This window comes from Vicia villosa, linkage group LG1, assembly GCF_029867415.1.
Source record: "Vicia villosa cultivar HV-30 ecotype Madison, WI linkage group LG1, Vvil1.0, whole genome shotgun sequence".
NCBI classification, from domain to species: domain Eukaryota; kingdom Viridiplantae; phylum Streptophyta; class Magnoliopsida; order Fabales; family Fabaceae; genus Vicia; species Vicia villosa.
Genome location: NC_081180.1, coordinates 169,178,529 through 169,250,617, shown reverse-complemented (window position 1 = coordinate 169,250,617; position 72,089 = coordinate 169,178,529). Strand labels below are relative to the sequence as shown.

The 72,089-nt window shown below is 37.5% G+C and overlaps 2 protein-coding genes across 2 annotated transcripts; both read right to left on the bottom strand.

Moving 5' to 3' along the window:
• Nucleotides 1-10,148: 10,148 nt before the first annotated feature.
• On the bottom strand, nt 10,149-12,170 carry LOC131620173 (alpha carbonic anhydrase 7-like). Its single transcript, XM_058891185.1, has 7 exons — nt 12,034-12,170; nt 11,727-11,944; nt 11,514-11,620; nt 11,036-11,150; nt 10,803-10,967; nt 10,619-10,672; nt 10,149-10,476 (listed from the first exon to the last, which is right to left on the bottom strand). The coding sequence occupies exons 1-7, from the start codon at nt 12,131-12,133 to the stop codon at nt 10,408-10,410; spliced, it is 828 nt and encodes a 275-aa protein (XP_058747168.1). The 5' UTR covers nt 12,134-12,170; the 3' UTR covers nt 10,149-10,407.
• Nucleotides 12,171-53,121: 40,951 nt separating this feature from the next.
• LOC131659266 (uncharacterized) lies at nt 53,122-54,471 on the bottom strand. Its single transcript, XM_058928481.1, has 2 exons — nt 54,007-54,471; nt 53,122-53,940 (listed from the first exon to the last, which is right to left on the bottom strand). The coding sequence occupies exons 1-2, from the start codon at nt 54,469-54,471 to the stop codon at nt 53,122-53,124; spliced, it is 1,284 nt and encodes a 427-aa protein (XP_058784464.1).
• Between the last annotated feature and the right edge of the window lie 17,618 nt (nt 54,472-72,089).

The following is a 72,089-nucleotide window of genomic DNA, read 5'->3' as shown; positions in this document are numbered from 1 at the left end:
AGTGTGTTTACTTCTCTTGCCAAAAATTAGAAAGTGATGCAGCAAAAGCAGATGAAGTACTCGAGTCTGAAAGTCGAAATTGAAATCTAGTATTTCTAAATGTATAACTAAGTACTGCTCCCATACCCAAGCACCACACTCTTCCAAAATGCGCCGGCCCCAACATTTTACTAACAACGACATTAGGAGAAACTATAGATTCAAAACTAGTGCTTTGAGTCAAACCCACTTCAACTTGTTCCTACAAACATACAAAAGTATAAACACAACAACAGCAACAACAAAAACAACACAACAAATAATATATTATTCAAATATGTCACTAAGATTTAATGTATATTGAAACAAACTCACAGGACTAAATGGAAATCTTAAATAATAATTATAAGATTAAACTTACCACTAAAGATTTTGCTGCAATATTTACAACTGACCCATTCTTTTCCCCATGAATTTCAATATATAATTGTCCACGACTAGGATGGTTTACAACTTGCAAAAACTACACCATAAAAAATATTATGAATGATATGCATCAATACTAGACTAAATAGTAAAATCTATAAGGTTAATTAATATAATTACCATCTCATGTCTTTTTTCGTGAGAGCGATTTAGAACCACCGGTATGAGGAACCACTCGCTTGCTTCGTATTTCTTTATTTCTTAGACATGTCTCCTATATGAACAAACATACATGAATTTAAGTATTAATCAAATAACTTACTATAAAAACAGCATATGCAAAACCTAATGGAGAAATACTAAAAATAAAAACGGATAGAGTAAAATTCAGTCAAATTGATATCTTCTTTCGAAACAAGCAAGAAACAAAAGCATTTAAATAAAGCATAAATATGGCCTTATAAAACAAGTTAACAACATCATATGCGGGTATATATATTGTAGTATGATTAGAAGTAACTAGTAAAAAGTTAAAATAGTGAAGGTATCGATCTAATCACTTTGATATCACTAAGCTTTAGTAATCAATCAATATCAAGCACATTAGGATCATTCCTGCTTTTTGTGTTCTGCTGCCTCTCATGTTGAGATCCAATGGATAGAAAATGATGAAAAACAAATAAATAAGTTAAATTAATTTTAAAGAGAGAAATATAAATGGAAGGCTGAGATTGATGGCTGAATAGAAGCAGGAGGCACCAGACAGTAGAGAATCTAGATCCATATCAAGCACCTTACATAAACTTGGTGTGGGATTTTCTTTGTTGTGCATTGGTTGGTGTTATGTATTGTTCGATGATTGTACCCACTCTTTGAGGTGCTGACTTGAGTGGATTTGGAAAACTGTTAATTTTTGTCATGGCTGCATATTCAAATAAATAAACCATATCAACAAATTAATTATAAAATTCAAGATTATAGATTAAACCAAATTAATAATATCCATGACAGAGAGAATATAAAGTAGGTACCTTAAAAATGCCTAATTAATGTAATAAGTTGGTTCTTAATAACTATTAACTGCTTCTGTACCTCTTTTTGTTTATCAATGACAAAAAGCATCACCACATGACACACCCTACTTAAATTCAAATAAACTTAGCATCTTGTTATTTTGTTTTCCATACCAGTGAAAATGAACAGTAAGGTGTTACCTTAACATCTTGTAATATATCAACACAGGCATAAATAGACACTTCTTGGTTTTTCTTTGAAAATAGAAACTATAAATGCAAGACAATAGGCCTATAAAAACCAACATTGAAGCATTCAAATATGATATGTATTGAAACCCAAAAACCAGAAAGTGCGCATCAACAATAATTTCAAAAAATCATAAACCAATTATGAACAAATTACGAAAACCCTAAAAATCTTAAACCTTATAAATAATAAAAAATTCAAATTAACATAAATTAAAATTATATTTACTATCACCATCATTCAATTATAGAAAACAACTCAAAAGAAGATTTGAAACCTAATGAGAGAACAAAAAAGGGAGACGAGAGATAGTTACAAGTTGAGGCTTACCGTAAGAGAAAGACGAGTTCAACTGATGAAAAAAGTGAAGAAACCAAGTTGAGAAACAAGATTGAGAGAGACTGGTGTGAGAAATCGTCATGTAAGATCGGAAAATGAGAGATCGGCGTCGAAGATCGGAAAGAGAGGCAGTAAGAGAAGAGTCCACGAGCATTGTTCTCTCAATAACTTGTTCCGTTTCGTTTCGTTTAGTTTTTTTCTTTTTTTTAAATTTATTTTACAACTCTTTTCTATTTTATTTATCTATTTTTCTATTTTACTTCTCTTTTTATTGTTCACGAGTCTTGTTGCAAAAAAATTTACATGTGTAAGGTTTTTTTTATTGTTCCTAATTATTTGTTGTTGCAAAAATATAGAAATAATGTTTTTAATAATGAATTTATGATATATATATATATATATATATATATATATATATATATATATATATATATATATATATATATATATATATATATATATATATATATTGAATATTTAGAAAATTTTAAAAAAGTGTTATAAAAAACGTTAAGACAAAAAGAAAGAAAAATTGAAGTTTTTTAGCTAAATAATTTGTGGAGTTTTTTGAAAACCTCAACAAATAAAATAGGAGTGTTTTTAGTTGGTTAATTTGTAGGGGTTTAAAAAAAACCCACAAATTAACCCCTCCTATTTATTGAATTTTTAGTAGTGCAGGATTCATCGTGTACCTACTTACAAGACTTATTGCATATGTTATGTCAGATCTAGTACAAACCATTAGCATACATCAAAGAACCTACTATGTTAGCATATGGGATACTATTCATATAAGCTCTTTCAACCTCAGTACTAGGACACTTTTTTATACTCAGCTTGAACTGTATTTTTTTGGTGTCACATCCGACTTTGAATTCAACATACCAAATATGTGGAGAATATTCTTCATATATGTCTCTTAAGATAAGCATAATCCCGACTACTTTCTATCTCTTCAGATGTCTGTAACACCCTTCTATTCAACATGTATATTTAAATATAATTAACAGCAAACATCACCTTCAAGGGTGTCATACATCATAAAAACATAAACACACAAATAATCGTGCTCCGTAACACACGTTACCGAAGGAATTTACATCATACATTTTCATACCTGGGATGTCATGCGGCATCCAAACACATCTAAATATCAACGCAACGGAATACATTCATTCAGACAAACACAATTATTTTCTCTTATTAAATTTACTTTATTGGAAAACTTAGGCATAAAAGTCAAACATCACATAATCTCTTTAGGATTAACCAAACAGAATAAAGAATACAAGTATCCTTCGAAAAACATAAATCAAAATGTTCCCCAGTGTTATATGACCAGAGCACGACTCAAAAACCTGAAATGGAAAAAACTAAGGAAAGTAGCTTCTCCAGCTTCAAGCACACTATTACCAACTCTAATCTTCGGTACCTGAGCGATGCTGTTATAAAACATCATTCCAACAGAAGGGTGAGAATTCACATCATTATAGAAATTATATAATTACATATAACAAATAACATACATACACAATATGAATTCACCACACTTCATATAATATTATGAAGTAGAAGCAATGCAAAAGATAAGAGAGATATTGGAATTCCTTATGTATTGATACTAGCTATAGTGTAGTATATATACAATGTTAGGGCAACACACTAAGCTATTGAATACAAGCTGTACAATATAAATTTACTTGTAACAGCATAACCGAAAATATAAAGGTAGTTATTTCAGTTAAGACATACATAGCATCACTCCATCATAATACTATTTTCAAGAATACAATCACGCTTCACAATTTCAAAAAATACATTCTTTCCACACAATTCTATATTTTCACATAAGTACACTGTGACTCAATGCAAGACAATGCAGTACTTATGCATGTGGTACCAATCACCTATTACTTTTTTCGGTTTTTTCATTTAAACCAGGTCCGTCACCTAGACCAATAACACAACAAAAGGTCCATTCCCTAAGCTTTTAAACCCCACTCTAGGTTTGAGACAAGTCACTAGCTCCCACAGAACTGACGAACATCGCCTCTTGAGCAAATGATGCATGTGCAATTACAACAGTCAAATGCAATTAAGATTGTTTCCTAATCTTAACATTCATGCATATCTACCATAATTCATCACACTTGAATTATCACACAATTGCACATACTACCACACACTCATGAATTACTCGCATACAATTCATATTCAAAGTATTTCTGCACCAAAAAATTATCACAATACACAACAAGTAGTCCACAGATATCATTGCAATCCAACATTTTTATAAGTTTACAACATCTCAACAGAGTTTTTTTATTAATTTATTCTATACCTCTAACCCGTAAAAGTTAATAAAATATTTATAATTATAACTCAACAGAATTCTCAAAGAACTCTAAACAACTCTACAATAATCCCTACAACTCTAAAGTGTTCAAAAATACTCTACTGACAACTCATACATATAAGGCTAATTCTTATGAACTTAATTGGCTAATGGTCTGACTCAAGTAATAAAGAAACAATTCTAAGGAGTCAAATACCTTAAATTTTAATTTTACGATTTATCATATTTGACTCTAAACAACTCGAAAGAAACTCTAACCACCCTATTGACAACTCTAACATAATCAAAAATAATTTAAATTAGCCAATTAACTCAATTGTTTATCTCTAACTCAAAACTCCTAAAAAAATATCATACTAACAATATTATTATTATTATTATTATTATTATTATTATTATTATTATTATTATTATTATTATTATTATTATTATTATTATTAGAAGACCCGTGCGTCCGCACGGGTAAAAGTTATATATTAAATTATCTATTTGAAATAGGATTAAAATTAATGAAAAATTTAGGTATGGAAAGATAGAGACAAATTTTTCATAGTCAATAATCATCTCATCATTAAGAGATACATTTATGCTTTTTACAGAGATCTAATTGGTTCCGTTCCGTGTCACTTCAAAAAAAATTCTTAGTCATTAATAAAAACGTAAATTCTATTTCTCTTAGAAAGTGATCAATATGATTAAAAACTACTAAAGTAATTTATAGACTTAAACTCTATTTCTTTTTGAAAGAAAAAAATATTCTTTCATTAATAGTTAAACATAATTATACATAATTCATATACAAACTATAAATCAAGACATCTGTTTTCAAATTAATTTATACTTCCATTTGAGAAGACAAAACATATTTCCTGTTCATAATTAATAAACATTTTATTTTGCAAGGCTGATCTATCTGAGGCGAATATTTTGATGGAGTTGCTTAATACATATACAGAAGCGTCAGGTCAGGAGATAAACCTGAACAAATCTGAAGTGTTTTTTAGTCACAACTTAAGCAGACCAGCTCAGGAGGATATTGCAAAATTAATGGGAGTACATCATGTGTTAGGTACAGGATCATATTTGGGGTTACCATCGATGATTGGTAGAAGTAAAAAGGCAACTTTTGGCTTTATTAAGGATCATATTTGGAAGAGGATTAACTCGTGGAAAGGAAGAAATCTATCAAAAGCGGGGAAAGAAGTAATGATTAAGTCTATTCTTCAAGCTATACCTTCTTACATCATGAGTGTGTACCTTATTCCGGATGGGGTGGTAAAGGATATTGAGAAGATGTTGAACTCCTTTTGGTGGGGTGGTGGCGGAAATAATAAAGGAATTAGGTGGTTGGCTTGGGTCAAGCTTACATGCACGAAGATAGAGGGAGGTATGGGATTTAAAGCAAGGTATTTCCCTAGAACCTCCTTCCTTAAGTCTTCTCTTGGTCATAATCCTAGTTTTGTTTGGCGTAGTCTTTGGAAATCTAGAAAGGTTTTAACAATTGGTTGCAGGACGAGTATTGGGGATGGAAGTAATATGACGGTGATGAATGAACCTTGACTAAGAAGGCAAGAGGAAGGTTGCGTGAGTGGCCCTCAAGGGAAAGGTGTGTACAATCTCTCTTTTGAAAACCTTATGCTTGCTAATTCCAAACAATGGGATGTGCAATTAATTTATTTGTTGTTCGATCATGTAGTGGCTAAGGAAATTCTCATGGTTATGTTGGTGGAGGAGGTTGTAGAAGATAGTATGATATGGCAAGAGGAACAAAACGGGGTTTATAGTGTCAAATCAGGTTATAGATTTTGGAGGAAATCTCAAGCAAACCAATGGAGTAGAAGGGTTGAAGGAAATTGGAGTAATATTTGGAATATCATAGATCCTCCTAGGGCCAAACATTTGCTTTGGAGAATCTGTAGGGGCTGCCTCCCATCTCGCTCTAGGCTTCGTCAACATTTTATCCAATGTCCTATTTTTTGTCAAAACTGTGGTATTATGGATGAGGATGATTGGCATGTGTTTTTCGGTTGCACTACCATACTTCAATATTGTCGGGCAGCAGGTTTGTCTTCTATAATTGAATCTCGTATTCATAATTTTAATGATGCTAAGTCCCTCATTCTCGATATTTTTAATAGAGAGGATAGAGGGGAAGCCGGTAGATTTGCTTTGCTGATTGTTGAGCTTTGGAAGAATCAGAATAATGTTGTTTGGAATAATACCCAAGAAGATGCCACAAAAATTGGTTTGCAGGCCTACTTTAATTGGCAGGATTGGTATTTAGCTCGTGAGAATAGGGACGTCACCCATGGGTCTCCCCCTCCTATTGTCTACAATCCGCCGAGTGGAGGAAAGTTAAAATGTAATGTTGATGCAGCCTATAAGAAAGATTTGGGCTTAATGAATAGAGGTTGGTGTGTAAGAGACAATGTTGGTAGTTTTATTGTTGCAGGGGTGGCTTGGGATTTCAACATTTTTTTCCACTATTGTAGCGGAAGCCATGGCCCTGAAAGAAGCTTTGCAAGCCGCTATTTTGTTACAATTGCCCAATGTTATCTTTGAAAGCGACTCTCAATTAGTAGTTCAAGCTATTCTTTATAAGCACTTAGAGAGATCAGAATTTAGTCTTATTATTTTATCTATTAAGAATTTGTTGCACCTCTTTCCGAACTTTGAGGTTAAGTTCATAAAGCACCAAGCGAATTCGGTTGCCCATACGCTGTCTAAGGCGGCCAATTTTTGGAATTGCTCCTTATTTGATTAATGAAAGTCGTTAAGTTTTCCTTTGTCAAAAAAAAATTTCATGGCTTAAAGTGGCTTGGTGACTCATAATGAGGAATATGGCTTGAACTTGAATTTTAATTTAAAATTCAACTTAATCTGAAAATTAAAATTATAAATCCAAAAATATTAGTAAAATAAACAGAAAGTACTATTAAATTGTAAAATCGAACAAAATGCGCCAAGATGAACATGTGATTATTTTTTTCTGATTTTTTTTAATGAAATAGAAATGTAAATGTAAATGGACAATTAATGATATGCATTTTTTTTTTAATTTTTCTTGAATGGAATATGAAGATAATGAATAAAGAGAAAGATGCGTAAAAATTTCTGACTTTTTATATGCATCAGATGAAAATAACAAGGGGCAAAAATTGGGTATCACACCTCGATTATTTCTACAAACTAACGAAAATACATACTTTTCCCCTCAGATAATAATGAAAACCAAGAGATACGTGGCATGTACTTTGTAGTTTTGAAAATGCGAAAATGCTATTGTTGGGGATCAAACTGATAACCAATATATTTTTTCCTTGGTGGATCTACAACCGAGGGGAAAAGTGGTAGTTTTCATGCCAAGTTTGCATGTGAAACTTACGTAAAACTCTTTTTCCAAATCGAGGTAAAATGTATTTTCATAATAGTGTTAAATTTTCAAAAGGATTTAATTACAAGACTTGTCAACATCTTCAAAGCCCTAATTGATATTATTCTAACGAGTTATTCTTGCTCCTAGAAGTGATTTGTTATGAGGGTATCAAAATGAACCCTACAAGGACTCTTAAGCCTATGGGTGATATCCTACAAGGTATCTATAAGAACCCTTCGAGGACTATTAAGCCTACGGTCCCTATGGGTTATTTACTAGACCATATGAAGACTTTAAAGCCTACGTGTGAAGTCCTACAAAGTATCTATAAGAATTTTATGGGGACTCATAAGCCTACGAGCAACACCCTACGAGGCTTGGGACAATAAGCCCCTACAAATTAATACAGAAAAACTCATGATCAACTTCAGCAAAAGCACAAACAACAAGGGTACAAATAGAACTCAAATTCCTTAATTAAGAGTTTGGAAATTACAAAGGATACCCGATCTCACTAAAAGTATTGTTCCTATATAGGCCTCATGCTTGGAAGATTGTGTAAATGTCATGGTCTTCCGCTGAAAGCATTTCTCCCCTACACGCCTTATGCTTGAGGGGCTGTGTACTAGTATGTTTATAGTTACCCTTGCCCACACACAATACACGGAGCTCAGATAATATTTGGAAGGAAATAGGAGTGATCTAAGGCCGGTAATTAGGGAATTCAAAGTGATCAGCTCTACTTTGTTTCTCAGCTACAAGTCATATCATACACTAAAAAACGAACATACATGGCGGTTAATGATAATAAAGGTACGATTTCTTAACTTGTATTGGAAAAACATATCGCATCTACGTGATTCATGCTTGAGGTACTGTGTTTATGTTCGATATCTTGTTAGGACTCACGAAAGCAATTTTTCCCTACATGTCTCATGCTTATGGGCTATGTACCTTTAAATCCTATTTTGGAGAGAGAGACTCAAATAGCACGAAAAAAATCACAAACCAGAGGAGTATGTCACGTGTAGGGAGAAGTAACAAGAGCTCACCCAAGAATATTAAGAGTCCACCGTAGTATTAAAAGCTCTCCCAAGATTATCAAGAGCCCGCTCGAAATATCGAGAGCTTTTCGAAGATTATCAAGAGCTTGCCCCATACTATCAAAAGCCTGCCTAATACTTTTAAGATCTCGCCACAAGTTAATGATCTACCTATCATAGTGGGGCCATATCAACCCACGTCATGGATAGAAATGGCCTTTGCGACCAAAAATTAGTCTAAGAGGAACATTCAAACTTAGGTGAAGTCTAAGGTGAGGGTTCAATTGAATCCCTCACCTGTATACCACCAAATTTTACCATTAGATCAATTAAGTCTTATAAGATCTTACTGGTTCTTACCTACTAGATTGGATCTCTTCTCTAATATCTACAAGACTACAACCATATTGTTTTTCTCTCTCCTAACAAATATCACTATTTCAACTGCCAGCATATATATTTCCAAATTACATATTTCCAAATTTTTGTTGGAGTAAGCCGGATTTTCGACTTGGCTATCTACAAAATATTACTTTAATTTGATTATTATTTTTCTTAGAAAGTAGAATGACAATTAAAAAAAGTAGTTCATTATTATAGATTAGAATTGGGCAGCAAGAACTTTTTAATGCTATTATTACCTGAACCAAACCTCACATTATATCAGATTGTATAATCTCCCAAAATTCAATTTATTCTAAAATAAAAAGAATTTCGTTTTATATTAGTAAATATATATAAAAAAAAAGAATTTTTAAGATGGATATTGAAAGAAAAAGTGGTATAATCGAGGTGTCTAATATTATTTAACTACTCATGAATTTTGATTGAATATTTTTCATTTCAAACTTTTAATATATATATATATATATATATATATATATATATATATATATATATATATATATATATATATATATATATATATATATATATATATATATATATATATATATATATATATATATATATAATGGCAGATTGGCAGTTGTAAAAGACAAAATTATTATGGAAAAAAAAAAGAAAAAAATTTGGGAGTTATGGTGATTGTTAAGAACGTGGGAGAGAAAGAGATGAGGAAAGAATAATTTATTATGTGGGTGGTATATTATAACATATCCTAGAACATATTAATCTAATGGTTATTTTTTATGGCTCACCATGAACCATTTGGATGATGACTCACCCTAGATGCCACCTTTTTAAATGTGTATATAACAAATTTTTTACTAATGGGCAACAATATGCTGCAAAATCTAGCAATAACGATTGATTCCAATATGCAATAAGAGTGACATTCAATAATGTCCCTTAATGAACTTTAAATAATGAAAGAGCCATAAGCACTATAAAAACAGATGATCCCCATAGGAAACAGGAGGAAGAAAATTATTCCCAAATAGTCTGAGTTTTAGTGGTTCTACACCAATAGGATAACAATTATATACTTTTACAAATACAATCATTACTGATTTAATTCCAACACTCATATATATTATTCTAATCAAAACAACATTACAATGGAAAATAATTTAGAAAAATGATATCTAATAAGACACCATGCTAGAAACATCATAAGACAAGCTTAACAAAAAATATAATGGGTTGCTAAATCACTCTCTTGCTTAAGGTCCATAGAAATGAATCTCTCTTTTATTTAGGAGTTGTATTGGCCTGGCATTCCTCTCTGCATGCTGCACGGAAAATGAAAAATAGTTTCAATGTTTTATTTTCCAAATCAAAATGTTTTTTTTTTTATAAAAAAAATTAAAATCTCTAAATATATTTAATATAAGTTAGTAGTACATTTTATTAAAAGAAAATTAGAATACTTACATCATGGACTGCCTCTCTAAATAATTTCATTTGTCTTCTTGACACACTTCTTATCTGATATACATTCAAGTATATACAGGTTCAGTGAATCAATTAAAAAAAAAATATTATATACATGAAAATTTATTAATTTGCTATACTAGTTCACTTTTTAAATTATATTATTTTATGTAATGAGTAATACCTTTTTATCAATAGTCCAAATGACATCTTCAGTGCAAGGAGGGACAGTAAGAGAGCCAATGTATCTGTAATATCTCTTTCCACGAAACTTGATTCTGAAGGGATTAATCACTCCAATATTCCTTTCTGCTTCAGTATCCACCATGGCTTTTAGGTATTTTGACAACTGAAAGTAAATAAGTTTATAAGAAATTCACATGAATATGAAAAATAAGCTTTGAAAATAATTATTACCTTGGTCAAAAGAGGATCTGGGCGGCCAATTTTATATAAAAGCCCAACAACAGCTATCTTGCTCTTCCCATTTATTTTTGAGCTTTCATGAACCATGTGTACCTCCATGGCATACCTAAATATATTAAAATCCAATACACAAAAAAAAACATGTCACATAGTCAATGTATAAAAAATCGGTTCGGTCATCGATCCGACAAGATTACGATGGTCAATAGATCAGTGGTCGAACCAAAAAGTTATTGTTTGATCATATGTTTGACACAGATGAAATTAAAAAGTTAAATGACTTAGTCAGTTAATTCAATCATGATAACAAAATTGTATAAGTATAAAGTCAGTTTGAAACAAGATTTGATAAATTATTCTAAAAACATCGTGATAGTTAAAATATGTCAAAAATATCGTATATTAAATTATATTTTTATGTTTATTAAACTTTATTTTTAAATTTTTTGTGAAGAGATAAAAGACAAACCTTCTTCTATTAATCGTATGTTCGGAAGGTGAATGCCAATGAGCTTGATGTAGAAAAAATTTTGTCCCATTAATATTTAGTGATCCTGCATCTCCCTCCCATTTCAACTGCATCATTTATAAATAGATTTTAATATATTCTAGTCAAATCTTAATGATGTTTAAGAAGAAAAAATTGATTATCAATGAAGAGATGAATGAATTTCTTAATTACCTGAATATCATGACCTCGATTTTTTATTGTAGCATTTTGAGACTTATAATTCTTCTTTACTTTTCCTAACTTTCGAACTATCTTCACTCTATGGTTTGCCAAATCAATTGGAGATTGCATTTTTCCATTCTTACATGATGCCCATTCCTTCTTCAGTTCTCCCCAACGTGAAGGACCCTTTTTGCTCCCTTTTATGTAATCGAATTCTCTCTCATCCTCTGCACAAATACATACATCTCAAATTACTCAAATCGTACAACATAACATGAAATTAGTGATGTGGAAATAAATATTTGATTTTGCTTACCAACTTCTTGTGCTATGGTCCATTTTGTTGAAAGGAGTAGGATAGTGACTAGTATAAGTAGATTTGGAAGAAACTTTGTGAGTATTTTTTGGTGATTCATGGTGATGATTTAAGACAAAAAGAGTGGAATATTTGGACTTAAATATTTGAGTGAATAACGGAAGATATATATAGAGAAGATGTATTGAATATTTTATTATTCCTTCCAATAAAAAAGTCTAAATATTACGTGGATATTTTTATTTAATAAATTGCCTATTTATCAATCAATTTTTTTAAATAATTATTAGTAAAAATAATAACAAAAATCAAATTAGAGTTTTTGGTATTTAATTATATACTACCTAAATAGTTATGATAATTATAATTAATATATTTGGATAATAATTGATTTTATTTTAATTTGTTTCTTTTTTGTATTTTGATTCTTAGGAGAATGGAACCCTAATAATTCAGAACTCATGCCGAGAGGTCATCGCACTGACCAATTATTATTCTCATCAAAAAAAAATAATTGATTCTATTTAGTTATATATTAAATAAGTTAAACATAAAATATTATTAAAATAACAAGCCATGACATACCTCAAAATATTGTGTATACATTTTAGAGTATAAAATCAATAATTTAATTCTTTGAACTATACATTTTAATTCCCTTGTCTTCTAATTCAACTAATTTGATAGTTGTAGAGACTTCTGTTGTTGAGCACATATTAAAAGAGTGAAGTTTAACCATCAAACAATTAGATTAAAAAATTGTTTTCTTTAATAAATTTTTTTTGAATTCGATATGGTTTTTTATTTAAATAATTATTTGCTATATAAAAATTAATTGTGGCTTTTGTTAATTATATAAATATATGATTTTTATTTTTTATTTAACAAAGGAAAATAACTTTTATTTAAAATAAATACATGCACACAAATATTTGCTAATAAATCTAATATCATCAAATTCATCCACTATTTAAAAATTAGTTAATAAATTAAATTTATTCCACCTATTAAGAAATATGAATTAATTCAATTTATGAAACTTAAATTCATTCCACCTATTAATGACAAAATCTTATCCATATTCGAACCTTTGGGCAATTATCCAATGCCAGTAATTTAATGATACTTTACAGTACTATTCATAATAAATGTTATTCCATTTATTAATTATATTAAATTGAATAATATCTTTAAAATATTTTTTAATTGCCAGTAATCTAATGACACTTTACAATACTATTCATAATAAATGTTTCCATTTATTAATTATAATATTAAATTAAATTGTTTTTAATTTTTAATTTTATTTTGATGTGATAAAAAGTTTGTGACGTTTAAAAATATCGATTAATTCAATTTATCAAACTTAAATTCATTCCAACTATTAATGACAAAATCTTATCCATATTCGAACCATTGGGCAATTATCAATTGCCAGTAATTTTATGACTCAGCACTATTCATAATAATTTTATGACTCAGCAAACTGATAAATATTTAAAAAAATTATTTTACTAAAATAATCTTGCAAGTGACTAGTAACTTTTAACTCTTCAATGCAAGATTATTTTAATCACTTGTAAAATAATTTTACACTGTCAATGCATTATCTATTTCCATTAAATTGAATAATATTTATAAAAAAATTTAATTTGATGTAATTATTTTTTTTTAATTTTATGTGATAAAAATATGTCAGGGGTTATGTTATAAAATGAGACTCCACGACATAAAATTGGAGGTAGACCAAAAACAATCTAGAAAAATTTAAACAAAGGGACCAACAAACTATTTTTTTTTCAAAAAACGCCAAAAATTATAAAAAAAAAAAAACTAAAAATGCATTTAAACTTATAAAAAATTTTGGAAAAATGTAAACACAAGTGTAAACAAAATTCTATTAAAAATATAATCAAAAATAAATATTTTATATATAAAAAAAACATTTTGTATAACTTGTTTCTCTCCATTTTATTGGTGTTACCTATTTGAGAAAAAGAAGTAAATAAGTTTAAAAATTTAAAATAACAATGACATAGTTTTCATAAGATGATGGATCGTCTTATATCTATGGATACAAACATATAAACATATTAATCATGTCTATAAATTATAGAATAAGATATAAATATTAAATTAATTAAAAATGTGTTCTTATTAAAAAAATTAAAAACAGGTATAAACAAAATTCTATTTAAAATAAAACATAAATAAAAAGTAAAAATTCATATAAATGCAAAATTAAAAAATATTTATCTTAATATTTTTTCTTCCTAATTAATATTTATATAAATATTTTACATAAATGCAAAATTATATAAAAGTAAAAATTTTATATAAATGTAAAATTAAGTAAAAATTCATATAAATGCAAAATTAAGAAATATTTTATGTAAAAAATAAATATTTATCTTCCCTAATTAATTAAGAAATGGCTTTCGCGGTTTTAATCAATTAATTATTAATTAACTTTAATCTTTTGTACCCGACGGCTTTCGGTTTTATCCGACTTATAAATGGTTCTACTTTCATAGCAACCAAAAAAATTAAGTTTAAAAAAATTATGATTAAAACCAAAACAACCTCAATAGAGTTTCCCAATTAAACAACCATTTAGAGTATCGTCGAATGACGGTCCTCACATTCCAACACGTATGAATTTAGTTGGACATGATTATAACATAAATTAAAGCGACTGATTCGATTATACGATAAAATATAGTAAACATAAAATAATTAAAAGAAAGGTAGAAGATGAATATGCGATTAAATTAAAAGACGATCAAATAAAGATAATGCAATTAAATAAAGAACCTGCTCCAAAGAGACTTTAATTCGGTACAATTGGAAATAACTTGTGTTCCTGCATAACACCTTTGATTATCTCCCGAAAGAAGATTCTGGTGAGGTCACACAGGAGTTTGTAAGTGATAGCTTTAGGGATTTGAGCAGTGCAAGTGATTCAAGCTCAAGATAGAATACGTCTTGCTTATCCCTCGGTCGGGAGCCCTATTTATAGTTACGGTAGTAGTAATCACCATCATAAATGGAGGAACCTTGGATTCCTTCCATAATGAGCAACTACCGTAACTTCCGCCGCTTGGCCATTAAAGGATTGTAACTCCCATAACGACGGTAGTCCTTTCGTGTATGGACGGTGGTTATGGCCGACTAAGGTGGACAGTTCCGACCCTACTTAGGATAACGTCTACCAAATTGGAGAATTTGTCTCAACAGGGCCAGGGGGGCCCTAACCGGGTAGAAGGTCCACGCCGAGTTGAAGGTCCAAGCCGGGCTGAGCTAATAGTTTCTTAAAATTAGTCATATATCTTACCCATCTTATCTTTTGTCCACCTCCTTCTTCTGGTGTCGGCTTGCCTGATTGGCCTAAACATTCCAAATATGTACAAGCCACCCCGATCTAAAATTTTGTAGGGATGAATAGTTCGGTTCATCAAGAGTTTATTTTGGGCCGTCTAGGTAAGTCAGGTCCCACGCCCATTCTAACAGTCAAAATTGTTTTAACGTGCGTCAATGGGTTTTCCCCCATAATTATGACTTTTGAGCTTTTCAAATTTGTAAGTAATGATGAGCTTTATGGGGGACATAACCTCTACGTCATAACTCTAATTTATTAGCCCTTCACCTAAATTTAAACGTTTGCCCTTCTTCTCTCCCTCTCTTTTGCAATTTCCAAATTTTCCTACCTGAAGCCTTGATCAGAAGCGATTTTTCTTCGTCCCCAACTTTCTTCGTCAAGTAACTTTCTTATACTCTCTTTTATTCTTTCTCTTTTCTTTTTATTATGGTTATCATTAGAGAGTGTGATGAGTCGGGGAATATTATTGTTCCCTAAAATGCTGATGAGAGGAGAGCTCTCTGGAAGCAATGTATGGAGTCATGTAAAGGTCATATGTGTCGGGTTGATTTCAATCAAATCATTCATGAGGTGTATGAAGACCTTTATGAATCTTTTAGCGACACTGACTCGGAATCTAGATCGGGAGGTTCGGTAGAAGTTCTTATGGAAATGAGAGGGTCTTTCATCGACGCAGAAGTATTAAAATATAAGAGTAGCTCAATGACTCGCGGCGATATAGAGAAGTTTCATTCCAAGAGGGATATCTCTTCTACTGGATACGAAGAAGACGTAATTTTGGATGTGTTTGAAGAGGGAGAAGTCATATGTCTTTTCCATCCACAGGGTGTTGGCGACGAATCCTTCTACTTTTACCTGAGTCTTGTAGATGATTTCTGGATTTAGTTTCCTTTTAGTGATTTTGAAGTCGAGCTTCTAACTGCCATGAACGTATCCTCGGTCCAGATCCGACCTAACAAATAAGGCTTTATAAAAGCGTTTGAGTTCATATGTGAGGCTATACTCATCGATCCTACTTTGGGTATCTTCTTCTCCCTCTTTGAATCAAAAGGGGATGACAAAGGAAGTTGGGTACATATCAACGGATCCCCGGGCAGGAACTTTCTTCGGGCATATACCTCTAATTGTAAAGACTTCAAGAATTGATTCGTTCGGGTGAAAGGTAATAATGGGTGCCCGAAAGTTTTATATGGCTCTGATGGAAATCGGCGCTTTCCTTTTTATTGGACCGAGAATCCCGTCCCAATACTTGGTTATGATTATGATAAACTCAGTGTCGATGAGATTCAAGCTCTCTCTCTCTCTCTTAGATGCCTTCTCCGTGATGAAAACTAAGGATAGTATGGAGAAATCTGATAACCAAGTGACTCTCTTGACCTATTTAGGTACATATTTTGCATTCATAGTATTACGTAGATTATTTGTTCGTCTTTTAGTTTAATCAAAACATCTTTTTGCCTTTTGAGCAAGGAAAATTACATCTGTCAACCGTAAGAAGTAGTGAAAAGTTGATGGTTGAAGCTAGGGTGAGGTGTGCTTCCACCTAAGCTACGTTGAAGTCGGGCTCCTCCGGTCTCCAAAGGAAGAAACAGGAAGATACTAAAGAAACGCTGTCAGAGGAGTGAATGAGTTCTGAGACTCATACGCTCCTCTGACAGTGTTTCTTTGAAGAAAGACTTAAGGACCCAAACTGAAAAGTTCGACGAGGTCAACAAGCAACTAGCCCAGCTCTCAGAGGAGCGAATGAGTTCTGAGGCTCTTCACACCAACCTTACTCAAGAGGTCGAGAAGCTCAAGGAGTCCGTCCAGGAGGTCAAAAAACTCAAGGAGTCTAATGACCAGCTTAAAGCTTCCTTAAAGGAAGCTCAATTGACGTCCTTTCGGCCGGTGACGAGGCTTTTGAGAGAGAAAAAGCACAATCTTTGGCTCTTCAGCCTGACCTAAACGTTGAAACCATGGACTTCTTCAAAATTATCCGTGATCGCCAACTGGTGGACCTGGATGATGGGACTCCTGAGGGCAAAGCTGGCAGTGTGCAAGACAAAGATGATAAAGAGCCCCTCGTGGAGAATTCAAAAGACCATCCTGTTAACCAACCCGAAGAATGATGTTTTGTGTTTTTAATTTCTTTATATTTTCCACCTATGAATGTGTAACACCTTTAAGCCCCGAGTGGCATGCACAATTACTATGGCCTTCATGACCCTTTCTTTTGAATGCATTATTTTGCTTTAAACTTTTAACTTGTGTGTTTAAAATTATGTCTTGCATGTATGAATATGGTACAATCGACCTTGCACTATATGACTTCCCCCAAGCAGGAAGCCTATGTAGCGGGGTGAAGTGCTTTCTAGAAACAAAAGTATACTGAAGACAATTAATCCCTACTTCACAAAATCGTGGAGGGCTGACTAGTTTAGGACACAAGACTGCGATGATCAAGTTGGCTTTTTTGTCAAAAGGGTCGTGATGGTGCAATTTTGACTAACGCGACAAGAGACCGCGACGGTCTACTAAACTTATGTCTAAAGGGCCACGATGGCGTGATTTTGCTTAACAACAAGAGACCGCGATGGTCTACTCGATTTATGTCAAAAGGGCCGCGATGATGTGATTTTGACTAACGCGACAAGAGACCGCCGCAATGGTCTAGTCGACTTGTGTCAAAAGGGCCGCGATGGTGCGATTTTGACTAATGCGATAAAAGACCGCGATGGGCGAGCGACTTATGTCAAAAGGAACGCGATGACGCAATTTTGACTAACGCGACAAGAGACCGCGTTGGTCTAGTCGACTTGTGTAAAAAAGGTTGCGATGGCACAATTTTGACTAACATGACAAGAGATCGCGACGGTCTAGTCGACTTGTGTCAAAAGGGTCGCGATGGTGCAATTTTGACTAACGTGACAAGAGACTGCAACAGTCTATTCAACTTGTGTTAAAAGGGCCGCAATGGCGCAATTTTGACTAACAAGACAAGAGACCGCGTTGGTCTAGTCGACTTGTGTAAAAAGGCCGCGATGACGCAATTTTGACTAACGCAACAAGTGACTGCAATGTTCTAGTTGACTTATGTCAAAAGGGTCACGATGGCGCAATTTTGACTAACGCGACAAGAGACCGCGGCGGTCTAGTCGATTTGTGTCAAAAGGGCCGCGTCGGCACAATTTAACTAACACGACAAGAGACCGCAATGATCTAGTCGACTTGTGTCAACAGGGCCGCGATGGCACAATTTTGACTAACGCGATAAGAGACCGCGACGATCTAGTAGGCTTGTGTGAACAGGGCCGCTATGGCGCAATTTTGACTAACGCGACAAAAGACCGCGATGGTCTAGTTGGCTTGTGTCAAATGGGTCGCGATGGCACAATTTTGACTAATGTAAAGACTGGTTACTTTGCGCTGATTAATACTTCATTGATGACAATGATACTTTGAATTAAAATATCGGAGGTGCCTCATTAAAAACCCTAAGAGGGAAAAGAGTACTCCTACTGATCTTAATTTATTACAAGATTCTTGACAAAACTTATTCGAAATCCAAATCCTATAGAACTCCTAAACTGTAATTCTCCCTTCTAACTGCTCGACGATGGGGCATGCTTATTTCTCTAAAGAAGATTGGTGGATCTATCGTTCCTCAACCTTTCACTTTGCCCTCCCCGCCGAGGTACCCCAATTTTTACTGAGGCGTGTCGGAGTACAAGCCCCTTGAATATCTTCCTGGGTACTTTCCCCTTCCTCCACGTGAGAATTTCTCTTTGTTACTCTCGACTGTACTTGATCCTTCTTGCCTGCAGATGATGAAAAAGCATCGCTTACATAGAATGACAACTTACCACGCTGAACCAGGGCTTCTATCTCCTTTTTGAGCTGTAAGTATTCTTCTGTGTGATGACCTCCTAGTTGGTGGAATGAGCACCACGGTTCTTTCCCACTGAGCGTTGTCACCCTGCGAGCCCGCGGTGGTCTAATTATTAGGTCCAGATGATCTGCCTCTCGCAGGATATCCGATCTCCTCGAGTTGAGGGTCGTAAAAGGCCGTTCTTTCCTTCCTCAAGGCCTCTGGCTTTGTTCCCGCGTATCATGTTGGTGCGCATAGAGTTTTTTTCCTTCCAAAGCATGGTCATGTCCGGTTTGCTGTGAAGCTTCCTTAGGATGCCTGGACGGTATTCTTCCCTAGTTCTTTCTTCCTCTAAGACGCTATAGCCGAAGAGGTCTATTGCTTCTTTGGTTCCAGTTTAGGTTTTTGGACAGACAGCCCTTCCAAGTCACCAACCTAGGTTCCGTCCTAGGGAGCCCCGATGTTGTGAGCAGCTCTTTCCTTGAAACAAGCTCGGTATTCCCGAGCATGTCCGATCAACCCTTCACGGTTACTGGGAGGAGGATTGAGAGGTGCTTCCTAGTGCTTTCCCATTGGAAAGAACTGAATCATTTTCCATACCAGGTTAGGGTATCCTGAGATGGAAGCCCTAGGGAGGCCGATGTACCAGTTTAATGCTTCGCCTTCGAAAGTTCCTAACATCAACACGCATTTGAGGGTATTCATAGCTCTGAGTGTAGTGGCTTGATCATCTACGGCCCTGATGTGTTGTCCAGGATCCGACATGCTTTCGAAAACGGGTAAGGGAGGGAGTTTGAAATTTCCCAGGATCCCCTCCACCCATACGGTGTCCGACAGAAGCTGGAAGTAAGGTGACTCGTGCATAAACCCATCCTTCTTAGGCATTTGAGACTGCAGGAATTGCACAAAGCCTTGCAGTGACTAGTGTTTTTTTGTTTCAAAGCTTCTACCACGGTTAGTAAATAGACGATGCCAGATAGGGAACTTTCGTCCATAGTGGATATTTGGGTTGCCTTCCGATGTGTACGTGAGAAAATTATGCGGCCTGGGAAAGTTTTACCTAGGTCCCACGGTGGGCGAAAAATGTTCCTGCATACCACTTTTGATTACCTCCCGGAAGAAGATTATGGTGAGGTCACACAGGAGTTTGTAAGTGATAGCTTTAAGGATTTGAGCAGTGCAAGTGATCCAAGCTCAAGATAGAATGCGTCTTACTTATCCCTCGCCTGGGAGCCCTATTTATAGTTGTGGGAGCAGTAATTACCATCATAACTGGAGGAACCTTGGATTCCCTCGATAATGAGCAACTACCGTAACTTCCGCCGCTTGGCCATTAAAGGATTGTAACTCCCGTAATGACGGTAGTGCTTTTGTGTATGGACGACGGTTATGGCCGACTAGGGTGGACAATTTTAACCCTTCTTAGGATAATGTCTACCGACTTGGAGAATCTGTCTCAATTGGGTTGGGGGGCCCTAACCGGGTAGAAGGTCCACGCCGAGTTGAATGTCCAGGTCGGGCTGAGGTAATAGCTTCTTAAAATTAGTCCTATATCTTACTCATCTTATCTTGTGTCCACCTTCTTCTTCTGGTTCGGCTTGCCAGATCCGCTTAAACATTCCAAATATGTACAACTTGAAATAACTTTGAATGAACATAAATAACGGTAGTGTCATACCCCAAAATTTGCCCATCATATTTTACTATTAAGCTTATTCAAGTATCAAAGGCTCAAGGTTGGACTAAGTGCACACTCTCCTATTCAAATGCCTTCAAATTAGGGTTTTGAATTTATTGAGGAAGATGAGTGAATCAAGGTCTCAAGCAGGATTCATATGACCTCTTATTATTCAAAGTAATCCCATGACAAGTTTCAAGCCTCAGTTCCCATGATTGCTCAGTCAAAAGCTCAGAAAGTCAACAGTCGACTAGTTTGAACTAAAAGTCAACTGTGGTCAAAATACAGTCAAAATTCCTGATTTTTGGTCAACATCCTTATTTTGAAGTAACATTCATCATTTGATCAAGTTTTGATCATGATTCATCAAGGAAAGTTCAGAAATCAACAAAACTCAAAGTTACTAAATTAGGGTTTTTGACCTAAAAGTCAACTAAACTTTGACCAGTCATAACTTTCACATGGAAGATCAGAAATTTCCCAACAAAAGCCTAATTTGAAGGAAATTGAATTCTCTACAATTTTGTCTCTCTAGAGCCAAGGCCAAAAATGCTTCATTTGGAAGATATGAGCCAAAACATTACAGGTCCTTTTTGAAAGTCAACCAAAAGCAGTTTTTTGTCAAAGCCCATATCATCAAGATAAAATCTCTAAATAGAAAAAAGGTTCCAAAGTGGCTTGTAGAAGACATCTTGAAATTTCCAAAAAGTACTAGAACTCTTCCCTATCTTAAAAATTGAGAGAGATATGCCTTGTCAAAGTTGGACAAATTTGGGTGAAAAATGTGAAGCAAATATGGTTCAAAAAGAGTTTTCTTGCAAATGGGCCCAATCCTTTTTGATTCAATCTTGATCTCCAAGTTATCCAAGACTTCAAATCCAATTTCCTAGAATTTATAAAATTTATTTGATTTATTATGAATTTTTTATTCATTTAAAAGTGATTAAATTCAAATAAACCAAGCAAAAAATCAAAGATTTGATTTGGCTCTTCATTCCAATCATATCCAATCATCAAATAGGAAATATACTTGATTCAATTTCGTGGAAAGAAGATTGGGAGGAGAAAGATTGAAATTGACCTATTTTAGAAACTTTTAAAATCAATTTCCAATCAAATTTGCAAAAGTTGATTCAAGGAGATTTTGTTCAAATTTGTTAACCTAAATCAGTCTACTATATAACCATAACATTTCCAGATACATTGGACACGAAATTCTGCCTCCAAGAAACCCTAACCGAGTTCACTAAAATCCAAGAAAAAAATCAAAATTGTTCTTGGAATTCAAGGTTAATTCAAAGAGTTTTGAAGATACAAGCGCGTTCCTGGAGCATCCCTGAACGTGTCTCAATACCTATCAAGTCTTGAAGCGTCAAGAATCGTCTTCGATAGGTCACAGTTTGTGCTCTTTATTTTAAAGTCAATTTCAATTATTTAAGCATCTTCAATGTGATTTGGTTGCATATCCGTGTTCATGTTGATGCATACGACATTTCTGGTTCGCTTAATTAGAGTTTACGTTCAGGTTTAGCATTCCACCATTATTAGGTTTTGAAGCTTTAATTTAGGGTTTTCGTTTTGAAACAAAATTATCCCAAATCATGGACACAATCATGCTCAGGGGGTCCGTACGAACTGATCCATAGCTTTAGTCATGATTTATGTTGTGTGTGTAGCGTTTTCTAGTGTGCAGGGGCTATAGCAACAGTATTGTCCGTAGGTAAAAACCGTTGCAAACCTAAGCTGACGGGCAGAGGAAGAAGACGAAGACGTGTCTTCGCACCATTGGCCAATTCAAACGGAAAAAGGGCGCGCGCGCGTATGGGAAAGCTCTTGGATCTGGTGCGTTATGATTCACGTGCATATGGTGATCCCTTAGTGCTCAGCCGTCAGATCGTATTCCCCGCTAATCCAGCGTTCCAAAGGTTGCATGCGCATCATGGTCCTCCCTGGGTGCTCCACACTGGAGCATGCGCCAGGTTTTTCATAATTTTTTTATTTTTTATTATTCCAATGTTTTTTTTCTTTTCTTTTCTCTTTTTCTTTTTAACTTAGATTTTAATTACTTAATAATAAGCTTTAGGTTAAAACTAAAATTGATTTATTTAATTAGAATTTTAGAAATAATTAGAGTAATTAGGGTTTAATTTCGATAAATAATTTAATTAATTAGTTTTTAATTAGAATTGTTCTAATCAATTTTAGGCTAAAATTAAAATTAATTTAATTAGGTTTTTAGGATAATTAGATAGCTAATTTTAGGTTAACTAATTAGGATAATTTAATTTAGGGTTAACAATCAGTTTAATCAGGATTAGTCGTCTAAATTAATTAGGTTCCCAACCAATAATTAATCAAAAGCTTTGATCAAAATAAATTTTAAACACTAACCCTAGTCTAGTTTTTTTCAAACCTGATTTTCTTTTAATTATGGTTAACTTTTCCCCACTCGGGGTTTGCCTTTGCCTTGTTGATTTCCTATCGTTTGCCTAAATTATTAATATGCTGCAAGGTTTACAATTTTAATTTCTGATCTATTTTATTGTAACTTCCCCAAAGCCATGTAATAGTTTAGTGTTTTATTTTTCTGCCTTTAAATTTCTGCCTTTTATTTTCTGCGTTCACGGGTTTTTGGCTATGTAATCCCCCACCCGAAGCCTTGTAATAGCTTAGGATTTACTTTTCCGCATTTTAATTTCTGTACAATATAACTGTGTGGTTAGTAACCCTAGGAAGTGATAAACTATGAATTGAATTTAGAATCACTAATTTTACAACATAAAAATATCCGAATTGAATCACTTGATTGTGGCACACACACCTTTATGGTAACCCTTCTTATGCTGCCTGTTGCCTGTGCCTTTTCGATTTAAAAATAGTCAAGTCCCTTGAACACGAGGATGCCTTAGCAATGTTGCCCTCAGTTCATTATCATCATAAGAAAATCATAAGTCCCTTCGAAGTTGCCTAAAAAAAATGATCATGCCCCTCGATGTTGCCCACAATTAATGATGATTGTCCCTTTCAATTGCTAAGGTATCCTCACTGGTTGCCTAATAATGACTACTATATCCTTCCCTGAGACTACCTGCCCTCTTTATGGTAGGGACAGTCTTATGGCAAACGATAATCCTCGATGACCCTTTTCAAATTCAATGAAAGGACTACCTACCCTCTTTATGGTATGGATAGACCTTTCAAACAAAAGTCTCAAAGAACAGAAAATTAAACTTAGGATAGGTGCTCTTAAATTCTTGCTCTATTCAAATTCAAGAAAACTTTTCCCACTCCTTTTCAAATCAATTCAAAAAGGCTATGCTTATTTTACAAGATAAAATCCTTATTTAAATTCTTTTTCTATTCACACACTACACTTCAAACATTTTGAAAACAAAGTGAGCTAAGCAATTAAGAGCCCATGGATAACCATGGATACAAAGGGTGCTTACACCTTCCCTTTGTATAACTTACCCCCCGAACTCAAAGTCTTTTAAAAGGTCTTTTTCTGTTCTTTTAGCCTTTCTAAATTGGATAAAATAAAAGTCGGTGGCTACTCTTGCTATCCGCAACATTTCAAAAAAGTCAGTTCTCCCACCGTATTACAGGTAGGATAAAAATGCTGCAAATAAAATTGCTCCAATCTCCACAACAACAAATGCTTCAACAGTGTTATAACCCCTTGATGTGACGAGTTATAACTTTTTAATCGGTAATTTATGCCTAGAGTTGTACTAAGGTTGGATGCTTCAAAAAGAGAAACTAAACATCTATTTATACTAAAAAAAACCTAAAAGGGTGTTAGAAGTTGTTGAATTCGTGTGCTAAAAAATAGGAGAAGATTGAGGGAGTGGAAAGACTTGGCCAGGCCCAATTCAAGTGTAGCGTGTTTAATGTGTGGCGATAACCATAGCTCCATGGAAAACACCATGATTTTAAAATGGGCGAGAATTGGTCTTCTAATTGTTGAGACGTGGACCACTCATGGCCACCTGCATGGTGAATGCCATGATGGTCGCCATGAGTGCAAACTGCTCCATTTCTTCTGTTTTTCATCAGTTTTTCTTTGTTTCTTCGTATATGACTCTTAAATAGCAACATACTTGAAACATACACGAATACTAGCATAAAATTGGAAATGTAAAACAATATGACAATAAAACATGCACAAATCGAGTAAAAAATGGTATAATTACATGTCATCGAATTCTACCACACTTGAACCATTGCTTGTCTTCAAGCAAAAATAAAAGTAAACAATGTGTTGGCTAGGATTTTCGACCTGAACTAAAATCCAGCCAAAGAGAATGAAGAGCATTGTGAGAAAAATATTCTCAAGTCGAACCACATTTGTTGTGAGATCCATATGAGATCCATATGAGTGATGAAAGTTGTTGTAGCCTTTGTCGTGAGATCCATATGAGTGATAGTTAAAAGTTGATAATGATATCAGATGGTTATAGACCGTGAGTCAGAAATTGGAATTCAAAGAGACAAGTATGGATTTAAAGTATTGATGATTATACAAGGAAAATTCTGTTTTGGATGATTTCGTAAGGTGTGCTACGGTATGACGTTAGTGTTCATAATTTCGGATAACTTTGGAAGTTCATAACTTGAGTTCCGAGTATCGGACTGATGTTTGAACCTACAAAGAGATAAAAGTGTATTCTACCTTATGGAAGTGTTTGTGGAGCTAGAAGCTTTTGGGTATAGACGGTTATTACCGCAGTGGTTCGAAACAAAGTCAAGTAGAACATGTTGTTGATGAATAAGTTGAGAGAGTGAGATGTTTGGTATTAAATAAAATGGGTTGGGTGTCAATAGATTTTAAGTAAAGGAAAATTAGTGTAGCGGTGGAATCCATAGGGAAAGACTTAGCTCATTTGTTTTAAACAGAGTCGCCACCGCGCTTTATTGTTTCCCAAAGGAATGGGAGAAAGAGCGAATAAAACCCACAGAAGTTTTTAAAGTCAAAACTAATAAACTTATCAGAGATTTGGGTAAGGGGGTTTGTTATACAAGGGGAAGGTTTTAAGCACCCCTCAAATCCATGGTACTCCATGAAAACCTCTTTGAAAATGTTATTGTTTTTGTGTACATTTGTTTTGAAAAGCATATGTGAGTTTGTTTAAAAAGAGGTTGGGGATGGGAAAAGAAGTTTTTAAAAGTGAGCTCGAAAAGACATCGCATCTTAGGCCTACATACCCCTTTAACAATAGGGAAGTCAGAGCTTTTGTAGTTCCTCTTAAAAGGAAAATAAAAGAAGGCCAAAGTGGCCAAAATCTTTTTGTGTGTGAGCTTTAACAATGCTCAACAGGTTTTTAAAAAGGGTTAAGATATAACAATACATAACAAATTTTTAATAAAAAAGGGACCAAGCTTTAACATTACAGGGTCAATGGGCTAAGAGTAGTTTCACCGGGAATAATTCTTCTCTTAGTACCAAGGTTTTAAAACACAGGGGTTCGGTTAAGCTTTAACAATACAAAACCATAGAAAAAGTGAAAAGCTTTAACAATACTTTAACACAAAAATAAAGATATTTGGAAAAGAGTTTGAGTACCTTGACAATTTTAGTCAATACCATTCTCATTCCTTTGTATTTTCAACAAACAACTTAAGCAATCAAACAATGGATACCTCAAGTGTGTGTGTGTGTGTGTGTGTGTGTGTGTGTGTGTGTGTGTGTGTGTGTGTGTGATATATGTCACAAAAGGACAAACTAGTAAGTATAACAATCATCAATGATAATGGGCAAGTATGTTTATACCTTTGGATGGATTCACATATGAATGAATGATGGATGGTGAATGTGAAACTCATGCATGTGGGTTAGATAAACAAAGTATATACAAATGATAATGCAATGGATAATGGGTACAAAACACAATGATAAAGATCAACAAGTGTGTACAAAGGATAATGGTTAAGACAAACAAATCAACAAGTATATGTACAAAGTTAAAAAGTTCATGGACAAACAAAGATCAACATGTTTTCTTTTTGGATTAGGGTTTTAAACCTAGGGTTTTTGAAATTAGGGTTTTGCAATTAACACTTAAACCCTAATTAATTTTAATGATTAAATACTAAATTCTAAAAGATAATTAGTCTAAGGGTACATGGCATAGTCAAAGACATGATATCCTAACCCTAAACAAATATTCACAAAAAGATAAAAGGTTAATTTGAAGAAATATTCAAAATAAAATGATTTTTGGTTGATTTTTCATACATAAAAGACATGTTTTTTGATTAATTTTTAAATGGGAAAATATTAAATATTTTTGAGTTTTTTAAGCATGATATAAAAATACACAAGTTAAATAAACTACACAAAAAAGAACAAGTAAAAAGATTAATTTTACTATTTTTTATGATTTTTTGAAAGAAAACAAAATAAATTAGTTGCAAAAATTAGGTTTTGTCCCTAGAAGGGTTTGAACACACGCCTTCTTACTCAGCACTCAAAACACACACCATCCAACCAAAGCGCGCGTGATGATAGATTAATGATCTCAGTTAACTATATATGAAAACAAGTTGGAAAATGTTAAAAAATAAAAGAAGCAAAAAGGTCTGGGGCGAGGAGGATTCGAACCCCGGACCTGTGGCATGAGAGGACTAAGAGCGCGCTGGTGACCAAGTGAGCTAACGATGTTTTCGTTTAAAGACGCAACTCCATTGCATTATATTTTAAAACATGTTCTAAATGGAATTTTTGAACTTCATCTTCTTCAACTCAGCAACGAAGAACAATAACAATACCTTAATGGCGCTAAATTCAAATTCTTCTAAACTTAATCAATTTTAACAAACTAAGACTATAAACTGATCAGCATGAAACCACAAATTCAACCATATAGTTTTCAAAATTAAGTCAAATCACAGCTCATGAATTTCTAGAAAATTACTAAGAACCCTAATTATTAATTTTCAAATTAAATCATGGACACACAAAATTAAACCCTAGAACTTTAGGGTTATCATTCCTCACATTGTTCAAAGAAGGTTGATAACAAGTTTCATTCAGAATGATGTCAAAATAAGTATGCTCGAGTTTGAGTTTAATACCTCTGAAAATGGAGGTTGAATCCTTACTTGGAGGTGTTACAAAAGTGCTGCAACTATCTGGAAAGCTTCATTGATGTCCACGGATGGTGTTTGAATGCTTAGAATGCTTTGATCACCTCTGCAATTTCAAACCCGATAGCACCTACAAAATGAAAAATTTATGGTTGGAACTCTTGGTTCCAGATGTTACAGAATTGGATTAAGTGTCTAGATAGCTTCTATATATGATATAGAAGGTATCTGAAACAAAAGGCCTGAAAACGCACGAGCCAAATGGAAGGTTCAAACTTTTGGTTCAAGGTAACACTTTAATGGAGGGTGAAGAGTGATTCTGTGTTTGAGGTGTTTGGGTAATGTTTGGAGATGATGGATAGCTTCTATAAGGTATAAAGGAAGTTTTTGAAGGCCTGGTTTGGTAGGTTTGTGTTTGGTTTGAGTTTGGGCAAGTTAAGACCTTTGTGAAGCTTTAATGGAGGTGAAAATGATGATTTTTGGTTAGAGGGGTTATGGGAGGTTATGGAAGTGGTAGATAGCTTCTAAATGGTATTTAGAAATTGTTTGAAACCTTGGTTGACACCCAGAATTACTTGAACTCAAAATCACTAGAAAAATACAAAGATAGAAAAAAATGAGAATTTCAAGTGAGGTATGACTTAGAGAATTCTGGTGTGTTAGGGCCTCTATTTATAGGCACAATTTAGGGTTTGTGGAGGTAAAATACTCATAAGTTTGAGTTCACATGTGATACTTGTACCTATTTACTTGTTTGTGAAGAAATGAAAAAAATGGATTTCCAATGGAAGGTACAAGGCTCAAGCATGCTTGTGAGACTTTATTTTGAACATCGGAGGCTTGTTTGTTGAGTTTGTAATGCTTTTGGTGCATAAGAGACATTTGAGAGCCTCAAGGAGAGTTGACTTAGTGCATAAAGCTTCTTTATGAAAATGGCAATGGTGCCTTTAGTCTTGAAATGGAATGAAATCTTGGACAATGCTTATAACACTTGAATAATGGCTCAAAAGCAAGTGCAATCTTCTGATTATGGTCCTTGGAACAAGTTATATGGGCTGTACTTGGAAGATTCTTTCAGATTTGAACAAATGTGCAAGTTAGTTCTTCATGTTCTTCATGTTCATACTTGAATTCAAGTGTTCATGGAGCCTTGTTTGCAAAATCATATCTCTTAGCTCAAGCCATGGACTTTCATGCTATTGTTCTCTTTAGAAAGTCCTTGCTACATGCTTCAAGTCACTTGTTAAAAGTTTTCTCAAACTCTTTTGGGATCATGGAGAAAAATGGCCATAAAGTTAAGAAAAATCTAAGTGAAACACTTAAAAAATTTCTAAGTTTTTTTTGAACATAATCTTCAAAATTCCATATCTCTCAAAATAATCATTTTTGATGAAAACTAGATTAGAGACAAAGTTGTTTATTTGACTAAGATCTACAACTTTCATGTTGGGAGATTTTTTAGTGTGTAGGCAAAATTTGAAGTTCCCAAAATTAGGTTAAAATCACTTAAAACCCTAATTTTGACTTTTTTTGACTTTTTGATTCTTGATGAATTTTCTCGATTTCTCTTAGTCAAATGTCTTATATAATCATCTGATGATGATTTGAATCCTTAAAAGTTCAAAGGTTGACCTGTCGCACGCTCGCGAAAAAAGAACAGAGTCGCCACCAATATATTTATCCCATAAGGGAAAGGAATATCAGAAAACCTAGGAAAGGATAAGAACAGGGTCTTTCGACCAGAGAATCTAGGTACGGGAGTCGGTTACGCAAGGGGAAGGTATTAGCACCCCTCGCGCCCATCGTACTCGATGGTATCCACCTACGTTTGTTTCTATCTAAAGGGTGTGTACTATGTCTATGTCTAAATGCGAATGAATATAAAATGTAGGGAAAAGAAAGAATTGTACTCGCACGGGCCCTACCCCGCTGCCTACGTATCCTTTTCAGGAATCAGAGTTACCGTAGCTCGGCTCATATGTTTTTGTTTGTATTTGTGTTTTTTAGTTGGGCGGAGTTAACGTTCGCGCTCTCGCATAAGGGATCGACCTACGATGCGTACGAGCGGAAATAACATTGCCCTTAAGAAAAGAGATGAGAGAGAGATTTTGAGCGTTTCGAGGAAATCCCTTAAGCAACAGAAACCCGAGTTACTCTTTGGTTGGTGTTTTTTAGAAGTTGGGAACTTACGCTCGAATGGTTCCCTTAAGCAGAGGGAGATCCAAGCACTCGAATGATTCCCTTAAGCAAGGGAGATTCAAGCTTCCATTCCCTATTCAATGATTTTCACTTTTTTATTAATGTTTTTTTAGGTATTTTCTTTGTATTTTTTTAAAGGGATTTTATTTTGATATTTATTAAGTGTTTTAGTGTTGTAAAAGAAAAAGAATGAAAAAGTGGGAGACTAGCCTAATTTCTAAGCCTAGAGTTATTGTTCACAAAGGGAATTCTAAGCCTAAATTATGCTAATGATATACAAACTAAATCAATTAAGAGTATTAAAGTCTATTTAAAAGTCAATTAGCAAAAAAATCACCTACAAAACAAAATGACTTGTTGAAGCTATTAAAAGTATTCACAAAATATTCACAAAATATTCACAAAAGTACTCACAAAATATTAGAAACACATTTTTTATATATTCTTTTTTATGTGAAGGAAATTGAATTAAAAGTGAAAAGGAAACAAAATTAACATAACTATTTCTACCAGGCAGGGGGTGTAACCAGCATTTTCTAGTGAACTGAAAATTAGTTATAGCAAATACAGGGCCTGATCAGGGGTGTGGGGGTAGCAAAAGGGCGTTTGGCCCAGTCCATTAAGCGCGTGGTACGTTAGCAAATGGGGAGTGCAGTTCCAGAATTGATGATTGGGCTCGGTATGCATGGCCCAACGCAAGACTCCCACATCCATTTATTTCCAGCTTTTAGATTTTATTATTTTCTGTACCAGCAATTATTTCATTTATGATTAATCAGCATGTGAAATTAAATGTGGAACGTGACAAAAGTGGACTATAGTATCAATTGGTCATCAGTGACTTTAAGTAAATAGGACAAAACGCTAGCTCCAAGCCAATCACACAATGCCACGCCATCATTCCAATCATGATAATAAAACAAAAACGCAAAAGAAATGGGAAGCCACCCAACAGCAGGCAACCACGTAATCGCCTGGGACTGAAAAAAGGGAAGCAAGCTCAGACGCCGGAGACATTTTCCGGTCGTCTTCTCCGGCCAACGCACGGCGGAGAGGACCTAAAAATTCCAGAAATTCTCAAGACTGGTATGGTCCGACTCGGATTTTCATGCTGACCACGGATCTGGCATTAGATTTCCTTAATTCTTCCTCTAACTTTGAAACCGAGAGCACCTTCAAAACCCTAACATACAAGACCCTCGCTAAAACTCGTTTCGGATTCAAGTTAAACTCGTACACATTCAGAAAGCTCAGACATATGATCTAAACACGTAAACTACGTTCATAATAAAATCAATCTCAGGAATCCATAAACAGAGCACGCGCACAAAAAGAGCCATCTCAGACATTTGCAGATGCATATGTTTGCATTAAGATGCTAAAGAAGATTCGAGCGTTTACCTGTTGACGAATTCTGAATCAAGCTGTAAAGAAAGCTCCGCGATTCTCTCACCACTTGAATGAGACGAAGACGATGCTTAAGGTGTGCTGAACTCAGAGATTCGCATGCGCTGAAGGAGGACTCAAATCTTGCTCAGAGAATCAAAGGCTGGTGATGGTGAGCACGGAGTTTGAAGGAGGAGCCATAGTTGTTGCTGAAGGTTGAGTTGAAAGAGTGGTGGCCGGAGTTAGTTATTGTAGTTGGTTAGGGTGGCCAGAGATGTCAGTTACGGTGGCGGTTGGTGGTGGTTTGCGATGGTTGAAGTGTGGTGAGGAGAGTTTGTTACGGTTGTTGTAACAAACTATTTAGAGGAAGAGAGTGGAGAGAGAAAAGGGAAGAGTGAAGAGGGAATGGAGAGAGAACGAGAATGTGAAGTGTGAAGATTTGAGGGAAATGAAAGTGTCGAGTTTGGGAGAGTGAGGTCTGGTTTTATAGGGTGAGGTGAGTATGTATAGCTTGCATTTGTTTGGAGTGGGACCTCTCCTATGCTTAATGAACAAGAATTGGTATTCACAGCAAGTTTTGCGCGAGCTTTTGAACATTCAGAATTCTGCATGGCTTGTTATGGTAGGTGTGCAGCGACCTTGGCTTGGTGTTCAGCAAGCAACACGCTGCAAAATTCACCATCTTGACCTAATGACTTTGAGAACATGTAGCTTCTTCCATGCATGGCCAAGTGACCCCATAGTAGTACCATTATAAAGAATGCATGGGATAGATCAAAGTTCATGTTGAGGTCCCCAAAGGATGCATTCTATTCTGCCCACAAGAATGATTGGAAATATGATATTCCCTAGTTGCATGACTTATGCGCGCATGCCTTGGTTCTGGACACTGTTCTTGGCAAGAATTTGACTTGACCAGGGCAAGACTTTGAGGATTTATATCTTCCTCAGTATACATCCATTTGGAGCATCCCATGGCTTGTTTGAAAGAGGGCGTAGCAAGGAATACCTTAGTACCAAGTTTGCACCAGATGGGGACCTATGGAAGATGGAAATTGACTTTAGATTGCACCCACCATGTGTTTGTAGAAATGCTTCGCGCATGCCTCAAGTCATGACCTGGCGAGATGTACACTATTGGCTTTGTGAGGCAGTGACTTTGGAGCTTTGTAAATGATTCATTAATCATCCAATTAACATGATTCTTGGCTTGTTGAATAGAGGGCATGGGGGAGAATATATGCATACCAAAATTCCATTCATAGCACACTTGTATGTCTCTAAAATCAGCTTGAAATTTGGCATGCCACATGTTTGATGAAATGTCTGGTCATGACCTGGTCTATGACCTGAATTGTGACTTGACTCAAATGGTTTTTACACAACTTCAAACCACTTTATCTTTTAATCAAAGCTTCAAATGAAGAAACTTCCAACTAGAGAGTTGTTCATCTCCATGAGATGAACAACATTGGTGTTGACCATTTTCTGAAAAGATGCCAAATGCCACGTGTAAACATGTTGAGAAGTGTGCTGGTCAACCAATTTTAGAATCTCAAAATTTTTCTAAGTGTCAAAACTTTCCATTTTTAGCCATATTTCCCAAAATGGAAACTTTGACCAATTTGCCCTGATTTTATCATTCCTTTGACTTTTCTTGACTATTTTTCTACCATGGGTCAATTCCTAACTGATTGACTTGTCTTTGATCAAAAGTCAACTTTTCTAATTTTATCTGATTATTGACGAAATTCTTGATTAAATCTTCTCCCAATCAAATCCAGTCAAATGAATTATCCCACATGCTCAATATGGAAGTTTCCCACTCATAAAGCCAGTTCCTGATTAAATTTTGACCAAAAAGTCAACTGGTTGACTTTGGTCAAGGAAACCTTAATTGGGATGATCAGGGTAATCAGATGACTCCTGAACTTGTACCTTCTCACAAATGCCATGAATTGGATAGAAACCCTGATTTCAAAAGATCTTGGGCAAGATGATGGCACCCCATATTAGGCTTCAAGTCTCTTCTTCTGATCAAGAACGAATGATATGGATGTATGCAATGGTATGGCCTAGATGGATGTATGCTTATGGATTGCAAGCCAGATAAATAAGGGTAGCACAAATTTGGGGTATGACAGCTGCCCCTATTTAATCGTCTTGAACCTGAAGGTGAGATTGGCGCTAGCCTTTCGAACATTCGAGGTAGAAGGAGATTAAATATCAAGACCTGAAATTTGTCCTGAGGAGAGGATGGTGTGAGTGTTATCCTTATTTTTTATTTTGATATCTGCTAGGGAAAGAGAATTTTTGTTTTTCTGGTGGAAATATTTAGTGAGTAATTGTTGGATGGTGATAGCTTGTAACGTAGCCAAGGTGCCAATACGAGGTTCTCAAAGGAAGTGATTGTTACATGGAACAGTAATTGAGAGATATGGACTTGACAGATAGATAAGATAACACAGACGAGTGTCGAAGAAGGATACAGGCGAGCATCGAAAGAGAAACACAGACGAGTGTTTGGGACCAATACGGACGAGTATCGAAAGAAACAGACAAGTATTAAAAGAATAGCACAGACGAGCGCTTGAATCAACACAGACGAGTATCGAAAGAATAAGACAGACGAGTGTTTAAACAAATACAGACGAGTATTAAAGGGAGATACAGACGAGCATCAAAAGGAATAACACGGACGAGTGTTTGGACAAATACACACAAGTATTGAGGAAAGACACAGACGAGCATCAAAAAGAATAACACAGACGAGTGCTTGGACAAATACAGACGAGTATTAAAGGGAGATACAGACGAGCATCAAAAGGAATAACACAGACGAGCGTTTGGACAAATACAGATGAGTATCGAAAGAAGATACAAACGAGTACCAAAGGAACGACACAGACGAATGTTTGAATCAATACAGACGAGCGTCGAAAGAAGATACAGACGAACATCAAATGAATGACACAGACGAGTGTTTGAATCAATACAGACGAGCATCGAAAGAAGATACAGACGAGCATCAAATGAATGACACAGACGAGTGTTTAGACGAATACAGATGAATATCGAAAGAAGATACGGACGAGCATCAAAAGGAGATACATACGAGTACCAAAGGAATGACACAAACGAGTGTTTGAGAAGCTTGGACTTGTTAGAACAAGAATTGTTCTGATCAATAATCTTAGTTTTGATGATAACAATGTATATGAATTTTGCTCAAGATAATGTGGTACTCTAATCCTATGCAATTTCCTTTTCAGGAAATATATAAAAAGTATGCACAAATCAGCGCTAAGAAGCTTTGACTCAGAAGGTTCAGTATGCAACTTCAGCACATGGTCTGGCAAGACATCAGAAGATGGTCAAGCAGAATCAGAACATGGTCTATTAGAAGCATCCGAAGAACTTGAGTTCAGAAGCAGAAGCACTGAAGTCATGGAATCACGCTCAGAAGCATATAAAGATCAGAAGATCAGAAGATGCTCTGCACCAAGCTGTTTGTACTCCAATGATATTCAACGTAGTATTTACAAAGAACAAATCAGAATCAAGTACTAGATGGCAAGCTACAATCACTGACAAAAGGAACGTTAGAAGCTATTAACTGCAACGTCAGTAGTCACAGCAAACGCAAGGCTCGTGGTAGTTGACAAAATAGTGAAACATTAAATGCAATGCTGTACGGAATACGCAAAGCATTAAATTCTCCCAATGGTCATCTTCTCAAAACGCCTATAAATATGAAGTTCTGATGAGAAGCAAGGTTACGAATTTTGGACGCACTTTGAACGGATTCTGAACTATCTCTGATACTATCTTGCTGTTCACTTCAAAAGCTATCAAACTTCATCTTCAACCTCACTACATTACTGTTGTAATACTTTAGTGAGTCTAAGCTTAATTCTGTAAGAGAAATATCACTGTTTGTGATTATCGCTTTTAAGAAGCAATTGTAATACTCTTAGAATTTGTTTACATTAAATTGTAAAGGACTAGAGTGATCGGGTTGTGATTAGTATACTCTAGAGAAGTCTTAGAAGGTATCTAAGCAGTTGTTCCTAGAGTGATCAAGTTGTGATCAGAAGACTCTAGAAGACTTAGAAGTTGTCTAAGTGGAAAACCATTGTAATCTCGTGTGATTAGTGGATTAAATCCTCAGTTGAGGTAAATCACCTTGTATAGGGTGGACTGGAGTAGTTTAGTTAAAAACAAACCAGGATAAAAATACTTGTGCAAATTATTTTTATCTTACGAGTTTTTGAAACTACACTTATTCCAACCCCCCTTTCTAAGTGTTTTTCTATCCTTCAATTGGCATCAGAGCGCCGGTTCTAAGGTGCAAGCACTTAACCGTGTTTAGAAAAGATTCAGGAAGAGAAAAACGCTTCATTAAAAGATGGCTGGTGAAATTCCAACAAATACATCTGCATCTACATCTGGCTCTGCTGAGCAATACAATGGTAACAATGGTTATACTAGACCACCAGTATTTGATGGTGAAAACTTTGAATACTGGAAAGATAAACTGGAAAGTTACTTTCTTGGTCTAGATGGTGAATTATGGGATCTTCTGATGGATGGTTACAAACATCCAGTGAAAGCCAGTGGCGTAAGGCTTACAAGGCAAGAAATGGATGATGATCAGAAGAAGCTTTTCAAGAATCATCATAAATGTAGGACTGTTTTGCTGAATGCTATCTCTCATGCTGAGTATGAGAAGATATCTTACAGGGAAACTGCCCATGATATATATGAGTCATTGAAAATGACCCATGAGGGAAATGCTCAAGTCAAGGAGACTAAAGCTCTTGCTCTAATCCAGAAATATGAAGCCTTCAAGATGGAGGATGATGAAGATACTGAGAAGATGTTCTCAAGATTTCAAACTCTGACTGCTGGATTAAGAGTTCTGGACAAAGGCTACACCAAGGCTGATCATGTAAAGAAGATCACCAGAAGCTTGCCCAGAAGATGGGGCCCAATGGTGACTGCATTCAAGATTGCGAAGAATCTGAATGAAGTTTCTTTGGAAGAGATGATCAGTGCCCTGAGGAGTCATGAGATTGAACTTGACGCAAATGAACCTCAGAAGAAAGGTAAGTCTATTGCATTAAAATCTAATGTTAAAAAATGCACTAACGCTTTTCAGGCTAGAGAAGAAGATCCTGAAGAATCAGAATCTGAAGAAGAAGATGAACTGTCCATGATCTCCAGAAGGGTAAACCAACTCTGGAAGAGCAAGCAAAGGAAGTTCAGAGGCTTCAGAAGTTCAAAGAGATTTGAACGAGGAGAATCTTCTGGTGATAGAAGATCTGACAAGAAGAAGGTTGTCTGCTATGAATGCATTGAGCCAGGACACTTCAAAAGTGAGTGCCCAAAACTTCAGAAGGAAAATTCCAAGAAGAAATTTCATAAGAAGAAAGGTCTTATGGCAACATGGGATGATTCAGAATCAGAATCAGACTCTGAAGATGAGCAGGCAAAACTGGCACTAATGGCCACAATGGATGACAGATCAGAATCTACATCAGAATCAGATTCTGAAGAGGTATTTTCTGAACTATCTAGAGAAGAGTTAGTTTCCAGTCTAACAGAACTTCTGGAACTCAAGTCTCATATTAGTATCAAATACAAGAAGCTGAAAAAGCTATTTGAATTTGAAACTAAGAAGCTTGAAGTGGAGAATTCTGAACTGAAGGAAAAAGTTTTAAATTTATCCAAAAATACTGGATCTCCTTCTGTCTCTGAAAAATCTACTCCAAGTCTGAACAATATTCTGAAAGAATATGACTTAAGTTTCAGAAAGTTTTTATCTAGAAGTATTGGCAGAAGTCAACTTGCTTCTATGATATATGCTGTGTCAGGAAACAAAAGAGCTGGCATTGGTTATGAGGGTGAAATCCCATACAAGCTTGAATCTGTGGATGATATGAAAATATCATACAAGCCTCTGTATAACCAATTTAAATTTGGCCACTCCCATGATATTAGGCACACATCACATGCTCAAAGCTTTCACATAACACACACCAAGAAGCATGTGACAAAACCTAAGAAATATCATGGAACTCAGAACATAAACTATCATTCTGTTCCTCCTATTTCATATAATGCTAAACCCAAGTTCAATCAGAACTTGAGGAAAACTAACAAGAAAGGACCCAAGAAGATGTGGGTACCTAAGGAAAAGATTATTCCTATTGCAGATATCCTTGGCTGCAAAGAAGGAAGAGCACAACATGTCATGGTACCTGGACTCTGGATGCTCGCGACACATGACAGGAAGAAGGTCTATGTTCCAAGACCTGGTGCTTAAATCTGCTAGAGAAGTGAAGTTTGGAGGAGATCAGAAGGGCAAAATTATTGGCTCAGGAACTATAAAGTCTGGTAACTCTCCTTCTATTTCTAATGTTCTTCTAGTAGATGGATTAGCTCTTAACTTATTGTCCATAAGTCAATTAAGTGACAATGGTTATGACATAATCTTTAATCAAAAGTCTTGCAAGGCTGTAAGTCAGAAGGATGGCTCAATCCTATTTACAGGCAAGAGAAAGAACAACATTTATAAGACAGATCTTCAGGATCTTAAGAATCAGAAGGTGACTTGTCTTATGTCTGTTTCTGAAGAGCAATGGGTCTGGCACAGAAGATTAGGACATGCTAGTTTGAGAAAGATTTCTCAGATTAATAAACTAAATCTTGTCAGAGGACTCCCTAATCTGAAATACAAATCAGATGCTCTTTGTGAAGCATGTCAGAAGGGCAAGTTCTCCAAACCTGCATTCAAGTCTAAGAATGTTGTCTGTTCCTCAAGGCCGTTAGAACTCTTGCACATTGATCTGTTTGGTCCAGTCAAAACAGCATCTGTCAAAGGGAAGAAATATGGATTAGTCATCGTTGATGATTATAGCCGCTGGACATGGGTAAAGTTCTTGAAACACAAGGATGAGTCTCATTCAGTGTTCTTTGAATTCTGCACTCAGACCCAAACTGAGAAGGAGTGTAAAATCATAAAGGTCAGAAGTGATCATGGTGGTGAATTTGAGAACAAATTCTTTGAGGAGTTCTTCAAAGAAAATGGTATTGCCCATGATTTCTCTTGTCCTAGAACTCCACAACAAAATGGAGTTGTAGAACGAAAGAATAGGACTCTATAAGAAATGGCCAGAACCATGATCAACGAAACCAATATGGCTAAGCACTTTTGGGCAGAAGCAATAAACACTACATGTTATATTCAGAATAGAATCTCTATAAGACCTATTCTAAATAAGACTCCTTATGAATTGTGGAAGAACAGAAAGCCCAACATTTCATATTTTCATCCTTTTGGATGTGTTTGTTTTATTCTGAACACTATAGATCATCTTGGTAAGTTTGATTCTAAGGCACAAAAGTGTTTCCTTCTTGGATATTCTGAACGCTCTAAAGGCTACAGAGTATACAATACTGAAACATTGGTTGTAGAAGAATCAATCAATATCAGGTTTGATGATAAGCTTGGTCTTGAAAAGCCAAAGCAGTTTGAAAATTTTGCAGATATTGATATTGATATCTCAGAAGTTGAAGAACCAAGAAGAAAAGTTTCAGAAGCTGAAAACCAAAGCAGCAAAGAATCAGAAGATCAAGTTGCTGCATCCTTGGAAAATCTGAGAAGTTCTGAAGAACCAACTATCAGAAGATCATATAGACTCACATCTGCTCACTCAGAAGATATCATTATTGGAAAGAAAGATGATCCTATCAGAACAAGATCATTTCTAAAGAATGACAATCAGGAGTAGTGATCAGAATTAGAAGGCGTAAAGCTTTTTCAGAAAAATACAGCTGTCATCTAATTCCAGTTGGTAACAAGTGTCTACCCTATTTGGACAAACATGGGTGCAGTTGAGGAGGCGCCTTTCATAGGTAACTGTTCTATCACTTCATTTGTCATAGTTTCTCTCTCCTCTTGTCACGTAACATTAAATGCCATTCATCATTTCTTTTATTCTCTTTTTCGTTTATATTCTTCAAACGTTTCAGTTTTTTCCCTCTTTCATTTTTCTCTCTTTGCGCTCAGTTTTTTCATCGTTCACCATCTTTCTCTATCCTTCTGCATTGTTGCATAAACCCTAGTCTTATATCTTCAAACTAGCATTCATCATGAACCCTTCTTCAAGTACCTCTCGGTCTGAAGAAATGTCTTCATCTCAACTGGTTCTCAACAAGTTTGGCTTTGTTCCTCTGAAAACTTGCTCTTTGTCTCCATCGGAAATGGAAGTACTGTGTGAGTCCCCTGTGGACTTTGTTGACTTGGCTGCATATGCTTTCAGGCCAGAAGCTAGGTTTATGGCTCAAGGATGGGCTAACTATTTGGGTAGATTGGTTGGACCAGTCTTTCCCGCTCTTGTGAAATATTTCTGGGCGCACGCAACCGTCACTCCAACCGCAATTCTCTCTTTCGTGCTAGGGCATGAAGTGGTGGTCACTGAAGCCCTAATTAGAAAACTGTACAATCTTAATGATGAAGAGGGTGTAACTGGCCCTCTTGCTGGAAGGGTTGATTGGAACAAAGTTGAGAAACTTATCTCAACTGTCACTGGTATGAATTCCAACAAGACTGGCACGTTGAGACCTCTATTTCAGGTGTGGGATGAGATCATCATGGGTTCTCTTCACCACAGAAAGAAGTCTCTCTCCTCCACTTTCATCAATCCAGATCAGAAGTATACTCTCTATTGTATTGGAAAGAGCATTAAACTTAATATTTCCAACATACTCTTTGAAAACCTGAAGCTGGCTTTTGAAGAATCTAGGGATGAGTATCGGGAGAAGTATCCTCATCTTCCGAAGAATATTATTCCTTTCGGCAGAATGATCTCAGATATTCTGATTGAAAGTGATTTGCTGGAGTCTCTTAAGACTTGTGGAACTTCTTCTTTCTTTAGAATTGATCAAGGCAATGTCTTCTCTGGCTTTGATCTTTTAAGAATGAAACTGGTGAAGGAAATAATTTCTGTTCCAACTGTTCTCTCTGATATCCCTATCAGAAGAGTCCCTGTTCAAGGCTTCTCAACCATGTTTCAAGCTGAACTGGTTAAAACTGTTAAGCACTATCTGGAAGATTCTGTGAAGACGCAAGCTTCTGTTGATCCTGCATGGATCCGTGGAAGAGTGCTTCCCTCTCAAACTGACCTTCAGAAGAAGGATCAGAAGAAGAGATAGAAGAAACTGAAAAGAAAAGCAGCAGAAGATGCTGAGAAAGAAGCTAAAAAGAAGAAGGTCACCTTTGATCCTCTTAAGGTGGATGCTTCTAGAGCTAAGAAGACAGGTATTTACTCCAGGTAGGAATACATCCCAACCCCCTCAGAATCTCCCTCATTCATTCTATTGTCTCCTTCTGAAACATCAACTCCCATCACACCCCCACAAATTAACCTGCAACCACCCTCACCCCCTATAATTCTGAACCCTACTCCCTCAACTACTATACTTCCCACAAATATTCCATCCTCATCACACCAAACTACAGATATTCCATCCTCATCTTCTAACCCTCTTCCTTCTGACCCTTGTCTTTCATATCCCATACCTACCAGGACCCCAAATCCATACTCCTGTCTTTACCCTGATTATAGCTTCACCTTTCGTCCTCCTGCACCAGCTACTCCTTTCTTTCTTGAGCTCTTACACTATCGTGTGAACCGTTGGTTAGAGCTTCTGGAAACTGCCTACCGCCATAATCTGGATGAGCGTTCTCTTCGCAACCTCTGGAGAGCTCTTAGAAAGAGTTTCCAAGTTGAAGCTATGACTGTGCAGAGAAGATTCACTGCTGAAGCACGTGGTGCTCCTGGACTCTTGTTAGAATTTGATGATGGCAGATATCGTCATGTCATCAGAAACAGAAGAATTCTTGAGGAAAGGATGCCTGAAGATGAGTTAACTGGGAATCCCTGCAGAACTCTTGTGGTCTGGCGACCAAAGTTCATGGTTCTGACTGGTGACTTTCAGGGGCTGTTCAACTGGTTCAGAATGAACCCTTCTGAAAGTGCTCCTGATATGGACTTTCCAGTAGTGGTCTATCCTGCAGCTGCAGCTGGTCCTCCTTCTCCAACAAATCTTGCAACCATTCTTCAAGCCCTGGAAGATGGAAATTCTGAGTTCCCAGAACCAGAATATGCTGAAGCTATTTCTGAGTCTGACTCAGATGTAGAGATGGAAGATGCTGAAGAGATTGACTGTTCTCGTTCAGAAGATCATCCTGCTGAGAATGTGGTGGTACATTCTGATGATCTCCCTGAAAAGACTGCCATGGAAGCAGCAGTGGAGAATGATATGCCAGTCAACAGAAGTCTGGAAGTTTCTTCTTCTGGTGAACCCTCCTATCTGGTGCGGACTTTGGAGGCCATGCAGAAGAATCAAAATGACCTGGCTTCTCGTCTGGATAGGCAAGATGAGACAAATGCAGAGTTCAGAGCCTTCATGGCAAGGCAGACTGAGAGCAACAATGGGATCCATGAGACACTAGCCAAGATTTTGTCAAAGCTAGGGTCTTAGTCTTTGTGTCTTAGTTGTTTTCTGTTTGTTCGTTGCATCTGTTTTCTGCATAACTCTTGTACTTCTGCTTATTTTATCAATGACTATTTGTTTCTCTTTCCATTTGTCCTGTGGTTACATCTGAATCTTTTACATTCTTTTTGATGTTATGACAAAAAGGGGGAGAAATAGTGATAAATGATTTGATTTATATTAGCAGTTGCTGGGAAGAAAGCCCCCACATTACTAACAGAAGCTGCAAGCTTCATATGTTTCTAAGTTGTTTTGCAGGATTGAAAGCTCAACATTAGAAGCAAAATCATGAGGAATCGCAAATTCTGTAAAAGGAATATGCTCATGGAAACTGAAGCAAGCTGAGTGCTATGAAGCTTCAGAATCAGAAGCAGGAAGAAAGAAGTGTGATGATATTCTGATAGAATGTGCATTAACTTATTTTCTGTCCTTAACATGTTCTGATAATCCTATATCTTATCATATATAATCTGATGCATTGTGTATGTTCTGATATATATATGTGATAAGTTATGATTTATTCATGCTACAACTTTTGTTGTGGAGTTTGTTCTGTAACATTTCAGAATGTAGAAGATGTTATAATGATGCTCAAGTACATTCAACAATGTTCTGATACAATCTAGCATGGAATAATTCAAGAAGAAATTCAAGCTCTGAAGCTGTCCGCTGGAAGCAAGAATCAGAAGCTGTGAATGTTCCGAAGATCAAAGAAATTCAAGTTCTGAAGCTGTCCGATGGAAGCAGGAATCAGAAGCTGTGAATGTTCTGAGGATCTAAAGAAATTCAATGTTCTGAAGCTGTCCGATGGAAGCAGGAATCAGAAGCTGTGAATGTTCTGAGGATCTAAAGAAATTCAATGTTCTGAAGCTGTCCGATGGAAGCAGGAATCAAAAGATGTGAATGTTCTGAGGATCTAAAGAAATTCAATGTTCTGAAGCTGTCCTATGGAAGCAGAAATCAGAAGCAGTGAATGTTCTGAAGTTCAAGCATATGTGAACGTCTCTACTGAAATACTCAGAGAAGTCTTTTATTTATAAAATTCTTCTAGTATTAATTTCAGGGGGAGATTACTCATCTCAGGGGGAGATTGTTAATCTCAGGGGGAGACACATTCACATTATGTTTATATGGTTATGCTATAACTGTGTAATTGTCTTTTGCCGTCTGTTATTCTGATTGCAAATTCATATCATTTATATATGTTTTTGTCATCATCAAAAAGGGGGAGATTGTTAGAACAAGAATTGTTCTGATCAATAATCTTAGTTTTGATGATAACAATGTATATGAATTTTGCTCAAGATAATGTGGTACTCTAATCCTATGCAGTTTCCTTTTCAGGAAATATATAAAGAGTATGCACAAATCAGCACTAAGAAGCTTTGACTCAGAAGGTTCAGTATGCAACTTCAGCACATGGTCTGGCAAGACATCAGAAGATGGTCAAGCAGAATCAGAACATGGTCTATTAGAAGCATCAGAAGAACTTGAGTTCAGAAGCAGAAGCACTGAAGTCATGGAATCACGCTCAGAAGCATATCAAGATCAGAAGATCAGAAGATGCTCTGCACCAAGCTGTTTGTACTCTGATGATATTCAACGTAGTATTTACAAAGAACAAATCAGAATCAAGTACTAGATGGCAAGCTACGCTGACTGACAAAAGGAACGTTAGAAGCTATTAACTGCAACGTCAGTAGTCACAGCAAACACAAGGCTCGAGGTAGTTGACAAAAGAGTGAAACATTAAATGCAATGCTGTACGGAATACGCAAAGCATTAAATGCTCCCAACGGTCATCTTCTCAAAACGCCTATAAATATGAAGTTCTGATGAGAAGCAAGGTTACGAATTTTGGACGCACTTTGAACGAATTCTGAACTATCTCTGATACTATCTTGCCGTTCACTTCAAAAGCTATCAAACTTCATCTTCAACCTCACTACATTACTGTTGTAATACTTTAGTGAGTCTAAGCTTAAATCTGTAAGAGAAATATCACAGTTTGTGATTATCGCTTTTAAGAAGCAATTGTAATACTCTTAGAATTTGTTTACCTTAAATTGTAAAGGACTAGAGTGACCGGGTTGTGATCAGTATACTCTAGAGAAGTCTTAGAAGGTCTCTAAGCAGTTGTTCCTAGAGTGATCAAGTTGTGATCAGAAGACTCTAGAAGACTTAGAAGTTGTCTAAGTGGAAAACCATTGTAATCTCGTGTGATTAGTGGATTAAATCCTCAGTTGAGGTAAATCACCTTGTATAGGATGGACTGGAGTAGTTTAGTAAATCACCTTGTATAGGCGTGCCACATGGAGGAGGGGACATGGACTTCTCTGGGTGCCCCATGCTTACCAGTACTGATGAATTGCATACTTGAACTTTCACGCGGGATGATGACGACCTTCATGGTATGAGATGGGTCAGGGTGACCAGTAGAACCTGCAACCTGCACAGAAAACAATATTTGGATGCAAATGGCGCCCCTTAGAGCACTTTTGTGTTTATGTAACATCATGTTTCGTTTTGATTTGTGATTATTATTCCCCCATGTTTTCAATGCAATGTTTAATGACGAATTAAATCACATCTCGCATACGAAAAAGGAAAGTAACAAGGAAAGCTTTTTAGCAAAAGAAACATGTTATTGATGGCATGCCTATGAATAGGCTTTTGTACAAGGAAGCAACTCCTAAATGAGGTAGTTGCAAAGAAAGGGAAAATAAAACACAGAATGGCAAAGAGAAATGCTAGAATTTCCATTAAAACTGGTATTGCTACAGTTCCCATATCCTTGATCTTCTCAATGCTTTGCTTCAGGAGCGTAGTGGTTGAACCGATCTGTCCGTATACCAAGGGTGCACAATGGTGCTAGTGAAGGACATTCAGACTGCAACCTCTCGCTTTTAATCCCTAACTTTTGCCTGGACCACCCTTCCGGGTTTTCAATCCAGCAGGATACCCTTTCTTGCCTAAGTCGCCCTTTCGGGTTTTCGACTTAGCGGGTTATTCCTTTTTTTGATTTATCCCTAATTTTTGCCTGGACTTTCCAATTTTATGTCCACCGGGATACCCATTATTGCCTAAGTTGCTCTTTCGAGTTTTCAACTTAGCGGGTCTTTTATGCGTAGTATTTTTTGACTGAGTCTGAATTGACTGGAAGTGGAACGTCTTCCCCATCCATCTTTGTCAGGATTAAAGCACCACCTGAGAATGCTTTCTTCACAATGTATGGTCCCTCATAGTTGGGAGTCCATTTGCCCCTTGGATCGGTGTGAATTGGCAAGATCTTCCTTACAACCAGGTCACCTGTGTGGAATTCTCGAGGCCGAATCTTCTTGTCATACGCTTTCTTAATCCTCTTTTGGTATAACTGACCATGGCAAATAGCAGATAAGCGTTTCTCCTCGATTAGATTGAGGTGTTCCAGCCTCGTCTGAACCCATTCTGTTTCATCTAGTTTGGCATCCATCAAGACTCTCAACGAAGGAATTTCCACTTCGACGGGAAGTACAGCTTCCATGCCATAGACAAGAGAGAAGGGAGTTGCCCCAGTTGAAGTGCGAACTGAAGTTCTATAGCCATGTAGGGCAAATGGTAACATCTCATGCCAATCCTTGTATGTTCTAACCATTTTTTGGACGATCTTCTTTATGTTCTTGTTAGCGGCTTCGACCGCGCCATTCATCTTTGGCCGATAGGGTGATGAATTGTGATGTTCAATCTTGAATTCTTCGCACAACTCTGTTATCATCTTGTTATTAAGATTGGACCCATTATCAGTGATGATCTTGTTTGGAACCCCGTATCGGCATATGATCTCTTTCTTGATGAAGCGAGTGACGACTTGCTTGTTTACGTTCTTGTAAGAAGCAGTTTCAACCCATTTGGTGAAGTAGTCGATAGCAAGAAGAATAAATCTATGTCCATTCGAAGCTTGCGGCTCAATTTGTCCAATCATGTCGATGCCCCACATAGCAAAGGGCCATGGCGATGTCAGGACATTCAGAGGAGTTGGAGGAACATGAATCCTGTCTGCGTACACTTGACATTTGTGACACTTTTTTACGTACACATAACAATCACTTTCTATTGTCATCCAATAATATCCTGCTCGCAAGATCTTTTTAGCCATAGAGTGCCCACTGGAATGAGTTCCAAAAGATCCCTCATGAATTTCTCGCATGATCAATTCTGCTTCGTGTCTATCCACGCATCTGAGCAAAATTGAATCATAGTTTCTTTTGTACAGGACGTCTCCTGACAAGAAGAACTTGGATGCTAACCTTCGAAGTGTTCGCTTATCACCAATCGTAGCATCTTCGGGATACTCTTGCTTCTCAACATACCTTTTGATATCGTAGTACCAAGGCTTTTCATCATACACATCTTCAGTGGTGAGACAATGAGCAGGGAATACATGTGCGGGCTCTTTGTAACGGAGGATCCTTATGTCTGGTGCCTCATTAGGGGAGCTAACTCTGAACATAGCGGCCAAAGTAGCCAAAGCATCTGCCAACTGGTTCTCTTCTCGGGGAATATGATCGAAAGTGATTTCCTAGAAAGCGGGTAACAGCTCCAAGATATAGTCCCTATAAGGAACTAAATTGGGGTGTCGTGTTTCCCAATCACCTCTTACTTGATGTATGACCAAGGCAGAATCCCCATAAACTTCGAGGATCTTGATTCTCATATCAATGGCCGCTTCGAGGCCCATTACACAAGCTTCGTATTCTGCCCCATTATTCATGCAATCAAAACATATCCTGGCCGTGAAAGGAATGTGAGTCTGACGAGGAGAAGTCAAAACCGCCCCAATACCATGGCCCATAGCATTTGATGCACCATCGAATGTGAGAGTCCATCGCTCCCCTGGTTCGGGTCCTTCATCATCATCCAGTCTCATGATATCCTCATCAGGAAAGTCAAACTTCATTGACTGGTATTCTTCCAATGGCTGACGAGCGAGATGATCTGCAAGAACACTTCCTTTGATGGCCTTCTGTGTAACATACTGGATGTCGTACTCTGATAAAAGCATTTGCCATCATGCTAGTCTTCCTGTAAGGGCCGGTTTTTCAAAGATATACTTTATCGGGTCCATTTTGGAGATCAGTAAGGTGGTGTGAGTCAACATATACTGCCTCACTCGGCGAGCGGCCCATACCAAAGCACAGCAAGTTTTCTCGAGTAGTGAGTAACGGGATTCACAATCGGTAAACTTTTTGCTCAGGTAATAAATGGCGCACTCTTTTTGACCACACTCGTCATGCTGGCCCAGCACACACCCCATAGATCCTTCAAGCACATTTAAGTACATAAGGAGCGGCCTCCCAGGAACTTGAGGCATGAGAATTGGTGGCTCTTGGAGGTACTGTTTGATCTTTTCGAAGGCTTCTTGACAATGATCATTCCAACGGATATCTTGATTCTTGCGCAGCAGCTTAAAGATGGGTTCACAAGTGTCATTGAGATGAGAAATGAACCTGGCTATGTAATTCAATCTCCCAAGGAACCCGCAAACTTCTTTTTCATTCTTCGGTGCTGGCATATTTTGTATTGCTCTTACTTTATCAGGGTCGACCTCAATCCCTCGTTGACTCACAATGAATCCAAGTAATTTGCCAGATCGCACTCCGAAAGTGCACTTGTTTGGATTAAGCCTCAATTTGAATTTCCGCAGACGAGCAAACAGTTTCTCAATAATACCAAGTGTTCCTCCTCAGTTTGGGATTTTGCAATCATATCATCAACGTACACCTCAATCTCCTTATGGATCATGTCATGGAAAAGGGTCACCATTGCTCGTTGATACGTTGCACCAGCATTCTTAAGACCAAAAGGCATAACCTTATAACAATACGTACCCCACGGAGTGGTGAAAGTAGTCTTGGTCATATCTTCATGAGCCATTTTTATTTGATTATAGCCAGAGAAACCATCCATGAATGAGAACACCGAATAGTGAGCAGTGTTGTCGACTAGCACATCAATATGAGGCAGAGGAAAATCATCCTTCGGACTTACCCTATTCAAATCTCGATAGTCGACACACATGCGCACCTTTCCATCCTTCTTAGGAACAGGTACGATGTTTGCAATCCAAGGAGAGTATTCATACACAGACAAGAAACCAGTCTTCAATTGTTTTTCAACCTCCTCCTTGATTTTCAAAGCCATATCAGGTCGAGTTCTTCGCGGTTTTTGCTTTACAGGCGGACATTCTGGTTTGAGCGGTAACCTGCGCATAACGATATCAGTGTCTAAATCAGGCATGTCTTCATACGACCAGGCGAAGATATCAACATACTCTCGAAGCAGCTCGATCAACCTTCTCTTTACATTACTCTGCAAAGCGGCCCCTATCTTGACTTCTCTCTTCACTTCTTCTGTACCGAGGTTGATGATTTCTGTGGCCTCTTGATACGGCTGAATAGATTTCTCCTCTCGTCTCAAAAGTCTTTCCAATTCCGCGGGGACTTCACAGTCTTCTCCATTATCTTCATCAGCTTGGTCAATTGGATTCTCAAGGATATCAGGACGTGGAACTGTAACATTAACATTTTTGATGGAATCCGAGCCGGATCTGCACGATGGATGATTTATGCCTTAGAATGCAACACATAAAGGAAATGAAAAAGAAAAGCTTTGCCATTTTTGAAAAAGTTTTTAAAGTAAAATGAAAGGAATGGAGCGGTAATTGCATGTGAAGATATGAATTTTATACATTATTAAAGAAATTGAAACATGGGGGGCCCTTCTTTATACAAGTGATCAATATGCTTGGGGCGAAGCACATGATTTATCGAAACAAGAAAATTACATCTCCATAAAAGTGACTCTAGGGATGTCCACCGTGGTCCAGTTGTTGAGTTCCTATCCGGGCGCAGCATGGCGGATGAACCTAGAGAGATCTTCTTCATTGTCATCATCCACGGCGAGAACCTGACCTCCAGAGCTAGTACTGGCACTGACGAACACCTGAGAAATCGGGGGGATCACCTTCTTTCCAAGGATTGTGTTGAGTTGAGCGAAAGAGGATGGTTGGTACCCGAGACCATACCTGTCTCGCTTCTCGTAAACATCGATCAGTTTTCCCCAAGCACCATGGGGAACACCAGCATCTAGGAAAGCCTTAGCATCATTTAGGGACGAGAGGGGTGCTCCAGGTTCCCTCTTGTTTTCAACCACAGGGAGTTTATCGACTGACACAATTTCCAAGGCTTGGAAAGGCGTCTCTTGTACTTCCCCTTCTACTTCCACATAACGGTATGTTGCTAGATTATTGACTACCAGATCCTCTTCACTAGTGATTACAACAATCTTGTCACCCACAACAAATTTCAAACACTGATGGAGGGTAGATGTCACGACTCCAGCAGCATGGATCCAAGGACGACCCAAGAGGCAAGTGTACGAAGGGCGAATATCCATGACATAGAAGGCAATGTAGAATGTGTGAGGAGCAATCTTGACAGGCAAATCAATTTCCCCTTCCACGGACCTTCTGGAACCATCAAACGCTCTGACGCTCATAGTACATGGTCTCATCATAACCCCATCCATACTCAGCTTGAACAAAGTAGTTTTGGGCATCACATTAAGGGAAGATCCTGTATCAATCAGAACTCGAGACAGCATTGCATCCATGCACCTTATGGAGATATGCAGCGCCTTGTTATATGCTCTACCCTCAGGTGGAAGCTCCTCATCACAAAAACCCAAACAATTACCAGCAGCAATATTGGTTACAACCCCTTCAAACTGTGGCACAGTAATGTCTTGAGTTACATGAGCGGAAGCCAGAACTTTCATTAGAGCATCACGGTGAGCTTCTGAGTGCACCAAAAGGGACAAGATGGAAATCTTAGCTTGAGTTTGATCAAGCTGATCAATCACCTTGTAATCACTTTTCTTTATAATTCTCAGAAGTTGTTCAGCGTCTTGTGCAGTACGGGGCTCGGGAGGATCAACGGCAACCTGTTTCCCTTTAGTCTGAGCGTTAACATCTTTGTTAGTCTCTTTGGGAGGCGGAGGTGGGGCGGCAAAGATTCGGCCACTTCGAGTGATGCCACTAGTCCCAGCAATATTAGTGACATTCGAATTGCCCACTGGAGGACAATCATACTTCTTCCCTCAAATATACACGGCATTATAACTCCAAGGAACAGCCTTAGAATCAACCAACAAAGAGGGAGCAAGAGATGGAGCCTGAAGAGCTTGGGGACGGATGACCAGAGGAGTATTCGGAGTCTGAATAACCAAAGGAGTACTCGGAGTATGGATGATCAAAGGAGTGCTTTGGGCTTTCGTCGTATCAGCAGGATAATAAGGAATCTCTAGAACGGCTACCTCTTCATCGGGAATAACTTTTTCCACTCTAATGACACCTTCATCCATCAGCTTTTGGATCTCATCCCTCAACCTGGCACATTCCTCTGGATTAGAAGAACATTGTAAACAGAAGTCATGTAGTTCACACAAAACCCCTTGTTGCACGAGATGTTCTCTGACAGTTGCAAGCGGCATCTTGATCTTACGAACATCAGTCACCAGGATCTGTTCGTCACACAATTCAAAAGCATTGGTCGCACCTGTGTGGGGAGGCATAGGATTATTCTGCACATTAGGACCAGTAGGAGCGAACGAGATAAGCTTGTCATCGAGGAGATCCTGAACTTTGTACTTTAATGCTCTACACTTTTCAATCGTATGGCTTGGAGCACCTGAATGGAATTCACAACGAGCATTAGCATCATATCCTGGAGGAAGAGGACTAGGTGGAGGGCCCATTTCACGGAGTTGCACCAACTGACCAGCAAGCAATTGGGGAAGAAGCTGGGCATATGGCATCGGAACCGGATCTATACGCCTTTCAGGGTACCTTTGCCTTTGTGGAGCTCTTTGACCTTGAGGCCTAGGATTTTGTTGACGATTCTGAGAGGCAACAACCTGTTGTTGGGGGATGAAAGGCTGTTGAGGTGCCACCCATGGTTGTGGAAGTGCAGCAGCGTACGCCTGAGGGGCATACGGATTGGGAACAGCATAAGGCATTGGGTAGTAAGGAGGTGGAACAGCAGAGTATACAGGAGCTCGACCTTGGTCAATTGAAGCAGTGCTGGTTTCACCTTCTTTCTTCTTCACAAATCCGGAGTATGGTTTTTTACCATTGCCATTAGAATTGCTAGGACTAGTAACACCTTGAATGGTACCAGCTTTAACACAATTCTCAACCCGCTCACCAATGATGACCACATCTGAGAAAGAAGGAGAAGTATTGCTGACCATGTGCTGAAGATACGACCCTTTCAAAGTACCCATAAACAGATCAATCAATTCGCGGTCGAGGAGAGGAGGTTGAACTCGAGCAGCAAGTTCGCGCCACCTCTAGGCGTATTCTTTGAAAGATTCTTCAGACTTTTGTGCCATATTTTGGAGCTGGGCGCGGCTGGGAGCCATAGCAGTGTTATAATGGTATTGTTTCAAGAAGGCATCAACAAGTTCTCCCCAAGTACTAACATTAGCCCTCTCAAGTTTCATATACCACTCCAACGGGGCTCCAGTGAGACTATCCTGAAAGAAATGCATGAGCAATGGTTCATTCTCAGCATGAGCGGCCATCTTATGGCAGTAGGAACGAAGGTGAGTCTCTGGGCAGGTGACCCCCTTGTACTTATCGAAATCTGGAACCTTAAATTTTGGGGGAATAACAATCCCAGGAACCAGGCACAGAGCAGCAGTGTTGAAACTTGAAGTTTTAGCAACTTCAATGGCCTTAAAGCGTTCCTCGAGAGCCTGGTACATCTTAGCAGTTTCGATCAACTCAGTGGTAAGATCATGATCAAGATCAATAACATCGTGGTGATCGTCCACCAATTTTGGTACCCCATCAACAAGTATCTCTTTAGGTTTCGTCCCTCCATCGGTAACAGGGTTAGGGACCTCTTTGACCAAACTAGCGACGCTCTTCCTGAGTTCATCCTGTCCTTGAACAACGGCATGGAGGGTCTCCATGAGTTGAGTCATCCTGTCTCCCATAACATCCATATCCCTACAGAGGGCAGCTTGATTCTGTTCAAATTGGTCCATGATTCTCTTCTCGTTGTTCCTGGTGCGGTAAGGATGTAAGGAAGTCAGCTTCGTCGTCGAAAAAGGAATCTGTTGTCGGAAGGGACCCCAATTAGATTCTGATAAAAAGCCTGGAAATGCAGTATGATATGGGTGCATGGGTGCATGTGTGCATGTTTTATTATTTTCAAGATTCTTTAGCTTTGTCTCAAACCAACAACACAAGATAATGGAGGAAAATAGTGAAGCATAACCAAGATAAGCACAATCAAGATAAGCAAACATAATCGATTAATTCTGCAACCAAGTTCCTAGAGTAATCGAAGTACAAACTATTCTGCTCCCATGAGCCAAAAAATACAGAAATAAAACCAGGAATCCCATCCAACAAGTCTGGTGGTGATTCACATAACAAAGTCATTATTAAGCGGGACCCTCCATGTCCACATGACGGAGGGGGCTCTCTCCAATGTTCTTGTCACTCCAGACCTTCATTTCTTCGAAGAGTTTCTTGGTATTAACATGGGTTGGCCTCTTGATGATCTCTTGAATCAGCAGGTCTTTTCTAAAATGCATCGTTTCCATGTGGCGGTGCTTCACCTCCCAATACCTAGCTTCCTCTTGAAGTTGGGCATTACTCTGGTCTTTTTCTCTCACCTGCCCTTTCAGCTTGCGCATCTCTTCATAACATTTTTCTATCTTTCCTTGACGTTCCAGCAAGAGTTTGTCTGCCTTCTTACAACGAGCCTTTTCCGAATTGGCTTCTTCAGTCTGAATCTGGAGTCTTTCAGTCAACTCTGCCAACTGAGCCTCGTAGTGTTCTTTTATTTTCGTCTCTTGGGTTTCAGTAGATTTAGAGCCCACGGTCATTCTTGGCCTCTTCTAAGAAGTGCTCCCTCTAGCATATAATTCTTCGAGCTCTATTTCTCTTAATTTCAACTTATGGAGTGCGGAAAGCTTCTCTTGCCGAGCAGTATTCATCTTAACATGCATCGTTTCCATCTGTTCAGTCAATCTTCGATTCTGATCCACAGTTTGGTCATAACGAGGCATGGAGACGATGTTGGGTTGTTCACCAGCAGGGGGGTACAAAGGGTCTTTAGGAGGGAAAGGCATCCCTTGAGCATCAGCCACAGATTCGACCCACTTAGTATAATCCTCGTAAGTAGCACAATCTCTCTGGCCAAAATGTTTCTTATCTCTCCAACAAATACTCTTCCAAGCTTGCACCGCTTCGGCCATTTTCCCATTGTCCGTGGCCGAATCATAGAAAATAGTCTCAGCAATCTCTGTTTGTTCAGGAGGACTTACAAAAGCGTACCCAAATGTTCTTCTGGCCAAGATAGGATTGTAATTGATTCCACCTCTAAGACCCATGAGAGGTACATTATTGAACTTTCCGCAACTCATAATAACTTCCATGTCATATAAAGCTCTATTATACCAGACAATATCTTTGGCCCTCAGCCCCATAATCCTCTCAGCCCATTTAGATGTGTGCCTATTATCAACGAAAGCGCCACACTCAGGTAAATGTGATCTGAACCAACGATACAACAACGGAGCACAGCATCTAACGAAACCCCCTTTCTGACTATTCTTGTGATGAACGGAGTGATAAACATCCCCCAAAAACGTATGAACCGGGTTTTGCAGAATGAATATATGAATTGCGTTCATGTCAACAAAGTTAGCCACATTCTAAAACATCATGATACCATAGATACTCAGAGCCAGGATAGCCCTAAATGTGTCCCATTCTTTTGCCTCAACAGCATCACAAGCTTTTTGAACCAGAAACTCCATACGAAAACCAAGACATCCTCCCTTTTTGGATAGATTTGCTTCCACGACTGACTTGCTCAAATAAAGAACTTTAGAAATTTCAAGGGAAGTAGGGGCCTCCATGGTGCCATAGTATGGAACTTCTTCTTTTTTGACCGGCACACCGAGGAAAAGAGAATACTCCTCTAATGTAGGAACCAAGAGGTATTCGGAGAACGTGAAGCAGCGGAGGGAAGGATTATAGAACTGAAGCAAGGTATGAACTCCCTCTTGCTCGTACTTGGTGAACGGCATCTTGAGAAGACTCAGAATATACCCATATTTTTCTCGGAACTTGGTTGACTCATCTGGCGTAATCTTCTTTGCTAAACACTCAAGAGAATCCAGATTCAGATTCGGGAATGTATAGGAGAGGTTGCGTCTACCAGTCTTCATTGGTGGAGCCATGTGTTGGTCTGAGACAAAGCCAAATATTCCTGAAAATAAATGAACATGCATGTTAAATGATATGGTGGAATGCATTTCATTGGGAGAATCCTAAAGTCTTTTCATCATCTTTCTTTTCTTTTCTTTTTGCTTTCATTTTTTTGTTTTGAGGTAAAAGATCGTATATATGTTTTTTCTCTTTTTTGGAAATAGACTTTAGGATTCTCCACGAATGAAGTGAGGTGGATGCAATAGCGTGATGTGTCATGTGTGCAATGTGGTGAGAGACTGAATGTCTCTCGCAACTCTGGATATCTGGGTAGCACTGAATACAATAGGTTCAAAATTCCGGCTTCAGATTGCAATTTGGAAATCCGGGTATGATGAAGGCTAGTATCCTGTCCCACCCCAAACTCACAGGTATGAATTCTAGACACGGACAGGTGGTCCCTAATGGTCACTAGGGTCTACAGTTCCCATGGGGTACAAAGTGTTTGAGGCAGCAAGCGTGCCAGACACAATGTTCCATGAAAGAACCTCGCCCAGTTGTGGTACCTCATGTTAAGCTCGATCATAGCAAGAGCTATGGGAGTCAACATGAGCATCCACGCTAATCCTATGTGTCACTGGCCTGGGTAGGGGCCTTTTACCTCACAACCCCCCACCTGCAAAACAGAGCAGAAAAATATGTGGCCCCCACGGGGACCCATAATATAGTCCAGATGCATGATGTGCAAGCGGAAATAAACATGATATGCAAACATATGTACAGAACACATAAACAAACAAAGAAACACCCAATAAAAAAAACAAACAAAGGCTAGGATTGACTTGCTTAGGTAGTCCCCAGCAGAGTCGCCAGCTGTCGCACGCTCGCGAAAAAAAAACAGAGTCGCCACCAATATATTTATCCCATAAGGGAAAGGAATATCAGAAAACCTAGGAAAGGATAAGAACAGGGTCTTTCGACCAGAGAATCTAGGTACGGGAGTCGGTTACGCAAGGGGAAGGTATTAGCACCCCTCGCGCCCATCGTACTCGATGGTATCCACCTACGTTTGTTTCTATCTAAAGGGTGTGTACTATGTCTATGTCTAAATGCGAATGAATGCAAAATATAGGGAAAAGAAAGAAATGTACTCGCACGAGCCCTACCCCGCTGCCTACGTATCCTTTTCAGGAATCAGAGTTACCGTAGCTCGGCTCATATGTTTTTGTTTGTTTTTGTGTTTTTTAGTTGGGCGGAGTTAGCGTTCGCGCTCTCGCATAAGGGATCGACCTACGATGCGTACGAGCGGAAATAACATTGCCCTTAAGAAAAGAGATGAGAGAGAGATTTTGAGCGTTTCGAGGAAATCCCTTAAGCAAGGGAAACTCGAGTTACTCTTTGGTTGGTGTTTTTTAGAAGTTGGGAACTTACGCTCGAATGGTTCCCTTAAGCAGAGGAAGATCCAAGCACTCGAATGATTCCCTTAAGCAAGGGAGATTCAAGCTTCCATTCCCTATTCAATGATTTTCACTTTTTTATTAATGTTTTTTAGGTATTTTCTTTGGAATTTTTTTAAAGGGATTTTATTTTGATATTTATTAAGTGTTTTAGTGTTGTAAAAGAAAAAGAATGAAAAAGTGGGAGACTAGCCTAATTTCTAAGCCTAGAGTTATTGTTCACAAAGGGAATTCTAAGCCTAAATTATGCTAAGGATATACAAACTAAATCAATTAAGAGTATTAAAGTCTATTTAAAAGTCAATTAGCAAAAAAATCACCTACAAAACAAAATGACTTGTTGAAGCTATTAAAAGTATTCACAAAATATTCACAAAATATTCACAAAAGTACTCACAAAATATTAGAAACACATTTTTTATGTATTCTTTTTTATGTGAAGGAAATTGAATTAAAAGTGAAAAGGAAACAAAATTAACATAACTATTTCTACCAGGCAAGGGGTGTAACCAGCATTTTCTAGTGAACTGAAAATTAGTTATAGCAAATACAGGGCCTGATCAGGGGTGTGGGGGTAGCAAAAGGGCGTTTGGCCCAGTCCATTAAGCGCGTGGTACGTTAGCAAATGGGGAGTGCAGTTCCAGAATTGATGATTGGGCTCGGTATGCATGGCCCAACGCAAGACTCCCTCATCCATTTATTTCCAGCTTTTAGATTTTATTATTTTCTGTACCAGCAATTATTTCATTTATGATTAATCAACATGTGAAATTAAATGTGGAACGTGACAAAAGTGGACTATAGTATCAATTGGTCATCAGTGACTTTAAGTAAATAGGACAAAACGCTAGCTCCAAGCCAATCACACAATGCCACGCCGTCATTCCAATCATGATAATAAAACAAAAACGCAAAAGAAATGGGAAGCCACCCAACAGCAGGCAACCACGTAATCGCCTGGGACTGAAAAAAGGGAAGCAAGCTCAGACGCCGGAGACATTTTCCGGTCGTCTTCTCCGGCCAACGCATGGCGGAGAGGACCTAAAAATTCCAGAAATTCTCAAGACCGATATGGTCCGACTCGGATTTTCACGCTGACCACGGATCTGGCATTAGATTTCCTTAATTCTTCCTCTAACTTTGAAACCGAGAGCACCTTCAAAACCCTAACATACAAGACCCTCGCTAAAACTCGTTTCGGATTCAAGTTAAACTCGTACACATTCAGAAAGCTCAGACATATGATCTAAACACGTAAACTACGTTCATAATAAAATCAATCTCAGGAATCTATAAACAGAGCACGCGCACAAAAAGAGCCATCTCAAACATTTACAGATGCATATGTTTGCATTAAGATGCTAAAGAAGATTCGAGCGTTTACCTGTTGACGAATTCTGAATCAAGCTGCAAAGAAGATTCTCTCACCACTTGAATGAGACGAAGACGATGCTTAAGGTGTGCTGAACTCAGAGATTCGCATGCGCTGAAGGAGGACTCAAATCTTGCTCAGAGAATCAAAGGCTGGTGATGGTGAGCACGGAGTTTGAAGGAGGAGCCATAGTTGTTGCTGAAGGTTGAGTTGAAAGAGTGGTGGCCGGAGTTAGTTATTGTAGTTGGTTAGGGTGGCCGGAGATGTCAGTTACGGTGGCGGTTGGTGGTGGTTTGCGATGGTTGAAGTGTGGTGAGGAGAGTTTGTTACGGTTGTTGTAACAAACTATTTGGAGGAAGAGAGTGGAGAGAGAAAAGGGAAGAGTGAAGAGGAAATGGAGAGAGAACGAGAATGTGAAGTGTGAAGATTTGAGGGAAATGAAAGTGTCGAGTTTGGGAGAGTGAGGTCTGGTTTTATATGGTGAGGTGAGTATGTATAGCTTGCATTTGTTTGGAGTGGGACCTCTCCTATGCTTAATGAACAAGAATTGGTATTTGCAGCAAGTTTTGCGTGAGCTTTTGAACATTCAGAATTCTACATGGCTTGTTATGGTAGGTGTGCAGCGACCTTGGCTTGGTGTTCAGCAAGCAACACGCTGCAAAATTCACCATCTTGACCTAATGACTTTGAGAACATGTAGCTTTTTCCATGCATGGCCAAGTGACCCCATAGTAGTACCATTATAAAGAAGGCATGGGATAGATCAAAATTCATGTTGAGGTCCCCAAAGGATGCATTCTATTCTGCCCACAAGAATGATTGGAAATATGATATTCCCAAGTTGCATGACTTATGCGCGCATGCCTTGGTTCTGGACATTGTTCTTGGCAAGAATTTGACTTGACCAGGGCAAGACTTTGAGGATTTATATCTTCCTCAGTATACATCCATTTGGAGCATCCCATGGCTTGTTTGAAAGAGGGCATAGCAAGGAATATCTTAGTACCAAGTTTGCACCAAATGGGGACCTATGGAAGATGGAAATTGACTTTAGATTGCACCTACCATGTGTTTGTAGAAATGCTTCGCGCATGCCTCAAGTCATGACCTGGCGAGATGTACACTATTGGCTTTGTGAGGCAATGACTTTGGAGCTTTGTAAATGATTCATTAATCATCCAATTAACATGATTCTTGGCTTGTTGAATAGAGGGCATGGGGGAGAATATATGCATACCAAAATTCCATTCATAGCACACTTGTATGTCTCTAAAATCAGCTTGAAATTTGGCATGCCACATGTTTGATGAAATGTCTGGTCATGACCTGAATTGTGACTTGACTCAAATGGTTTTTACACAACTTCAAACCACTTTATCTTTTAATCAAAGCTTCAAATGAAGAAACTTCCAACTAGAGAATTGTTCATCTCCATGAGATGAACAACATTGGTGTTGACCATTTTCTAAAAAGATGCCAAATGCCACGTGTAAACATGTTGAGAAGTGTGCTGGTCAACCAGTTTTAGAATCTCAAAATTTTTCTAAGTGTCAAAACTTTCCATTTTTAGCCATATTTCCCAAAATGGAAACTTTGACCAATTTGCCCTGATTTTATCATTCCTTTGACTTTTCTTGACTATTTTTCTACCATGGGTCAATTCCTGACTGATTGACTTGTCTTTGATCAAAAGTCAACTTTTCTGATTTTATCTGATTATTGACGAAATTCTTGATTAAATCTTCTCCCAATCAAATCCAGTCAAATGAATTATCCCACATGCTCAATATGGAAGTTTCCCACTCATAAAGCCAGTTCCTGATTAAATTTTGAGCAAAAAGTCAACTGGTTGACTTTGGTCAAGGAAACCCTAATTGGGATGATCAGGGTAATCAGATGACTCCTGAACTTGTACCTTCTCACAAATGCCATGAATTGGATAGAAACCCCGATTTCAAAAGATCTTGGGCAAGATGATGGCACCCCATATTAGGCTTCAAGTCTCTTCTTCTGATCAAGGACTAATGATATGGATGTATGCAATGGTATGGCCTAGATGGATGTATGCTTATGGATTGCAAGCCAGATAAATAAGGGTAGGACAAATTTGGGGTATGACATGACCCACACAGTTGACTTTTTCCAAATGAACTGCCGTTTTGTGGATTTCATATGAATCAAGGTATCCTCTTCAAATGACTGATGTGAATGGGTTATAATGTTGATTTGGATTCCTTTGAATCATGGTTTGAGCCTTGGAGTCATGTCTTGATTAAAAGTCAACCCTCTAGTGGAATTAGGTCAAAACCCTAATTTGGGGCCTCAGGTGATCTTGAGAGTTGTTGATCTTGAATTGGGATTTCCTTGGACTTAGATATTGATGAGAGTACCCTTTGAACCATGGGATAATGTTGAACTTCCTTGTGGACCTCAAAACCCTAATTTGCTCAGTCTCCTCTTGATCAGCCTCCTGCCTTATGACACAAGTAACAAAAAACAAATTTTTGTATTTTTGGAATAACAAATGCTATATGCATGATGATAATGATGATCCTAATATTTGGAATAAGGTGGGATCTCAGTGGTCAAAAATTGGGGTACAACGGCTGCCCTTATTTAAGTTCCTAATACCTGATGAGGGGAAGATGGAATCTTCGTCTCAGCACGGTAGGAGGGACTTAAATACAAAATGATAGCACAATTTTGGACCCTGAGAGCCCACATGCATGATATATATATTTTTTTATTTTTGTATGGAATGAACAAACAAACAACATCCTTCCTTCAGACTAGGAGAAAGGAGACAGATCTACTGGGGATATACAATAAACATTCCCTGACACTTGGGGGAGTGATCAATGCAACAAACTTTGGTAAATTTAGGATTTTCACAAAACAAGGTTTAATCTTCTCCATGGTTGCTTTCACATACTGAGGAAGGAAATTAATGGGCTTTCTCAATGAACTGTCTCATACGCTGAGGAGACTCACCATTCACAAAGGAAAGAACTAACTTTAATATGAACTGTCTCGATGCTGGAGAGATTAACCATTCATAAGGGATAATACTTCAACTTGAATTGTCTCGACGCTGAGGAGATCAACCATTCATAATAACTTCAACATGAACTGTCTCGACGCTGGAGAGACTAACCATTCATAATAAATTCAACATGAATTTTCTCGATGTTGGAGAGACTAAACATTCATAATAACTTCAACATGAATTGTCTCGACGCTGGAGAGACTAACCATTCATATGAACTGAAATATGAACTGTCTCGACGCTGGAGAGACTAACCAGTCATAATAACTTCAACATGAACTGTCTCGACGCTGGAGAGACTAACCATTCATAATAACTTCAACATGAACTGTCTCGACGCTAGGGAGACTAACCATTCATAATAAACTTTGATTGCTCCGTAGCGACTGTCATCTTCTTTCAAGGAGGAAATTAGGGACATACAAGTTGCTCAAATAAAGAGACCATTCTTTGTCGTTAGGTAGATTGCAATAACAAATGACGAGAATATAAATCCAACTTGTTGGGGAACCATAAATAGGTCCCGACTTAAAGATACCAAGTCTTCAATTGTGCCAAATAAATGCACTCATAGAATCCAGGATTTGTTGATCCAAATGATTATATCTGTTGGAGACAAAGTTCAATCCAAGGCGGAATTGGAAAGAGACACCAAACAAGACACTCCCAAATGAGAAATAAGCTCAAGGTGGGGATTCATCCTATCTACAGATAGATGAATAAGCTAAAACAAGATCTTCCCATGAGGAACAAACTCATTGGGGAAACACAAGGATATGGGTCTTTCTGCCTAAAGCTGACGTTTAAATGGAATGAGTAAAGACATTGTTTGGGGAATAATAATTTTATCACATTAAAAAGATGCATATGATGTGCATAAATATGAATGTATGAATGAGTTTTATGTGTACACTAACAAAACAGACATGTAATATAGATGACCACGCTGGGGATGACAACACCGGAGTATATACTCGACCAATTGTCAATAACATCTTCTGTTGGGGATGCAAATCTTGTTGGGGAAGAGAGCACTCTCCTTTTTAACCTTCTTTGTTCATTTCGAGAAGAAAACCCGTTCTTGGCTGGAGACAACTTGTGTCAAGACCTATCTGCTCTGTGGGGACAATTTGGTGTCTTTGTTTCTCGTTTCGAGGACCAACTCTTTTTGGGGATTCAGGGTCAACATTTACCTCTGTGTCTACGAGTTTTTTAAGAAAACATTCTATCCTTTTAATTTACTTTGAAAAACAACTATGACTTTGTTTCAAATCCTTTTAATTTTAAAAGCAAAAGTTTGCAAGATAGAATTAATATAAGAATTCCAAGAAATGAGATAAGGCTAAAATTTTATTAATGGAATGGTAGTCTGCGAACGGCATGACTCCATGGATTACAAAAGTGTGAGCATGGTAACTTTAAATGGAAAGGGTATATTGGAATACAATAATCACTAGTCTCCCTAACAACTTTTGAATATCAGGTGTACGCTGACGTCGGTTGAAAGTCTTCAAAAAGCATCTTCAGGATGGTCAGGTTATACCAGATGTGGTTACTTGCCATATTCCCTAACTTTTACATGGATTGCCTTTGCAGGTTTTCAATCCATCGGGATAATTATTTCTTTTTGTTTGTGACGACAAAAGAAATAATTATTGAAGTCGTGTTTATGATGCCAAAGCGGCGGCATGCGTAAAAGAAGAGTTCTAGAGAGTTTCTATCACCAATTCAATGTGAAAAGACTTGTTGAGATTCCTATTGGAATGAGATTCAGATGTGATAGGTGTTAGGAGATTTAGAGGGAAACCAAAAGTTGTGAATGTTGTTTAAGTCTTTTTCTAAGATAAGGACTTTGGTTGGGACAAGACGAATTATGATGTACAAGTATATTAGTAATTCTGGAGTTGGAAAATAAACGATTGTGTAATGCTAAGTGAGTACGAAGCAGACTGTGTAATATGTTGGGATGATGGTGTCTCATCGGTGAGATCGAGTAAGGAGGAAGTTGTGGGAGTTGTAAACTTCAGAGTAAATTGTTGGATAATGACGTTGTTAATGACTTTGAGTGCAAATTATGAAAGGACGCTATTATGTGGTAACGACAGTTTATGCTTCAATATGGTTGTCGGTTATCTATTGACAATTTGAGGAACTGATCACCCTTAATCTCTTGTTTGTAGTAGACGGAATCATGTGATGGAATAAGCTTGTCTTATTATCTTAATAGTACGTAAAGTGATGGATATTAAACCGTGAGGATAGTCGCTCACCATGTTGTGTGAGCTTATGAAGAAGTGGATATGAAAGAATGAAACGTATCAGACGGTGACTTAAGTTGGATAATTAGAGTTGCGCAGCTGAAGCGTGATGTGGCGCAGTTGTTATGCGTACAACTAGTTAGAAGTGAAGGATTAAGATATCGAAAGCCTACGGAAGTGATATGTCTTGATCTACATGTTGGACTTGGTAGATTGCTGTTATAAGGATATTGTGCCGGAGTATTGTGTTTTATATTGACTGTTTGTTGATATTGTGAGTTATTATTGTGGAGTGTTGGTTGATGGTGAACTATGTGTATGTTGTTGGGTTATACGGTTAAGTTGAAGTTATAATGATTTTGTTACCGTTGTTGAGGTGTTGTTGTTATTGATTACCATATATAACGAGGAATGATACTCCATAATATGACGAAGTCGAGCATGATAGCTTGGTTGATGTCGCTATAGGAGTGATACAACACGGTGGAGGAGTTGTTGGTATTTTAATGACGAATGACATAAGTATATGGGAATGAAAACTGTGTAGGTATTTTGGTATTGGAAATGTGGTTAGAATGATAATGTGAGGTCGTATATCAAAGTATGAGTATGTTATAGTTGTTGCTACCTTAAAGGATGATATGTTAGGATATTGTTGAGCGATTGACAAGTTAGTAACGATTATATTGCGAGGGCGTTGAATGATTAGCATGTGTGTGTTGGATTTGAATCCTATTAAGTTGTTGTTATGTCGGAGTAGTAGTGATCGAAGAGTCACCAAGCGCGACTGGAGAATCGAGAAGTTAGATGCGAAGTTTGCGCTAAGAATTATGGTATCGAGAGCATTTTCGAGGACGGAAATATTCTAAGTGGGGGAGAGTTATAACGCCCCGAATAATTCGATTAATTAGTTAATTAATTTTTTTTTGAAATAGTCGATGAGTTATGAAGCGAATGTGAAATGTCGGAGTTTCAATAATCTTATTGGAATTAATTATTTAATTAGCGGCGATGAAATAATGAAGTAAGTATTTAATTGGGCTTGTTTTGGTGGTTGACATAGAAAATGGGGGATTGAAGCTTAAGCCCAATAAGAATAAAAAAAGATAGTATTATAATTATATTGGTTAATTATTAGGAAAAGAGGAATTAGAAGTATCAGGGAGGCTTTTGAAGTGCTATAAAAAATAAGGGTTTGGCGAAGGTACGAATAAAATTGCAGTGAAGAGGAAAAACTGCAGAAAGTTGCAGAAAAGGCATAGGGTTGGAATCTACGGCGAAGCTTAGATTTGACCAGAAATTGTAAAGCGGTCTCCAATCTAAGGTAAGGGGTGGGGTTATAGCTCTATAAACGGGAATATGATCGATAATATGTGGGGTTTTGGGTTGTTAAAATTATTACTATGATTGGTATTGTTGTTGCCTGTGTTGATGTTGTTACTGTCTCTGTTGATATTGTCATTGTGATGTTTGATTCTGAAAATCGATGATGAAATTGTTTATATCCTTTCAATTGAAATGTCAAAAGAGTTTATTCGTGAAGATTTAACTGAAATTAGGAAATTGGTGTCCTGGAAATAGATCGATGAAATTATGAGTGAGGACTAATTCTGGAATTTGGAGAAGAAGTGGAGGAAGAAGGGAATTCTGGGAGGAAGAGAGAATTGTGACGGGGGCCACCTGGGATAAGGGGCGGGCGCCCCAGGTTACTAGTGTAAAAAAAAGATTAAGGGACGGGGGCCACACATCTGGGGTGGGCGCCCCAGTCCACTAGATGTTAAGGGTCGTTCATCCCATGATGGTAATGTGAGGGGGGCGGTCACCTTGGGGTTAAGGGGTGGGGGCCACCAAAAAAAGTGTGTGTAGTACCTGGGTATAATGACTTGTAACATAATTCTTGCATTCATAGTATAATCTTTAATGAATTATGTGGATTATAGTGATAACTAGTATCAGCACAACAGATAAATTAGCAGAAGCATGTAACATGAAATAGCTTGAATTAGTAGAGTGTAATTGTAGTAGAGCCGATGTATAACTACAATAATAGATTAGAAGATTAATTTGGAATAACAGTATAAGTGCTAGTAGGGGTAAACATTGATGCAGTGGTATGTAGCAAAAAAAATTACTAACAGTAGATAATAAGTATAATTGAGTTGGTATCTAAATAGCAGGAACTGTTAGTAGCAGGGTCGTGGTAATTTCATAGTGAATTAGCAAAACCGGGGTGGTTTTTATGATATTAGTACATAGTCAGAAACATTAGTAATTTAGCCGACAAATTAATTAACCGGTTTGAGTAGAAAATTGTCAGAATAATTATGGGATGCATGTCGATTTCTTTGATTGAGCTGTTGTGTTGATTATGGTTGTTGGCTTGTTGTTGATGCATTGTTGTTGACTTGCTGCTGTGATGTGGTGATATTAACTTGTAGGCCTATGGCCAGTGACGATGTGATACTATTATTTTGTTGATATTGCGAACTGCATGGATTATTGTGACGATAAATCACCTCTAATTATTGGTAATAACTGTGATATAGGCATATGCTTTATGACAATGTTGTTGTGATTATGTAGGTGATGTTGCATTCATCGAGTCACATATGATTGCATTTTTGTGATGGCTTGGATTGGAAAACAGTGACGAAGGCTTATGCCTGTTTGATGCCTCTATTAATTGGCAATTGGCGATGAGGGCTGAAGCCCTGGATACCACAAGCATGTGCATTTGTGAGAGTCTCATTCTATATTGCATGAGTATGACTTTATGTGGAGTATTGTGACTTGTATTCGTGAATTGTATCTGTTGTTGAATATAATGATGTGTAGAAAACTATGAGGAATATACCGCGATGTGGTAATTTTTATGATCTAACTTTAATATATTGTCTATCATAATCTCATTTATATTGTTAGATATCTCACCCTTTCTTTTGTTTCACCGTTTCCTTTATACTAGTAAAGTGCAGGTGATAGTAGTTGTCATACCCCAATTTTTGACCCTAAGATCATATATCATTCATATCCCAATCATTAATCAAGAGCTTCACTTAGAAGTTTTATTTGTGGTGTTGCACTCACCTCATCAATAAGAGGGACCATCAAGCATCAATGATTGTTTATCTTGTATGCATATTATACTAACCCAAATACCAAAAATATTGCTTTGTTTCTTTGTAGGCTTTTGTTTTGTAGGTACCAAGCCAAGACATGCAATAAACAAGGCATTTTCCACATTTAGGACTGATGAAATCGATTTCCCTACTGGGTAAATCGATTTCCCTGCAGCAATTTTCAACAAAATCACATTCTGGACAGCATGAAATCGATTTCCCTCCTGGGTAAATCGATTTCCCTAGTGTATTTTGCGCCAAATTCTCTTCTGGAACAGAGTGAAATCGATTTCACTCCTGGGGGAAATCGATTTCCTTAAGGCGAAATTCAAAAAAAATAGAGAGGGAAGCTTGATTTGATTTTGGCACCTATTTTCTTTGACCATTTTTGTCATTTTACCAATTTTCCACCTCACCAAAATAATTCCATTCATTAATTCCATTTTAACCTCATTTTACCATTTTTTACCATTTAAATGCCACTTTAATCACCAATTAAACACAAGTTAATTAACCAAGAGCAAATGACCAAATTGCCACTACTCTTGCTCTCATCCTATAAATAGAGGCCACTACTCTCTCATTTCTCAAGCTTGGAGAGCCAAAAAACTGCTTGCAAATTCATTTCTCACCCTTTCCAAAACCCTCACCCAAAGTTCATTCTCATAAGATTAGTGAGATTCACATTGAATCTTGCTAATTTTGAACTAAACCTCTTACATTTCTCTCTTTTCTTTGGTTGTTCATCTCCAAATTTGAAGGATCTATACACTTGGTGCTTGCTCTTGAAGCTACTCCAAGACTTTTGTTCAAGAAGTGGTAATTTGCTAGATCCATGATGTAGATCTTTATTGCTTGTGTTCAATGCATCTTTGATGCTATATTGATGATATTTGCTGGTTTTGTGATGGAAATTTCGTGCTCAAGTTGATGTGTGATCATAAGGTGTTTGTATATTTGTTCAAATCAAGTTTCATGCCTTTAAATGCTGTTTTTGCTGAAATTTACACTGCTGAAATCGATTTCCTTAAGGCTGAAATCGATTCCCTGCTGAACGTAACTTGTTTTTTTTGAAAACTGCACTATGGAAATGACCTAATCCATAATATTAGATGAATGATATTAATGATAGTGTGAGTTGATTATCTTTTGTGAATTTTATTCCTCTTCCTCCATTTCATTAATATCATTGGATCTAGGATGTTGATAGGTTCGAAAGGACCAAATCCATAATATTAGATGAATGATATTAATGATAGTGTGAGTTGATTTTACTTTATGCATTTTATCTTCTTCTTCTCCTTTTTTCTTTTGATCGATGAAAGTCTTAATACTTTGAGAATTCATATGGATTCTTAGTAAAGACTAGATCGTTACCTATTTTCTTTTCGTGCGGTATTGCTTTCGGAGAATGATCTACATATCATTTCTCTCGCATGCATTAGCACATAAAGTTTTGACCGGCCTCGTTGTAGGGTGATTTCTACATAAATCACTTGGCGATCTGCTTAACATAGCGCAATATTTCGTGTCCCGAATCAAAAAGATCAAATATGGAAGAGAATTGTATGCGGTTGATTTAAGACTTATGGAGGTTTATCGTGTAGTCGCTATGATTTTATCAAGCTTCTGATAAAGTTCCATTGAATTTAAATCCGAGAACATCCTTCACTCACCATCGATCTTTATTACTAACTTTGATAACATACTTGACAAGTTTCAAGATGGTTATCTTTAACATCTAACAATTGACTTTAATTTCCGCAATTTATATTTCTCGCTTTATCGCTTTATTTTATCATTTCATCATGTTTATGTTTCCGCTATTTTCTCTTTGTCCATTTGGACGTTTATATTCCGCTATTTTTTCTTTGTCCATTTGGACATATGTTTATGTTTCCGCTATTTTCTTTTTGTCCACTTGGACCATACTTTACTTTTATGCTAAAAAACTAATAATCAACCAAAAATCTAAAAAACACATAAGGCTCTCTTTTGGACTATTGGTTACTATCCCTAGCATTTTGGAGATTCGGACTTATGGACTTAGTGCCTCTGGACCCCCTATTCTGTTATTACTCTGCTGTTATTCTGTCTGTCTGGCATTGGATTGTTGTCTGTTTGTATGTGCAGGTATTTCCTTGAAAGTCCTTGATGGTTAATTCCAAGGCATTGAGATAAGGACTTTACCCAAAAACAGCCGTTACTCTGCCCGATTTTTGTCAGAATTTTAATGTGCTTAATGCAAAGTGGTGCTAAGACAATAAGTTCATCTGGATCCCCAAGTGATAATAATGGTTTAGTATTGATATCCCAAAGGAAGGGAAATCTACCTTGACTCACAATGTCAAGTGTTGGCTTCTTATTTCGGTTAGACCGTTCTTTTCCTTAGCTTTTATTTTACGCAATAGGATAGCCTCTTCATCTCCTCCCACTTCTTAAATTTTCAAAATCTTCTCCCTTTTTCCAAAACATTCTTATGTTTGCAACCCTTTTCAAAACCTTTTTCTTAAAAAATATCTTTTGCCCTTAGTGGCCTTTTTTCTTCAAAAGTTTAGACACTGTTAATTGTCGAAACGAGTGGTTATACCCCACGATTTTTAAATTGATTGATATAATGAGATCTTTTCCGCGTGAGAGAGCTAGTGGCATACTCGTCGATTTTATCCGAGTTGGAGCCCTTCTTTCATTTGCGAAGCAAAGAACTCATTTGTTCTCATGCTCAAAATCAATGGCTGAGTATTTCTTTCCAACGACGATAAAGTGTTTATTCGTTTTTTAAAACGTTTTTCCCTTTAAGCGGAACTACATTAGCTCTGACTTCTCCATTGCACCGAGGAGGTATGTAGGCCCAAAGCTTAACGCTTTGTCGAGCTTATTTTAAAAATAAAACAAACCCTTTTTTTAGCACACACGACACAGATTTTCAAAAAGGTTCCTGTGGAGTACCACAGATATGAGGGGTGCTTTGAACCTTCCCCTCATATAATCAACACCCGAACCTGAGTTCTCTTTCTTGTTTTAAAAATAAAACTTTGGGTTTTTCGTTCTTTTCCCTTTTCCTTTGAAAAAATAAAGCGCGGTGGCGATTTCAAACGAAATATTGATTCGAGTCAATCCCATGGCTTCGATATCAGAATTTCCCCGCTATAGAAAAATGGCGACTTTGCTGGGGAAACAGTTTTAAGTGTGTTAAGCCTATTTTTGTTTATCTGTGTGTTTTTATCTGTATATATTGTTGTGTGCTTTGTGTGTTTACTTTCTTTTTTTTTTTCTTTTTGGTGCTCGATGGTTCCTCTGTGATGAGATAAAGTTCTAACCCGAACTTTGGTGAGTAACTTGAGATAGGAGGTGGTAAGACCAATAGTCGCATGTCAGGAGCAATCCTTACCATGAGCGTCATATGGTGGAACCCCAATCAGTGGAGGCCTCATGGAAGGTAGTAGAGGTTGTTACGAACCATCGTGATAACGCTATTACTTTCAATAGTGAGTGTCCGTAGAAGCTGAATGGCCTAGAACCTTTTAACCCATCTAAGCCTTTTTAGGATGTAGTGCAGAAACAAGATCAAGTACCAATTTGAGCTTGTTGTCATGCGATACTACGCTCAGACGAGGTCTTTTTAGGCATATTATTGGCGCCCATGAGCAATTGTGCGTGCCGGTAATATCCGATAGAAGATTGAAAACTCTGGGAACTTTTGTAGAACCCGATTGGCAGGTACAAAACTCCTTAGAACACACCTTGTGGGATGGGTAGACCCATGGCTCCATGCTCGTGACGTCGAACCTAAGAACCTGGACTGTGTGATTTGCCGTGATTTTGTGTGATCTTGATTGTGATTGATGAATAAACCATGCATTCATGCATTCATAAAAAATGACATTCACAATTGGTTTTTCAGGAACTTAGAGATATTTTTTGTAAACATCACAGGTACCATGGATCAAAAGAGAAGCATCAAGAAGTACACTTTCAGGAATTCAAGTGCAAAGGAATTGAAAGAGCTAGCAACTTTGGTTCCTAATCTTGACAACTTCAAAAACCGTTATGGGAAATTGATCTCTATTCTGAAGACCAAAATGGAGAAGGATGATCAAATCCGTCATCAAGAAGAGTTGCTTCAACAACATGGAGAAAAGCGAAAGAGACAACAAGAAGATTCAGTTGCATGGAAGGAAGTTGCTAATAAGTTGATGGTCGAGAATGCTCATTTGAAGGCCTTTTATGAAGATGAGTTGGAGAAGCTCCGTAGGAAGCTGCAGAAAGGAGTTGGATCTTCATCAGAAGTGTTCCCTTCCAGTTTCTAGTTTTTTCCTTTATTTTGTAATTTTGGATCTTTGAATCCTTTTGTAAGCTTCTCTATTATTAATGAAGAATGTTTTATGTTGTTTGTTTTTGCTAAATGTTTACAATCAATGTCTTAAAGTTCCTTGAAAACCAATAATCATTTGCATTGCATTTCATGCATCATTCTGCATTTTGGTCTTGCTTCCGAGAGTATTCCCGAGGTCTTATTCAGTGTTCTTCATACAGAATCAAGCTGTCTCACCGGTATAATACTCGAGCTAACTGCAAGAAGAAGATGGAAGGTCTTGAACAAGAGAATCGTGAGCTACGTGAAGAGGTTGTTACTTTGAGATCTGGTGTGGATCGTCTCACTGCTCTGGTTGAGACATTGATGGCTGCTCAGAATCAGAATCAGAATCAGAATCAGGTTCCTCCTCCCAATGCCCAAGCTCAGGGTCAGACCACTATGATTTCTGAAATTGCTGCTACAACCATTCCTGCTGTTCCTGTTGGTGCTACTCAGCAACGTATGCCTAATGGATATCCTTGGGGTATGCCTGAAGGTTATCTGTCTGTTCCTGAGATGACTCGTCCGTTGACTCCTGTTATGGTCAACACGTCTCCTATTGTTTATACTGGTCCTTTTGTCCCATAGCCCATTTATGATGCTGCTCCAAGTGAAATTCAAGACAGAATGGATGGTTTCCAAGATCAGTTTGAAGAACTGCAGAAAGAGATGAAAGCCTTGCGTGGGAAAGAACTGTTTGGAAAGAATGTGCATGATCTTTGCCTTGTTCCCAATGTGAAAGTACCTGCTAAGTTCAAGCTGCCTGAATTTGAGATGTATAAAGGAAATTCCTGCCCTCAGGCACATCTGGTGATGTATTTATGGAAGATGTCCACTCACACTGATGACCAACGTCTGTTGATCCATTATTTCCAAGACAGTTTGACCGGAGCTGCTTCTAAGTGGTATATGGGCCTTGATAGCACCCATATTCGCACTTTTAATGACTTGGCTGAAGCGTTTGTGAAGCAATACAAATATAATGTGGACATGGCTCCTGATAGGGATCAATTGCGAGCTATGATGCAGAAAGAGAAGGAATCCTTTAAGGAATATGCTCAGAGATGGCGTGAGGTTGCCGCCCAAGTGATTCCTCCAATGGAAGAAAAAGAGATGCCTAAGATATTCCTTAAGACTCTTGGTCCGTTTTATTATGAAAAGATGATTGCAAGTGCTCCTGTAGACTTCACCCAAATGGTGGGTATGGGTGTCAGGTTAGAAGAAGCTGTGCGAGAAGGTCGTCTGGTTCGGAATGACAATTCGTCTAGTGGTGCGAAGAAATATGGTTCTTCATTTCAGAAGAAGAAAGAATCAGATGCTAATACTGTTTCTCATGGGAGGAATAATCGATTAAGAAATCAATCTCAACAAGTGGCGTCAGTAACTCCTGTAGTGAATTCAGTGCCTGTAGCTCCTGATAATCAACAACCAGCAAGGCGGAATCCGTATCCTCGAGTTAATTTGATCCTATCCCCATGACGTACACTAAACTGTATCCTGCTCTAATTCATAAGAAGTTGGTTCAACCAAGGTCACCACCTCCTGTTCCAGAGAAACTCCCTTGGTGGTACAAGGCTGATGCCACTTGCGCTTTTCATTAGAATGCTCCTGGGCATGACATAGAGAACTGCTGGCCTTTGAAGAATGAAGTTAAGAGATTGGTTCGTTCTGGAATGCTTTCTTTCCGTGATATTGGCCCTAATGTGAAGAACAATCCGTTGCCAACTCATGAAGCGTCTGCTGTGAATATGGTGTATGGGTGCCCTGGGAAGTATAAGATTTATCGTGTGGAACACATCAGAGGATCATTGGTAGAGATGCATGCCACTCTGTGTGAATACAGTCATTATGAGCATAATCATGCTGCTTGTAGGATCTGTTCAGTTAATCCTCGAGGATGTTATATTGTGAGAAGAGTTTTGCAAGAGATGATAGATCAAAGGCTCATTGAAATTTTGAGGGATAGAGATGAAGATGATGTCAATGTGATTGAACCATGCTTTGAAATCCCGGAATGTGTAGAGATTGGTTATTATGGCAA

What these genes read in the sequence shown, in the direction of transcription:
- LOC131659266 (XM_058928481.1), bottom strand. Translation starts at nt 54,471, where the DNA reads ATGGCTCCACCAATGAAGACTGGTAGACGCAACCTCTCCTATACATTC. An exon ending in AAGCTTGTGATGCTGTTGAG is followed by an intron (nt 53,941 to 54,006) that starts GCAAAAGAATGG and finishes ATGATGTTTTAG; the next exon opens with AATGTGGCTAACTTTGTTGA.
- LOC131620173 (XM_058891185.1), bottom strand. Translation starts at nt 12,133, where the DNA reads ATGAATCACCAAAAAATACTCACAAAGTTTCTTCCAAATCTACTTATA. An exon ending in CATACGATTAATAGAAGAAG is followed by an intron (nt 11,151 to 11,513) that starts GTTTGTCTTTTA and finishes TAATATATTTAG; the next exon opens with GTATGCCATGGAGGTACACA. An exon ending in TTAGAGAGGCAGTCCATGAT is followed by an intron (nt 10,477 to 10,618) that starts GTAAGTATTCTA and finishes TTTTCCGTGCAG; the next exon opens with CATGCAGAGAGGAATGCCAG.